General features: G+C 50.7%; 3 protein-coding genes across 7 annotated transcripts; 2 read left to right on the forward strand and 1 right to left on the reverse strand.

The window, feature by feature from the left end:
- Positions 1-4,904: 4,904 nt before the first annotated feature.
- On the forward strand, positions 4,905-5,686 carry LOC100913629 (mas-related G-protein coupled receptor member X1-like). The gene is made up of 2 exons (XM_031943605.1): positions 4,905-4,977; positions 5,028-5,686. Exons 1-2 carry the CDS (start codon positions 4,905-4,907, stop codon positions 5,684-5,686), a joined length of 732 nt encoding a protein of 243 aa, XP_031799465.1.
- Positions 5,687-16,345: 10,659 nt separating this feature from the next.
- Positions 16,346-35,369, reverse strand: NADSYN1 (NAD synthetase 1). Of its 5 annotated transcripts, none has more exons than XR_004230359.1 (21): positions 35,041-35,369; positions 32,423-32,483; positions 30,861-30,977; positions 30,239-30,292; positions 29,559-29,648; positions 28,885-28,936; positions 28,385-28,473; positions 28,042-28,159; positions 27,245-27,376; positions 26,402-26,476; positions 26,032-26,156; positions 25,434-25,482; positions 23,154-23,256; positions 22,326-22,494; positions 21,826-21,961; positions 20,091-20,197; positions 19,786-19,917; positions 19,038-19,164; positions 18,055-18,183; positions 17,563-17,692; positions 16,346-16,584 (listed from the first exon to the last, which is right to left on the reverse strand). XR_004230359.1 is itself a non-coding variant. In XM_031943394.1 (21 exons), the coding sequence occupies exons 1-21, from the start codon at positions 35,123-35,125 to the stop codon at positions 16,531-16,533; spliced, it is 2,145 nt and encodes a 714-aa protein (XP_031799254.1). In that variant the 5' UTR covers positions 35,126-35,368; the 3' UTR covers positions 16,346-16,530. The 5 variants fall into 5 exon arrangements, 4 of the variants coding, with proteins under 4 accessions (XP_031799254.1, XP_031799256.1, XP_031799253.1 ...); XM_031943394.1 differs by having other exon boundaries at positions 17,563-17,739; positions 19,786-19,881; positions 35,041-35,368; XM_031943396.1 differs by having other exon boundaries at positions 17,563-17,739; positions 19,095-19,164; positions 19,786-19,881; positions 35,041-35,367.
- An 846-nt stretch (positions 35,370-36,215) lies between these two features.
- On the forward strand, positions 36,216-51,091 carry DHCR7 (7-dehydrocholesterol reductase). Its single transcript, XM_031943397.1, has 8 exons — positions 36,216-36,299; positions 42,387-42,490; positions 43,859-44,081; positions 44,323-44,413; positions 44,724-44,937; positions 46,950-47,154; positions 48,006-48,137; positions 48,847-51,091. The coding sequence occupies exons 2-8, from the start codon at positions 42,393-42,395 to the stop codon at positions 49,309-49,311; spliced, it is 1,428 nt and encodes a 475-aa protein (XP_031799257.1). The 5' UTR covers positions 36,216-36,299; positions 42,387-42,392; the 3' UTR covers positions 49,312-51,091.
- Positions 51,092-69,320: the final 18,229 nt, after the last annotated feature.

Consider the following 69,320-nt stretch of genomic DNA (forward strand, 5'->3'; position numbering starts at 1 on the left):
AAAGAACCTAAGGCAGAGCTCTGAACCACTGGCACTTTCTTAGAGGTTCCATGGTCCTTTGTAATGAAGAGAGCCTCAGATCTTCCTCCTGGGAAACAAGTATAATATTTATTATTCCCTTTATACATTCAAAGACTCATTAGATTCTCTAATTTACTACCACCACAAAATATTCAACCCAATCAATTTGGATTTATATTGATTAGGGACAATAATGAAACCTCATTGTGCAGAAGATTCCATTAATTTTGGTTGGTTTATATTATTACCTCTCCCCCCCCCCAAAAAAAAAAAAAAAAAAAAAACATGGTGACACATCCAACTTCCCATTGTTTCTTCTTTGTTTTTTTGAGTTACTCAAAGGCTCAAATCAATTTCTTTAAATTTTCTAAATGATTAATCCTTTACTGTGACTATTTAAACCAGAGCAAAGAGATAATCTTTTCTTTCTGAATTAATTGATTACCATGCATTTTATGAAACATATTTTATAGTCATATTAATTGAGGAAGGAAGATATGTAGTCACTATCAAAAAGGAATCTTTTTTAAAAATTCCACAATTTTTTTTATTTCAGTGGGATTAAAATTTTCTCAGAAGTTTCCTTTTAGTCCCAAACTTTTTGACTTTCAAAAGCCAAATTTTCAATGAAAATGTAGACTATGTTTCTAATTTACCAGAGTAGTTGATTGTCTTCTGATTTCAAAACAAGTTTCCTTTTCTTGGAGCATTTTTGGATTCACTTTCAATCAGGTCTTACTTGGTACCCCTAAGTTAAACATTTAAAAATAAACTCCAATTCTACCCATTTATTCTTTTTTGAGGATGTTCTAAAATATCCTTATTCTGCCTTCTAAGAATACAAATTCTTCCCTACAATATACTTATCCCAACTTTATGAAAATTTTTAATATACCTTTATTCTACATTAAGATTAAAACTTATTTCTCAGATTGATACCCCAAAATTTCAGACATGGGAAATGGCTAGCTGAAACTTTTTCAAGCTTAGCAAATGTGTTTCCTATTTAAATTTCAAGTTGTGGAACTCTGTAACATCACAAGATTTTAAATCTATTTTTCCTATACCATTTCCTAAAATTTTTTCCTTATTTTACTGAATTTCTCTTGAAGATATCTTATGACTAATAATACAGTTCTTAAAACACACACTTCAATTAAAAAATTAAGTGCAGATTTCACTAGAATAAACAAAAAAAGCAGGGCCCACACCAACTTTAACTCAATCATTTTAAAGGAACTTTTAAAGAATAACTGATCTGTGAATTTTGTAGTTATTGTCGTTTTATTAACTTCTGCAGACTTTGGTAGTACCTCAAAAGCTCATCAAAATACTTTAATCCAAATTATAATAAAAGTGAAAAAAATTATTATTCTTTTCCCACAAATTTAGTTTTCAATTATTTTCTTAATCTTAGTTTTCAAATAATTTTTGTATCTGGTTTTCATCTCAGCAATCTCTAACAAAGCCGGTGTTGGAAATGGGGATGGGGGGAAGTGATATGTCCTCTTTTAAGGGTTTTTTTTTAATCCTTCTTTTACACTCTCTTTCTTTTGGCTCATCACACCAAAAGAAAATAGGCAAAACACCTATTATCTATGAATTAGCATGAAGCATGAACAAAGCAAACAAAACAGACTTTTTTTTCCCATTCTCTTAAAGATCTTTCTAATTGCATAAAGTCCTTTTTTATCTGAAATAAAGACCTAACCTTCAAAAACTTAGTTTCATGATTGAAAAAAAAAAAAAACTACACACATAGAATATATAACAAGACACAACTTTAAACCAGCCTTGAACTTCTCCTAAGCTTTTCTTTAGGAGATTTTTGAAGTCAAGATCTTACCTGTTTCATCTATTGAATATAGAATTTATGACCAACTTCTAGTTGGGTTCTTGTCCAATGAAAAGAATTTTTTCTGTTCCATTCTTTTGGATTCTTTTAAAGAATGTAATTGAATAAAAATATAAAATGGCTTAGGCTAATTTTTCAATTGAATACACTCATTTAAAATGCACTTCACATTTAGTCCTGAATAGACAGAAGAGCTGGTTAATGTTCCATTCCCCTAAACTTTTTGCCAAAGTATAGTCACAAGAAGAAAACTGAGAATAAGAATTTATTAATATCAATACGTTGTTTATTCTAAGGTAATCTCGGGATATTTTTAATAAAATTCCATGACTTTCTCAATAATCAGAAGTTCAGCATTTTGACCAAGACAATTCATTATATTGCCCATTCCCTTTTAAAATTCTTCACCCACACAGTTCAATGGCTCTTTCTTTAGTTATTCTCCCAGAGGGAGTCCACCTTTATCCCTCTAAGATGCACCTCTCCTCTTCTGCCTTCCCATCTTTCCTGCTGGAGAGCCCGACCAGGACTATCAGTCTTAAATGGAACATCCTCTGAAAGAATTGGACTAGATCTCCCAGGCCCTTCCCTTGATTGTGAATTGAGGAAGATAAATTTTGTATCCACCAGAGTTCTCTGCAGCTAACACTGTATTATTCAGAGATTGGTTTTGGCAAATTTTTCAAAAACTTCCAATTTTTTTAAAGTTAAAAAGTAGGCTTCAATCTATATTCAGACACCATTTGGGGATAGATAGAAATTTTTATGCTAAGTCTAAGAATTGTCTTGGGTCATTGTATTGATGAAGATCACCAAATCATTCACAGCTGATCATCTTCCAATAGTTACTTTGTACATGGTACATTTCATTTTGTATTAGTTCATGTAAGTCTTTCCAATTTTTTTTTGAGAGCATCCTTTCATTTCTTTTCTTTTTAAAATTTTAATTGCATTTATTTATTTAAATTTTTTCCTCAGTTATCTTCAAAACCAAAAAAGTCTTTATATTTGTTTATAAAATGTTGGAATTCTAGGTTCTCTCCCTTATCCCCACCCACAATTAAACCACATGTGAAGTTATGCAAAACATTTCCATAAAAGTCAAGTTGTGAAAGCATAGATCTCCCATCCTAATGAAAATAAAACCCAAAACTTCCGATTCTTACTTTCTGGGCTTTACCTCTAGGATCCTAAGATTGGTTAACCAGAATGTAAAGGTCCTTGATAAATGAATATTCGGCCAATTTTATACTTTCTTTCCTTGAAAATGTTTTGAAAATTGAGCTCTGTCAGTGATTGACTGAATCCTAAGCAAATAGAAGTGAAAATATCCTTTTTTCCTTCCCTCATCTCTAAATCCAAAATGAGTCTTCTCCTTGGGTCAGAAAAGGATTATGTTACTTCCTTACACTATGGTGTCACACTAAAGGATGGTCACACACTTTGACAGCTTCTCATTGGGGTGGGAAATGTCTCTCCTAAGGCTATTGGATTAAGACTGATTTGAATCGATTAGGCATCCAAATGAATTATTTTCATACTGAATTTTTTTTCTTTTTTCTTTTATTATTTGACTTAAATTTTTTGATTGTATGTGAGAGATAACATATAGAAAAGTAAAAATTATGTAAAAGCAAAAGTTATTGGTGGGTATTTTAAAATATAAATTAATAAGTAGAAAGATGAATTTATGAATTAATCAAAGAGTAAAGAAACACATGCATGCATCAAATGAGGAAACAAATGTCTGTCGCTTTGAATGAAGTAGCTCAGCCCAACATTAGGTTTGTCCATATAAGATGTAGAAAAAGGAAACCAAACCCCCAAGTATCAAAGAAAGAGGAGAAAAGAGAGGAAAATTAAGGACCACTTGGAATATGGCCAGAGAAAAGAGTTTATTGCCATCTTCTTCAGAAGGCTCATTTCATTTTTTTATTTTTTGAGTGTGGGTGATTTCTTTCCTAAAACCTCAAGTACATTTTTTCTTCATTTTTGTAATGGATGCTATTTGATTAAATATATATGTATTGGTATTTTTAAAGCTCATAAATCTCCTTTAGTTGCCAAATATTTCATTAACAAAATGTAGAAATTCAGACCAAAATCTCCTTAAACACTGGCACCCCCTGGAGGAGGATGCCATAAATATTGAATAGAATTTTTTTTAAATGCCAAACATTTCCATAAAACTTCTATTGTGAAAGCAAACCTAGATTTCCCATCAAAATTATTTTTTAAATGAAAAAGATAAAGTGAAAGAGAGACAGAGAGAGAGTGAGTGAGTGTGCTTCGATCAGTTTTCATTCACCAGTTTCTTCCCTGGGTATGAATAGGATTTTTGGTCATAAGTTGGAAGGTTCATTTCGATACTTCACTGAAATGGCAAAAGGGGGGAAATAAAACCAGTTTTTAAGGGTCTACTATGTATCGGTCACAGTGTTACACGTGTTACAAATATTATAGCATTTATTCTCTGAAAGATTGACGGATGAGGAGTCTGAGGGAGACAGATGTTAAATTTTCATTTTACATTTACAGCTAGTATGACTAATGAAAAGTTGTAGAGACATAATTTCTGGGTGATTAATAATCATTTTTTAACTACAGCTAGCAAATGAGTGATTGAGGTCAGTGTCTGGAACAGAAAATGAAAATGTTGTCTAGAGAGCAATGAATGCTTAAAAAGTGTTTGGAAAGGGCGACGTGCCCAAGAGTGGAAATCAACTCTAATTGATTAACAGTCATTGAGGGAGTGGAGAAGGAAGTGAACTGAAAGCCTTCAGCTCCATCGTTGAGGACACGATGAGACTCCAGGTATCTGGGCAAAGTCATCCATCTATCTCTCCAGTCAATAAGTGGGGTAAGAATAACACCATGTAAGATGCTCTTTGTAAGATCTTCTCATTGGTGGGATCGCAGCTGTGGTGGAAAAGGAGAGGCAAGGGGGAGCAGGAGGCGAGAAAAGTCCCAGATGCCCTTCTCTGTCTCTGTGTCCCCAGGGCTTCTGAGAGGAGCTGGGACCGCCCACATGGTCATGTTCTGCACACCTGGGCAGCTGGAATATGTTCAGGACAATGCGACGGAGAGAGGAGCTGATGGGAGTCGAGCTGATGGGGAAGATGGAAACTTTTTTTTTTATTTCACTGGCTAGAAATCCTCTCTCTGCTCATTGTCCCGCTTGGGCTGGTGGGGAACTGCACGGTCGTGTGGCTGCTGGGCTTCCACATCCCGAGGACCCCCTTCTCTGTCTACATCCTCAACCTGGCGGCGGCCGACGCCCTCTTCCTGTGTGTCGCCCTTCTTGAATTCATAGATAAATTTCACAGCTATCTGTCTGGTGAGTCAACGTTCTGCATGATGCTCTCCCTGGAGTCCACATGGTGCCGAGGCCACCGCCCCAAGCACATGTCGGCCGCGGTCTGCGCCGGCCTCTGGGCTCTGGCCGGACTGTTACGGGCAATTTTGAACTTGAAACCTTATCCTGAAGTCGTTTTAAATATCCGCGCCGCGTATTTTTTCCTCCTCACCTGTATCATGTTCGTGTCCAGCCTGACCTTCCTGGTGAAGATCCAGTGCTTCTCCCAGGTCCGGCGGCCCCCCAGGCTCTACCTCCCGGTGCTGCTCACGGTCCTTGTGTTCCTGCTCTTCGGTCTGCCCCCAGAGATCTTGTCTTTCCTGGCCTTTCTCTTCTGCATGGGTCCCATCCCTTATTGGATCCATCCCTTCCTGGCCTGTATAAACAGCAGCGTGAATCCCCTCATTTACTTCTTCCTGGGCAAAGACATGCAAAGAGGGAGCCCCTCAGGGTGATGCTCCAGAGGGTCCTGAGGGAGGAGCAGGAGATGGAAGGTGGGATGAGGGACACCCCCCACGACGACAGCCACCAGGTGTTATTGTGAGCCTAACAACAAAACGTTTTACAAGCCCCCTCCCTTCCCTCCAAGGATTCCCCCTGCCATCTTTATATTTCTGTCCAGAGTGTAAACTCTAACTGGTAAACAAACATTTATTAGGTGACTACTGTATACCAGACAGCTGGGCAGTGCAGAAGACAAGAGTTCCAGGGCCTGAAATGAATAGTACTGAGGTCACATCTGGCTTGAGGCACCTGCTCTGTGATCCTGGGCAAGTCACTTAATTCTATTTGCCTCAGTTTCCTTATCTTCAAAATGAGCTAGCAAAGGAAATGGCAAAGCACCCCAGTATCTTTTCCAAAGAAATCTTAGATGAGGTCACAGAGTCACATGACTGAATAAAATTACGCCAGGCCTGTCCTAAGTGCTTTACAAAAATCTCCTTTGATTCTCACCATGTACCTGGGAGGTAGGTGCTCTCTGGATATCTATTTTTCACTTGAGGAAACTGAGGCAGATAAAAGTTCAGAGAGCAGATTTGACCGCAGATCTTCCTGATTCCTGCTCCATTCAATGTTCTGTGCACTTGGAACCCTCTAGTTTGTTGAAGAACCCTTTACCTAGGGACTGAGGGTTCATGTGTCACCCCAGAGGAAAATTTCTACCACAAATTACCACTGTCCTTTTCCTGATGAGAACAGGAAGAGGAAATACAGCCTCAAAGTCCCCATGTCTTTCTGCCCTCTCCTTCCCACTTTCTGCAAATGAAGGCATAGAATCAGAGAACAGAATCCTCAAAGTTCTGGGGGTCATGCTCCCCCACCTTGTCTTCTTGTCTCAGGCTTGACCTACAAGGTTCTCTTAGATCTTCTCCCCTCCCTGAAGACTAAAAGAGGAGATTCCAGTTCAGTTAGGTACTTCTCCATCCCCTTCTGGGGCTTCTTTTCCTTCCCCCCTCCCATCATTGGACTGAACCAAATACTTCTCTCCTTTAAAAGTCAAGGCTGGGGCTCAGCACCCTCTCTTGTGTCCTGTCTCTTTGTCCAGGTCTGCATCACTTTGAGTCTCTCTGTGTTTCTAAGTTTCTGGGAATCTCTTTATTCCAATCTCTCTTTCGCTCTGCATGACCCAGTTCCTGATGAGGGCGTGTTGTAGGGGTGTTACATTGACAGGGCCACCTTCATGTTACATATTGTAGGGGTGTTACATGACAGGACCACCCTAATGAGACCAAAACAGGAGAAAGACACATTATCACCTTACACAATACATATTACACTCACCACACACGTCACACACACACACACACACACACACACACACACACTGAACGACAATCTCCTATGCAATATCCAGATTGTGGGAGGTCATTCAGACTCCACTGGCTTCTTCCAATGACAATGGCCTTAGTGGTTTCAGGATGAGAAAGCTGATTTCTTGGGGGCATTACTTAAATTCTAATCAGTATTAATCAAGCCATGATAATTTTGAAAGAGGCAATGATTGGTAGTAATTATTTAGCAATACATATCTAGTCAATCATCTACTAATATATTAAGTAATTCATGATCATGTAGTAATAAGTCATATAGGAATATAGATTCTGTTAGAGGGGTTTGGGAAGATCTCATGCTTGTATAATAGAAATTACTTATATACCAGCCAGTGCATGACACAGAATCTTGAGAACCCTGACACAAAGTATCTCTATTTTGCCCACATTCTATGTTGCCACGATGGAAAAACCCTAAGATCCCCCAAATGTTCTTGGGGTAGTGCTCGATCTCCTCTTGCCCAACCTAAAGGGTAGCTCATCCATTTTATGTTCATATTATGATAATCAAGACCTGCCCATCTCAAAACTTTGTGACCCTTCTGGTTTTCACATTTTAGTCTATGTATCATGGTATAATTGTATATAATATATATATATATATATATATATATATATATATATATATATATATAATTGTAACCCTATAAAAATGGTGCCATGAGGGGAGATGACTCCTGAGATTGAGGTGGTTTGGGTTGCAGGGGAGATGGACTCCTTCAATAAACAGTTTTGGGCTCAAAGCTCTGCCTCGATTTCTCTCTTGGTAGTCTGGGGTGATTGTTTTTCCCTCACAAGGGCCCTTTTTTTACCTGATCCAAACAGCAAATGGTGTAATCATATAATTTCTTGACTTTTATTTTTTAACTCATCAATTGTGGGAATGGTTTTCCTTATGTTAACCATCCTTGCATTCCTGGTATAAATACTATTTGATCATAATGTATATAACCTTTCCATATTTTCTTCTAATCTTTTTAGCTGATATTTTATTAAGGATTTTTGCACTCATATTCATTAATGAAATTGATCTTCCATTTTCTTCATCTGTTTTTACTCACTGTGGTTTATAGATTAATCATTATCATATTCATTTCATAAAGGAATTTGGTAAGATCCCTTCTTTGCCTATTATTTCACATAATTTATTTAATATTAAAATTAGTTAAGTATTAAATGTTTGATAGAATTCCCTTGTAAAGCCATCTAGTCCTGGCACTTTTTGTTTAAAAAGCTTTTTTACGGCCTGTGCCATTTGGTTTTGTTTAAAATAGATCTATTTGTATATTCTCTTTCATCTTCTAATCTTGGCGATTCATATTTTGGTGAATATTCTTGCATTTCACTTAAACTGCTAAATTTATTGGCACTCAATTGGGCAAAACAACTACTTCTAATTCATTTAATTTCATCTTCATTAGTTGTAGATTCATGCTACATTTTTAATACTAGGGGTTTGGTTTTCTTCTTTTTGTAAATCAAAATAACCAATACTTTATGGATTTTATTAATTTTTTTCTTAAAATCAACTCCTACTTTTATACACTAAATCAATGAGATTTTAAAAAACAATCAATATACTTAATGTCTTTTTTAATTTTTAGGATTTACTATTTAATGTTGTGTGATATACTGCATTTGTAAAAGAAAATTATATTTTCATCATGTTCAATAGGATGTTTGGAATGAATATATTAATAACTGAGTTATTTCCAAGCTACCATTTTCCCAAAAAACTCCGACTTGGAAGTCAGTCTTACAATGCAACTTGAAATGTTCAATCGATCCTTTACAACATTCTCCTCTGTGTATTAACTGAAGAGAATCAAAATCTATCATTATAGACCCTGTTCTTGTCAAACAACTTTTCTCCTATCCCTCACCAAGTAAGAATTTCCGGGTTTTGAAATAATCACTTAAGAACTGTTCTCACAGGATTGGAGCACCCCATATTGCCCTGCACTCCTGGGCTTGTCATGGAAAACTACTCAGCCCTGAAACTAATTATATTATAATCCACCTTTCACCTCCCTTCCCACTTAGAGTTTGTGTATAAAAACTCTTCCTTTCCTGCTACAAGTAGAGGTCTCCCACCCAGGAGAATTTTTGCAAACTGTATTCTTCACTCTGAAAGTGATGAATTAAACTGCTACTTGAACTCTAAAATCTGTTTTGCACAGGTCCAGATATTCAGTGTAGAGACCAAGACAGTGAAATTCTTCTGACATTCATTGGGGCCAGTGGCTTTAAGGGGTGAACTTAGAAGTGAAGCCTTGAACTCTCCAGGAGATGAGGGAAGAGATTAGACCCCACTGGACCTTGGAGACCAGTTAAAACCAGTTGAAACCAGTTGAGACTTGCCTGCTCTGGCAAGAGTGACAGGGACTGCATCCAGATCTTTCATAAAGAGAATGTGACCTTCTCCTGAAGCAATCCAGTTTCCTTTGGGACAATTCTGATTTTTGAGATGTTCTGTCCCCATCCTTGCAACTCTTTCTTGCTGGGCTGCTCCCATTGCTCCTCATTCCACTCTCTGGGCTCAGGCAACACAAGGGTATCTTTTATCTGAAAGCCCTTCCCGAAGACTTAAAGACTCTCACCATGTCCCTTCTAAGTCTTTACTTCTACATAGATAGGGTGAAATCATTTTCTTGTATTATATTGCCTAAGTTTCTCAAATCTCCCCTTCTGCCTATGAAAAAGAAAGCTGTGAAGGAGACATATATATATATATATATATGTATATATATATACATATATATATATATGAATTAATTTAAAGACAACAGAAAGCAGTCCCTTTTATTGTTGTTTTAATATGAAGAAGTTTAGTGATAAAATAAGCAAGGGTTTTTAAAAGTATTTTTCTGTGAAAGAAAATAATTACATTAATTGTTATAGGCTGTAAGCTGCTGCTACTTACTGTAGATGATTTAGATATCTCCAGGAAAGGGGGAAAACTTTGTTTTAATTTTTTAACAGCTGACATGAGTGTAAAGAAGCACAGCCTTAAGACAATCTGGGATAGAAAATTAGCAATGTCATAATTTTTAAAATCACCTTGTGAACAATTTTTTGTCTGTTTATTTTTTGGTTTTGGTTTGTGCTGAGGCAACTGGAGTTAAGTGACTTGCCCAGGGTCACACAGCTAGGAAGTATATGAACTTCCTGAATCTGGATTTGAATTCAGATCCTCCTAACTTCAGGGCCAGTATTCTGTCTACTGGGTCATCTAGCTATCCTTTTGTGAGCAATTTAAGCTTCACTTGTGTGGAGATATTTTCTTAGGACTAGATAAAATTATCATTTTTTTCCCTCACATTATTGTGATAACAATTAGCAATAAAAAGTTTACCAAGCTTTTCCATATGTATTTATATACAAATATTCAACAATTCTTTCCATAATATATATCTATGTATGAGTATATATAAATACATTATAAAAATGTGTATATATATTATAGGTATATATGTGTGTATATATATAATATACATATATCTATGTTCATTTATTAAAATATTCATTCTATACATTTTCTTTTATTTTTTAGTTAACATTAATCTGGGTATAAAAATAAATCATTAGTATTTTAAGAAAATAATCATATTCTTGAAGTGCACATAGTGAATGTATAATAATTCATTCAAAATACAGGAAAACACTGGCTACTTACTGATCAACAGATACCCATTTCTAAAGGAGTTACACATTAAATCTCTATGGCAAAACTAAATCTTTCAGACTGGATTCTGTTGAAACCAATTTGGCTCAAGATGTAACTTCAATATATGCTAATCCAGATATACTTTCACAATCACAAATCACCTGTGAACTTTAAGTACAGTTGTAAAATTTTCCCACGACTTTGACAATTAGTATATGTGATTTAAAAAAGGGGGGATCCCAGTTTTTCAGTAAACCAATTCACTGTTTTAGAATTTTACCACATTTAGCAAGTTCTTTCACAAGTTTTCTTGGGATTTTATGAGCTTATTCAAATCCAAGGTTCCAAGGTATCTGACACATTTACAGACCCATGATCAGAGTGATATGAAAAGTAATACTTTTCAAAAAAAAATAATAGTTTTCAATTGGTAAAGGCAATTTGCAAATTTGACCCCATCAACTTATTTCAGACATTGTTAGCTCCACGTACTATCTCATTTGATTTAGAGTCATAATCCAATTCTTATAAAGGGACAGCTGCCAAGTGATGCATAGATCTGGGATTAGCAAATTCAAACGTCCTGGTCAGACACTTACTAGCTGTGTGATCCCAGGCAACTTGTTATCCCTGTTTGCCTCAGTCTCCTCACCTATAAAATGAGTTGGAGAAGGAAATGGTAAAAGTGCACCAGTATCTTTGCCAAGAAAATCCCAAATGTGCTCACAAAGACTTAGACATGACTGGAACAGTTGAATATAACCAATTCCTGTAAAAAATTGTACTCAAAGGTGAAGCCAAGATGTTGGAGTCAAGACAGGGACTTGCCCAATCTCTCCCCCAACCCACTATAAATTTCTCTAAATAACGACTCTAAACAAATTTTAGAGCATCAGAACACCCCAAAAAGACAAAGTTGAACATTTTCCAGTTAAAGACAACTTAGAACGTCAACAGAAAAGCCATCAGGATGGAGGTCCATCATGCAGCTTGAGTACAGACTGTAACAAAGCAGCCTCGGCCCCAATGCCAGCAAAGCAGGACTCTGTTGCTTTAGCACACTAGATTTTATTGCTACGATGGGATAGGGACACTTCTAACAGTTCCAGGGCAGAAAAGAGTGCTTGTGGTCGGATCCCTAGAAGTATCTCTGTAAATAGCTGCACACAACAACTGCTAAAACTTAGGATGATGCATCCTCCACTGTGGAAACAGATCCCAAATTTAAAAAGAGTTAAAAGCTTAGTAATCGGCTAGGGAAATGAATAGACAACAGAAAAAGCTTCTGACCATAGAAAGTTACTAAGGTAACAAGAAAGATCAAAACATACACTCAGGAGAAGATAGCAAAGTCAAAGCTCTAAGTCTCCAAGAAAAAATAAGAATTAGTCTCAGGCTATGAAAAACCTCAAAAAGTATTTTGAAAATCAAGTAAGAGAGACAGAGGAAAAAATAGAAAAAGAACTGCGAGTGATGCAAAAGGAAATACAAAAACCTAATGAGGAGAAGAATACCTTAAAAAGCAAAATTGGCCAAATGGGAAAGAAAGTACAAAAGTTCACTTAGGAAAATAATTCCTTAAACATTAGAATTGAGCAAATGAAAGTTAATGCCTTTATGAGAAATCAAGATAAGTTAAAGGAAAACCAAAAAATGAAAAAATAGGAAAAAAAATATGCACTGTGTCATTGAAACAACACCTGAACTAGAAAACAGATCCAGGAGAGATAATTTAAAAATTATTAGTCTACCTGAAAATCATCCTCAAAAAAAAAAAAAAGCATGGACATCATCTTTCAAGATCAAGGAAGCTGTCCTGATATTCTAGAACAAGAGAGTAAAATAAAATTTTAAGGATCCATCCATCACTTCCTGAGATCCCAAAATGAAAACTTCCAGAATATTACAGATAAATTCCAGAACTCCCAGGTCAAGGAGAAAATAGTGCAAGCATCCAGAAAGAAACAATTTTTAGTATAGTGGAGGCACAGTCAGGATAACACAAGATTTAGGAGCTTCTATATTAAAGAACCAGAGGGCTTGGAACATGACTTTCCAGAGAGCAATGGAGCTAGGATTATAATCAGGAATCATCTCCCCAGCAAAACTGAGTATAATCCTTCAGAGGAAAAGGTGCAAATTCATTTAAAAAGAGAATTTTCAAGCATTTGCTATGAAAAGATAAAAGCTGAATAGAAAATCTGATTTTCAAATAAAGAACTCAGGAAAAGCATAAGGAGGTAATCAGGAAAATGGTATCATAAGGGATACAAGTTTTATCTGTTTACACTTCTACATGGGAAGATGATATTTGTAACTCATTAGAATTTTCTCATTATTATGGCAGTTAAAAGGAGTATGTATAGACAGAGGGCACAGGTATGAGCTGAATATGAATAAATAATATAAAAAATGAAATTAAGGGTGAGAGAGGAATGTACTGGATGAGAAAGAAAGGGAGAAGTGGAATAGTGTAAATTATCTGTCATAAAAAGAGGCAAGAAAAACCTTTTATAGTGGAGGGGAGTAGAGGGAAGAGAGGAGGAGTGTGAATCTTACTCTCATCAGAATTTGCTCAAAGAGGAAATAACATACACACTCAATATGGATAAAGAAATCTATCTTACTCTGCAGGAAAGTAGGAGGGGAAAGATGAGGGATAGAAAGAATATGGGAAAGGGAGTAGACATATTGGGGGAGGAAATGGTAGTAGCAAAACACTTTTTTCTCTTCTATTCATCATTAAGCTTCTCCACATTAATAGAGATCTTTCTTTGGTGTCTATTCTTTCAACTAGTTTCATATCTATATTCCTCTATGGTTGCCATCTCTTCATCTCTTCAACAAATGGTAAAATTAAGAGCCTTATCTCTTAATGTAAAACCCCATTCTCTTTAAGCCAAAGAGTGGAAAGCTTATCCAATTGATGTTTCTGATCTCTAGACATCAGGACACCAACACTCACCTGGATGGAGCTCTCAGTAACACAGCGCAGGTGGATTCTTAAGGGCAGCCAAACAAGCTTGGTTTTGCTCCTTGGGAAATGAAACCTTTTGCAAAAGATATAGATTTAGTTTTTAAAAAAATGTTCTGTGATCCTGCTGACTCCACATGTAAGAATTCTAGAAGTGAAATCATGGGAGGCATCCAAGTGACTTTCTTCAAGTATAGGAAAAGCCTCTGCTTAGACAGAAAGGGCCAAGCTAAGGATGACCAGCATAGCTTACAAAGAGAGGCCCAGGCGGAAGAGGAAAACCAAAACTTCTCCCCTATAAGAGCTGTCCATTCATGAGATGGCTTGCTCCAGAAATTCAAGTCTTTCTCATTGGAGATCTTTAAACAGAGCTGTTGTCATTCCTTGTCATGGAAAATGGCAGCCACACTCTCTCAGGAAGAGGTTGGTTTAGGCGGCCTCTCCTCCCTGCAGCCTCTGGGGTTCCATAGCAGCCTGGAAACCGTGTTCAAAAAAGAAATAAGGCAAGTCTGCCACGACTGGTCTTTGATGAACCAAAGATGGTTTTTCCTGATTGTTGTTGCTCAGTCCCTTTTATTTGTGTCCAATTTTTCATGACTCCATTTGAAGTTTTCTTGGCCGAGATACTGGAGAGGTTTGCCTTTTCCTTCTTTGGCCCATTTTACAGATAAGGAAAGGGAGACAAACAGGGTGAAGTGACTTCCCCAGGGCCATACAACTAGCGGGTATCTAAAGCAGGATTTGAACTCATAAGGAGGAAGCTTCTTGTCCTTGTTGCACCTTGCTGCCCTTTTCTGATTACAGCTGACTTTTCTAGATGTTCATCTAGATGAGCATCAAAGGTATTTAATACACATTTATAGAAACATGAATATTGTAACATTCCAGACAAATAGATAACCAGAAATTACTTTAAGATAAGCGGAAGGAAGGAAGGAAAGAAGGAAGGAAGGAGGGAAGGAAGGAAGGAAGGAAGGAAGGAAGGAGGGAAGGAAGGAAGGAAGAAAGGAAGGAGGAAAAAGGGAGAAAAGGGGGGAAAGAGGGAGGGAGGGAAAAAGGAAGGAAAGAGGGAAAGAAGGAGAGAAGGAAGGAGGGAAGGGGAAAAGGAGAGATGGGAGGAAGAAAGAAAAGAACAGAGAGAAGAAGGAGAAAAGGGGAGGAATGAAAGAAAGTAAGTAAGAAAGTAAAAGCATTTAGGGAAGTAACAAAATAACATCCTCATGTTAGGAACCATCCCGGGCTTCTCCAGAAGGTGAGGGAGGGAAAGGAAGCCTGCAGGAAGAATTGAGAGCCAGGATCTGGTCTCCAGGAAATCTCCCTGGCTCCGACTGTGCCTCAGGACCCTGGGGATGTCCAGTGGGGCAGGGAGCAGGGCCAGGAGCTGGGGGATCAGAATAAACAACGAAAAATAATCAGAGCCCATTAAGCACCGTTATATCCTAACGAAACTGAGAACGCAAAAGAAACAGAGGAATAGCTTCAAAAATATAAACTAGCCAACCTTTAGAAGACCAGGTAGATATTCTAAATAACCCAAACTCAGAGCTAGCTGTAAAGAAACTGTAAAGAAACTATCAAAGAAAAAGCTTCTGGTCCCAAAGGATTTACAGGGAAATTCTATCCAATTTTTATAAAACAGGTACCCAACACACAACACAACAACAGAAAGAATAAAAAGGAAATGGAACAGAATGATAGATTAAGTGGGACTCAAAGGAAGAAACAGGATAGCCTCTCCCCAGTCCATCTCATCACACGGGCGGCTGGTTTTCAGACTTTTTCAGTGCGTCGATCTTCCGTGTTGACTTGTCCCTCTCTAAAAAGATTAATCGCCTTGCAAGACTGGGTTTTGCGGAGGAGTTGGATCTGTGGAGAAGGCTTAGAAAAGATCACATGAGCTTCGTGCTCCATGATGGCTTCCGTTAGCACATGCAGTTCTGCTCACCAGCTTGGAGAGGCCATGTGGTCTCACTAGCAGGGTATCCGCCATCAAGTCCGGAAGAATCCCAGCTCCGACATTATGAGCAAGTTAGCTCACCCTCGAAGCCCGTTACCTCATCTCTGTTTTGAGAATAATAGGCAATAGCCCCATCCCATGCAGCCGACCAAGGAGGAAGGGGCTGGTTGAGCCCAAGCTCTGACTGGGACATTGCAAGACTCCCTAAGGTTCTCCGAGACAAGGGGGATTGGCCCCCTGTGCCCGCCTTCCCTACAAGCCCCTTCCTGGCATCGGGAGGGTGGGGGTGGGCGGGGCCATTGGCACCTCCTCTCTCTCTCTCCATTTGCCTCCCAGAACACTCAGGGGCCTCCCTGTGTTTCCTCCCTATGCTTCTCCTTCTTTATAAGGGATGAGTGAGCCCAAATCTCAGGGTCCATGATCCCAGATTAACTGCATTTAGGAAACGCTGCTGCATTAGCAACCTCAGGTCTCTCCTTCCCCTTTTGACTCAGTTTCCCAAGAAAGTCTTAGGACTTTCCTGTTGGCCAAGAGCTCTGGGGTCGCCACCAGAGCCAGGACTCCGTGACCAAGGAGCTGCCAGGTGAAAGTCAGGGTAGGAAATCCGTGCAAGGGGCGCGTGACCACCCGCCGTACTCAGCTGGAAGGCAGTGGCGCCCGGGGCCCAGAAATGTCACCCGCGGATCTCAGAAGAACATTTTTATTTTAAACAGTTTTTGGAAAGGATCAGAACCCACTGAAGCCAGAGCAGGCTGAGCTGAGTCGCGCCAACCAGAGTGAGCCAAAATGGCAGAGAGAGGAGGAGGAGAAACCCCAGGGGAGGGGGAGGCGCCCGCGCCTGGGTCACAGCCACACAGCCAGAGGGTCCATCAGACCAGATCTTCAAAGTCCTGATCCCCTTCGGCACCTTCCAGCTTCATCACCTGAAGAAGATGGGGGGAGGGGAGAAAGCTAGAAAGGGGAGCCCAGGCTGGGACCCCGCTCCGCCCGAGCTCTCTGCCGCCGCCAGCAGTCTCAACAGAGCGCAGTGAGTGAGTCCGGCCGACTTTTACACGGTGTTCTAGGCTATCTCACTGGCTAGTGAGGGAAGACGGTGCCAGGTGGGCTAGTGAGTCCATTTTAAAGATGAGCAAACTGAGGCTTACAGCCAGCACATGTGGAGCCCCCTCCTCTGGCGACCCTGCATCTAGTGCACTGCTTATGCAGCTGACAAAATAATTTTGCTCAGACACAGAGGAGACTTCTCCCTCCCCTGCTCTAAAGCCAGGTGTGGCTCCCCATTCCCTCCTGGACAACATCGAAGCGCCTTGGTCTACTCTGGAAAGCCCTCCCTTCTCTGGCTCCTCAGGGACGCTCTCCTCATCTGCCTTGTCTTCCCCTTGAACAACAGTGAGTTCAAATCCTCCCCCAGACACTGACGGTGGGGGGGGGGGGTGCTCCGGGGGGTTGGTTTCCTCACCTTCTCATTAATCAGTGCCCTGCCTTGCTACGTCCTGAGCAGTAACACACTGGCTTTCCTGGGCAAGCCCGGCTCGGGCCATCATGGAACAGAACCCGGGCTCCCAGGCTAAAGGTCAGGAAGCCCCGGGCCCCACAAGGTCACAGGCCATGCGCTCGGGGGTCCGAATAAGTGCCAGGGTCAAGCCCGGGGGAGGGGAGCAGGAAGCCGGCCCTGGCAGCTCCCGCAGCCCCGGAGGCCCCGGATGGCCTGGGGGGGGGGCCCCAAAGCTCATGTTGGGGAGTCTGAGCAACTCCACGCTGGGCCCCGGCTGAAAGGCGGCTCTGCCCCGAGAGCCTCAGCTTCCTGCTGGCTAAGAGGCGACTGGCGGCCAGGGCCGCAAGGAGAGTCTCCCTGGGCAGAGATGGACGCGAGCCCCCGGGAACCTCCAGGACGGCCTCACCTGGTGGTCGATGCAGCGGAACTGCCAGGGCCAGCTGGACTGGTACAGGAAGGGCCTCAGGTCGAACCTGTTGTCATCCGGGCTGTAGTTCTCAGCGTGGTAGGAAGGCGTGAGGACGGTCATTTTGTGCCTGTTCAGGGAGTACATCCGGAAAAAGTGTTTCACCTTCTCGGCCACCTGGGAGAGGAAGCCCCGGGTAGGGGCATTAGTTCCGAGTGGGGAGGGGGCACCGGGGGGGGGGGGCAGGAGACCCATAGGTCTGGACAGTGATCCTGCTCTCCCTGCACCCCTGCCCAAGGCTGGGAGAAGTCCCAGCCCATTCCAGGCCGGGGGTCCCAGGATGGGTGGGCCCTTCCCTCCCACCGAGAGCTCCGCCGTCTCCCAGCCCAGCCCCCCCAGCCCAGGGTGGAAGAGGAGCTTGGAGCCTGGAGCCCCTGCGTCACCAGGGTCTGGCCCAGTGAGCGTGGGTGGGCGGCCCCGGGAGGGGGATACCTCTCTGGGGGTGCAGATCTCCTTCCACATGTTGATGAGTTTGCAGAACATGCTGTAGGGCCCGGCCTTCCCCATCTTCCTCAGCCTCCCAAAGACAGACAGCTCCTTGTAAGTCATCCCCATATCTTCCTGTAGGAACAAGGAGTCCCCGGGCTTAGGAGGAGGCTCGCCGGGCTGGGGAAGGGCTTGGAGGAAGAGGGCCTGCGTTCAAATCCTGCCTCCACTCACCGTCCCCACGGGCCCGCCTGACTGTCCCCAGGTCACTGGGCTGGCCGCAGGGTCCCAGTGGGGAGGGGGCACCGACCGGGGCTGCCCCATGTAGGAGGAGGGAGCTGGGAAGGCTCATGGGGGAGGAGCAAAGTGGCAAGGGGACATCCCAACTCAAACCACACAAGCCTCCAAGGGCCCGAGGGCCTGCACAGCCTCACAGTGGGAGGAGGATGGCCAGGAAAGGGAGGCCCAGCATCCTCCCAAGACATCGTCCCCCCGGCCCTTGGACCCCTGGGTCATTTCCTATCCCCCTCTGTGCCAAAAGCACGGCTTCTCCCCTGGAGCAGCCCGTTTTCAGGGTCTTCGTCACTAAATATTATGGACCCATTTTCCTGAGGGAGAAACCGAGCCTCAGCAAGGTCCAGTGATTTGTCCAGGGCCCCTCAGCCACGAATCGGGACAAGAAGCGTTCTGCAGAGGCTCCACTGGTAAGGATGTCAGTGAGAACAGGCACGAGGGAGCGGCGAGGTTTGCAGGGGCCTTAAACCCGCCATCTTATTCCATCCTCACAATAACCCTCACAGGTGGCTGCTGTGGCCACCCCCATCTTACAGGCAAGGAAACTGAGTCAGGGCATTTAAGTGGCGTATCTGAGACAGGATTCAAACTCGGCCCTCCTGCCAGCCCATCTCCCCGCCCGCACCAGCTCCCCAGGCAGCAGGCGGGACGGGCTCCCAGAGGCTCCGGGGCCTCCTGGGAGGCAGGAAGCTCACAGCGGACTCCTCCGCCAGAGGGAGGCCCCTCCGCCCAGGGTTCTGCCAGCCCGGTACCTCATCGGTCTGGACCACCTGCCCTTCGGCCAAGGGCTCCAGCTCGGCGGTGGCCGGCGCCGACACGATGCTGCAAGACAAGGAGCCCGTCTGTCTCTCTCCTCCCGGGAGGGGGGGGATGGAGCACCCCCAGTCCTGAGCACTGAGGAGCAGGGAGCCCCCGGGGGGATCTGCCTTGATGGCTCCTCCAGCCCCACCCCCCAAAAAGCTTTTCCTCCCAGCTCCAAGTAATCCCATCCAGGCGGCTTCGGCCAAGGGTTCCAGACCCCCCGAGTGTCTCTCATGAGTCCCTCTGAGGGGAGGGGAGGGGAAAGGGAACCAAACTTACCAAGCCCCCTCGGCCTCTAGCCCATGCCTGCCTCCCTCCTCCTGGATCCCCGCTGGGGCTCACCGCAGGGGCCACGCTCTCCACCAGAGCCTTCCTGGCCTCCCCCCCACTTGTTAGGGGCCCATCTCCAATAACACTTTGAACCAGAGGACCCTACATGCCCACCTGTCCTAAGCGGGCGGCCCATCTTCCAAACCTATCTGCTAATTAGAGAGGGAAGGTACACAGTAAACACCAACTAATCGCTCCCAGACTATTAAAGTGTGGAGGCCTTGAATGCCAGGCCAAGGGAGGGGGATTTTTGTCCAGAAGGGCCCAGGTTGCGGGAGGGCCCGAAGGCCAGGGTGGGGGGGCAGCGCCCACCTCCTCAGGGAGAGCAGACGGAAGCGCTCAATGCAGTACTGGATAAAGGTCTTGAGGTCAGTCTTGCTGATGCCGCCGATAGGGTTGATGTCTGCGCTGGAGCAGTCGTACTTGGTCAGGTAACCGCGGAGGCTGCGAGCAAAGACTCATGGGGGGGACAATGGGGCGGGCCCGGCGGGGCCTGATGCAGAAGTGGCTCCAGCCCATCCTACCCCTGGCCTGCTCCTCCCTCGGACCCGGCCCCGGAGCCCCAGCCCGGGCCCGTGGCTCCCTCCCTGGCGGATCTCGGACCCTCTGGTCCCTACCTCTCATCCACATTGGTGGAGCCGAGCACCAGGAGACCCCCTCGCATGCCCCGGGACCAGAAGCTCAGCTGAGCGAAGAGGTAGGCGAAGACCATCCGGACTCGCGCCTGTGAAACAAAGGGAACCAGAGGGGGCGTAGCAGCCCGGCTTCCTCCCCTCCTCCGCTCAGGGGCCCCCCAGAAGGCGTTCAGCAGGGGACACTGTAGGATCTGGGGCAGCCCCTGCCTTGGCAGCCCAGCTTCCTCCCCTACTCCGCTCAGGGGCCCCCCAGAAGGCGCTCAGCAGGAGACGCTGCAGGATCTGGGGTGCCCCCTGGCACGGCAGCCTGGCAGGAGCCCGTGGGCATCCAGAGTTACAGCCCCTGGGAAGGGGGTGAAGGAGGGAGGGTCAGGGTCAGAGAGGTGGACAGTGAGCATGTGCTGTCCCTGGTATCTGGAGTGCGGAGCCAGCCCCTTCTCTCCGGCGCTGCTCCCTGCCACCCCCCATCTGGATTATTGCAATGGCTGATGGGTCTGCCTCTGGGTCAATGACCACTGTCCAGTCACTTCCCTTCTGAGATCTCAGTTTCCTCTTCTATCAAAGGAAAGGGCTGAGCCCTTGGCCCAAGACCTGCCCCATCACCCTCCACACTGAGGGTCTGTGAGCCTGCGGGACAGGGTCACGGCCGAGCTGGGGGTGTTCGTGGTAGTATAAACTGCTGCCGAGAATGACTCCGGCAAGAAACCTCCTTGTCTCTGCACCCCCCTTCCCCAGGTCCTCCGGCCTCATTCAAGTCCCAGCCACGATCTCACCTCAGGAAGTCCTTCCTGACTCCCCCCTCTCTCCCCCCCCCCATGGCAGTACAAAGGCCTCTCAGTTCATTTTCTCCAATTTATCTTGTCGAGAGGAACATCGCTATCAATCGCCCGATCAATAAAAACGTATTAAAGCCCCCACTAGGTGCCGGGTGCTGTGTTTGCCCAAAGGTTGTAGTAGATTTGTATCCTCGCACCCAGTGGGACTTAAAAAGTGACCAATGTCACCCCATCAGACTGTGCTCCGGGAGCAGGGAACAGCCTTTGCTTCCTTTTGCACCCCTATCGGTTAGCACACAGTAAGGCTTAATAAGCGCTCGTTGGCCGACTAACAGTATCATCCCGGGCTGTTACTCCAGCGCCTGGAGATTTACCCCGAACCCACGGCCACGGGCCTGGCCATGACGCCGGATGGCCCGGGGCCCTCGTGGGGACAAGGGAGCCCATGGCCCGAGGGCTCTGAGCCTCCGAGCAGAGGGCAGTGTGGGCTCCTACGCCGTGCCCGGCGTCCACTTTGACTCGGGAGGAAACTGAGGGACTTCCTGGACAAGGGGAAGGTCTGGCTGGACCTGTCAAGCAGCGAAGATGAGCGGGATGGCCACTGATGGGGGGGTGACCGTGACAAGTAACTGTGATAAACGGTGACCGATATCAGGGAGGGGCTTAAAAATCTGCCCTCATCTCATCTGAACCCTATTAACCACCTGCTGTATGCCGGCCCAGCCATGGTCCCCTGGCACACACCATACGGCACAGCAGCCGCACCAGCTGGCACTGTGGGTGTCATAAGCCCCTCTTACAGAAGGTTTTGATAACCACCAGAATCGGCCCCAAGGAAGCCTGGGGAGGGGGTTTCGGTGGGACTCCCATAGGGAGCGTCGCCGGGCCTCCGCCGGCCTGACCCCCCTGCAGGAAGCAGCCCGAGGCCGGGAGGGACCCACCTGCACACTCTGCATGGCCAGGTTCTCGCGGCTGCTTCCGCCGTGGACCAAGAACTGTGGCATCTTGCCGGTCACCAGGCGGAAGATCTCCACGATAGCCTTGACCACCCCGTCTATGTTGAGGTTGATGTGGTAACTGCCGGGAGGAGGCCGCGTCAGGGAGCACTGACCGCCCACGGATCGGGCCCCAGACCACTGGGCAGCCGCCCCTGCTGCAAAGGGCCCCCTCCCTTCCCAGAGGCGCAGCAGCCTGGCAAGGGCGTCTGTCCTCCCGACTCCCAGCAGCCTCCTCTGCACCAAAGGAAGCAGCTTGGGAAAGTCACTGGCCCAGGAGACAAGGAGCCGCAGCCTAGGGAGAGTCTCTCTCCCGCGGGGATGTCTCCAAAAGTCCCCTGGGAGCCATGTTTCACACACACACACACACACACACACACACACACACACACACACACACGCCCATGGGATACAGCCCACCCCAGCCCCGCCCCTGGGACCGCTACCTCCCGATCTGCTCGGCCAGCTCCTGGGCCCGGTTGTAGGTGTCCTGGGAGGAATTCTGCGACGCCATGTAGCACGTGGTCAGCAGCTGCCCGCACAGCTTCTGGGGGTCCTGGGGGACGACGTCGTCTCGGTTCAAGATCCTCTGGACGTCGGCCAACACCTCCTTGTCTGAAAAGAGACTTGTCTGAAAGGAATGGCGTCCACACACGCGTGTCCATGCGCCTCTGCACGCCCCGCACGCGGTCACATACACCACGCAATCACACGATTACCGACACGCGATTACAGGATACATGTAGAGTCGCCCACAAGCACACGATCCCTCGCATATACACACATACATACACATGCTCACAATTATACACAAGCACAGACTGGGGGCAGGATGGAAGTCCCAGGGTGGGAGAATGAGAGCCCGCATGTACAGGAGGGTCTGCATGGCCCTGGACACGTGTGTCCATCATGACAACGGCCCTGGCTTCTGATACCGTTTCAGTCACGTCCGCCTTCGTGACCCCATCTGGGCTTTTCTTGGCAGGGATTGGCCATTTCCTACTCCAGTTCATTTTACAGATGAGGAAACTGAGGCCATCAGGGTAAAATGACTTATCCAGGGCCACCCAACTAGGAAGTACCTGAGGTGGGATTTGAACCTGGGGGATCTGAGTCTTCCTAACTCCAAGCCTCTGTGCCCCCTGGTGGCTCCAGCAGCAGCCCTGTGGGCGGGGCACTAGTACCTCCCCATTTAGAGTGACCAAGGCAGGGCCCGGCGCACCCGCCTGCTCGGGAGAGGCCCCCGGGGAGCCCAGAGCGTCCCTACCACTTACTTCCATTACTCACGGCCTGGCAGACCTGGCGGCACATGGAGTACACCATACAGGCAACTGCAGAGCTGTCCAGCCCTCCACTGAGAGGGAGGAAAAAGCCGGACTTGAAAGAGAAGGTCAGAGAGGAGCCTGAGAAAAGAGCCCGAGAAAAGCACGTTCCTCCCCACCAAAGTGCATGCGGACAGCAGCCTCCCCATCCGGGCTCAGAGGCTGCAACGCGATTCCCCCGGGGGGACGGGGCGGCCCTGTACACATGATGAAAAACCTGCTCCCTCCCCATCCCCCTCAAAGCTTGTAATGCTCTCTGAAGGGTCAAGGAGAGAGAAGGACTGGGAAAGGGCACATTGCCTGATTTTTTACAAAGGAAGAGACTGGCATTATACATCTGTCACTTTAACTCCTGGCAAATTTCAACAACATATTATATTAGTATTTTAAGTTCTATTTCTTTCTTTCATTATATATTTCCCAGCTATCTGTAAAAAATAAAAAATAACTTATTTTTCTAAATTGTGACTTCCACATTTTCTTCCTCTTCCATCTCCCTCCTCTTTTTAAGAAGACAAGAAATTTTATATTGATGACACATTGAAGTCATTCATACAGAACCTATTTCTGTATTAGTCACATTGTAAAAGAAAACACAGAGAACATGAAAAAGTTTAAAAATCTGTTGGAACTTTGCTTTCTCTCTGGCAGACCTTTTCTTCTCCTCTTGTGAGAGGATGATGATGATTCAAGGGGACTGAGAGGCCGTTGCATGCTCTGACCTCTCTCCTCTTCCCTCTGCCCCCAATTTATCTCATTCCCAGTCCACAAGCAACACCTGTGTCAGCAAAGGCTCCTTCGGAGGTCCCTAGCTGTGGAGGCTCTTGGAGCTCCTTACGATGCACTTAGACATGTAATTATTTTTAATTAATATTAATCACTAATATTAATTAAAATTAATGATTAATATTAATGACTTTAGCACTATAGCAGGTGTTGACTCTCGTGTGATGTCACGGAGGCAAACTTTCAAACAGAGAAGAGGACTGTGGTCAGAACAGGCCTTTAAGTCTCTCATCAGCCTCCTGGCTCAGCCCTTTGATGTGTTGGCCCATTTACCCTAACTACTGGGTCTCTTCTCCCCTTCCTTCCCCGAAGGTTACCGAAGGAACTCTGGGAGGATCCTACTCATGAAAAGCTCTCAATTCTCCGAGAGAACAGCAATTGAATTACCATCATCCTCTCACAAGAAGAGAAGAAAAGGTCTGGCAGAGGTAAAGCAAAGTTCCAGGTTCCCAACAAAGATCTGCTTTGATCGCATTCAGTCTCCATGAATTCTTCCTCAGAGGTGGACAGTGTTTTTCATGAGGGGCCTTTCAGAAATCTCTTGGATCACTTTATTGGAACGGCCAAGTCATTCACAATGGACCATTGCTACAATACTGTTGTACGGTATCCTCCCGGCTCTGCTCACTTCACTTTGCGTCAGTTTATCTAAGCCTTCCTAGGTTTTCCCTCGAGCGTGCTGCTCATTGTTTATAGCACAGCAACATTTCATCACAACCACAAACTACAACTTGTTTGGCCATTTCCCAATCGATCCGCCCCCCAATTTTTGATTCCTTGCCACCACACAAAGAGCTCCTGTAAATATCTGTGTACAAACGATCCTCTCCCCTTTTTCTCATCCCTTTGGGAGGGAGACCTAGTAGAGGCATTGCTGGGCCAATGGGGTGCAGTTACATAGCCCACATTGGTGAAGGTGCAGAAGAGGATGACAAAAAGCCGGGGAGACGTCAGCAGGATCAGATGATTACACATTAAGCCCCTTTCCTTCCTCCCCAGTTCTTTAGACATTTTCTGAGCTGTCTTTGATAAAGCATGTGACAAAGTGTCTCATGCGGGGATCAGCTGAAGGGGTTCATCCTGCAGAACTGACTCGGTCTTTAAGAGCTACCCCAGGGAGGCCTGGGGATCCTCCCCATCAGAGACATCCCAGCCCCCACTTCACTGGGAAGGGGATTCGGGTGCATCTGGGGCCCAGTGGTCTCGGAGGCTCCTCCCAGCTCAGAGATGATCTGGCAGAGGAACGCAGTGGGAAGGCCAGGGGCAGGGGGCCCCGGAGGGCTGCCCGTGGGCCAGATAAGCCAGCCCCAGGGACGTCCTCATCCCCACAGGCCAGAACAAGGCGGCACCAAGCACCCAACAGAACCCTGTAGACAGAGCCCATTTCTAGGTTTTACAGTCCCACACACACACACACACAGATCCAGAGGGACCCAGACATCTCACCTGCTGACTGCGCCTGAGGTAGTCCCAGAGCCAACACGCAGGGCCAAGGCTGCCAAGGAAGCAGAGAGAGAGGGTTCAGATGAGCCCTCTGGGGGGCCTGGCTTTTTCCAGGAGCCAGGAGGCTGCCAAGAGCTTGTTCTTGGGCTGCTGTGACCCACCTCGGGCTCTGGGAATCAGGGATCTGTTGTGCGTGTATCTGGTTACCTGTGATCCAGCCGTCCACTATTTATGTATCGGCTCTACCCCTCATTTATCCACCTAGTCCGTTACCATGTCCCTCCATCCTTGGATGGATGGTACATGTTGTATAGGAGGTACCAACTGAGGCCCAGAGAGGGAGGGGAAAAATATTCTTAATAAGAAGTAATAATAAGGCTTCAGAGGCAAGGACAACGGACTGAGTCCAAAGCCGTGGATGGTGACACGAGGTCCGGCCCCACAAACCAGAGCCGAGTCAGGTCCGGGGCGGGCCTGTGTTGGGCTGGCCAGACGAGCCTGAGCCTAGACCCCTGGATCCCTGGGGGCAGTGGCTGCAGCTCGTGCACTGAGAACCTGAATGGGCGACCCGATGGCCTAGATTTAGGGCACCGACACCCACCTGATTTCCTCCCCAATACTGTGAAACTGCCACTGGATTGGCTCCGAGGTGGAGACCAGCACGTCGTCGTGGCACGAGAGGGCAAAGTCGACCTTGACGCGAGTGTAGGGCACCACTTTGCTGGCCTGGTGGGAGAAACGACGGGCTCGGCTGCTCGGGCAGTGCCCAGAGGAGCCTGGAGAGGGACCCTGCCCCCAGGATAGGTCTCTGACCCAAACCGTTGCCTAGTGACAGGACAGAAGCAGCAGAGCCACTGCCCTCCCCGATGAGGGGACGGAGGCTCAAAGGGGTAGGGAACGCACGTGAGTCGGGGGCCACACAGACCAGTGCTGGGTCCCCCACTGACCAGATGCTCCTCCCCCACACTCACCATCAAGTTCCGTGAAGAAATCTCTGCTCTGAAGGTTCGGACGTCCTCCAGGTCGACTGTGGCCGTGAGGACCTCCTGTGTGAGGAAACGGCGGGAGGCAAGAGCCCGGGTCTCACCCGTTCCACGGCGGCCACGGCTCCCTGCGCCGTCCCACGGGCTTCCCTCACAGAACCCCAGGGGAGCGGGCCACCCTGCGCCCTACTCTAGAAATTGTGGGGAAATCGTGGCTCAGAGAGCTCATGGGAACTCCTGGGAACAGGCAAAGCCACAGCCTGGACTCAAAGGACTTGAGACCAAGCGCGGGGAGGGCTGGTTCCGAAGACTGCCCCGAGCGATGGGGTGGTTTTGTCATGCTAGGGCCAGAGTCTGTTCATCTCCTGCTGGGGATTCTCTGCTGGCCCCTTCCAGCCCTTCTCCCGTGGCGGCCACCCTGGGCCCTCCCTATTTCACTGCTGCTTTCCCTAAAGATGCAACTTGTAGGTGGCTCCGCAGCCTTGCCGACATCCCGCTCCGGCAGCGCCTGGGGTCTGTCCTCATCTCCAGCCTGACTCCAGCCCCACAGAGAGGCCGCCGTCTCCGGAAGCCCCCCCTGGTTTCCTGCCTACTTCTCTTGCTGTGATTCTCCTTGAAGCCTCCCACCCCTCGTGTCGATGTCTCCCACACTTTTAAACTGAACAAGGGAACGAGCGCATAAGGACAGGGACCACTTTCCTGACACAGCCCTGATGGGGCTGAGGAGGGAGACGTGCTCCCCCAATGGACAAATGTCAGGTCAACACTGGAGGAACGAATGGCCCGGGGGGAGAAGGGCGGGACTGGCACCCCCCGCTCCACACGCCTCACCACATCATCCAGGGAGAACTGGGCTCCTTGGGCAACGGTGGAGCCGTTCACAGAGATCATGGAGCACCCGTCGTAGTAGAGCCGATCGCCATCACAGCCCTTCTGATTGGCCAGGAGATAGATCCCGCCGTTCTGGGAAAGACAAACATGGTGGGTGGCCTGAGGACGCCAAGGTGCTTCTGGGGCTGATGTCCTCCTGGTCCGGGAGACCCAGACTGGGCTCTCGGTGCCCCTCGGCTCGCGCATCCCCAGCAGTGACTCATTAACGGCTGCCGGAGAGGAGTCCCGCTGCCCCCAAGCTGGCCCTTCTGCTGGCCAGAGGGAAAGCCGGCTTTGTCCTTGGCACCCCGGCCCCCGGCATGGGACGGGGCACGTGGGAATGCTGGAGGCAATGGCGAGATTTCAGTGCGACACACAGGGTGAAGGGCCCCTTCTGGGATCCCAGAGGAGGCGCTCAGAGGCCCGGGCAGGGCTTACAAAGTGATTTCCCAGAGTCGGGTAAGGCGGCCGACCCGTCACCCACACGCGATTCCCTTCCAAAAAGCTCAATTCCAGGGCAGAGAGGGAATGGCAAAGACTGCTTTAGAACAAGAGGGGCCGGCCCCCATGCTCCCATTTCTGGGGCACCCTGGGCTTCCCCTTTTCCCAACAGCAGGAGGCAGGAGGCAGGAGGAGAGGGGGGCCTTCACTTGGCAGAAGAGGAGGCCGGAGGGGCCAGATCTCATCACCCCACATGCTCATGGCATCCTCCCGGACGGGAGACCCTCTAACCAGACGCTGGGGCACATGGGACCCACCTTCAGGGTGGCCAGGTTCACCAGCTCCACTCTGGTGTGGGCCTTCCGCAGCACGTGGTGGCTCCCCGAGGAATTGGTGAAGATTTCCACTCCGTCCAGGCCCATATCAATGTGGGGGCTAAAGAAAAGATCAGTGGGCAGAACAGTGAGCGGGCAGAACGCAGAGCAGGGAGAGCACTGAGCGGGCAGAAGGGCAGAATGCAGAGCGGTAGAGTGGGCAGAGCGGTGAGCGGGCAGAGTGCAAAGCAGGCAGAGCACTGAGCGGGCAGGCATCTCTGCCCAGCGCCTTCCTTGGTCCCAGGAGGTTCCCTGGCTCCTCCTCAGGGCAGCGGGGCAGGATTACCTGTGGGGCGTCCAGAGCTCCTCACAGATTTCCGTGCCGATGCAGGTGTCTTTGGTGGCCAGCACTAAATCCCCGAAGGGGACCAGCTCCTGTAAGAGAGGGAAACGTGCCCTTAGGGAGCGGCCCTTGCAGGGAATCGGGGCTTCGGCCTCTCCCGCCACACGGAGCCCCCGTGGACACTGCGGGGACGGCTGCCCCTCCGGGGGTTCCTGCTGCCCAGGCTTCAGGTCAGGGTGGAGGTGCCCCCAACAGGCAGGTGCTCCAAGGTTTAGGTCCTCCCCAGAGCACCCCCTGGAGAGCCACAAAGCACGACTGGACCCCAGGGCAGCCAAGCCGCCATGCCCAGAGCCAGCCTTGCTGGCCCTCCCTTGAGGAGCCCAGCCAGGGGCTGCTCACACCACGCGAGCTCTGGGATGGCTGCTGGCTCATCCGCGCTGCCCCCTCCCTCCACCACCCCCAGAAACCCAAGGATGGAGCCTGCTCCTTGCCCCAGAGGTCACCTGCTTGGTCAGCTCCTGGATCATCCGTGGGAGAAAATGGTCCTCGGCTTTCCTGTGAAGGAGACAGCAGCAAGAGAGGAGGGCTTAGAAAAAGGGGCCACTCTGCCCCAAAGTGAACCTGCAAGGGGGGGATTATGGGGGAAGGACAAGAGGACCGGGATGTTTGTGTGACCAAAAGCAGCTACAAACCATTGTTTTAAAAATAAACAGAAAACGGTTTTTAAGTGCCAAATTGTCCACGGTCACCAGAACAGTCCTGACCAAGGTACCGCCGGGGCTACAGTCGGCCAGTCCTGCCCTTCGAGGGAGTATGTTCTGGCACAGACTGGGGGCGGGGAGGGACAAAGCCCCAGAGGGGGGAAAAGGCATAGGAAGAAGAGTGTCCAAAGCCCTGGACACTCAGGAGGCCCCAACCAGGAGTGAATGTGCCCCGAACTCCCGGGGCTTACACTCCAAAGAAGGGACTGAGATCTGGTGGGTGCTTCAGAGGCCGCGGGGTCCGAGCCCTCAGGTCAGGGATGGGGAAGGGAGGCAGAGAGGGCGCCAGGGCCTCCCCAGCATGGGGCCCAGACAATGGGATGGCAGGAGAAGACAGAGCTGAGGGGGGCGGGGCTCTCTCAGAGAACCCCCCCGGCACTGGGATGCTGCGAGCACAGCAGGGCCCCTGAGCTTACCGGCTCTTCTGCCACGGAGCAAACCAACGCATCTCTTGGTAGTTGCCTTCGTTGGCCAGCACCATTTTGGGGCGAATCAGCAGGATTTTTCTACAAAGCAGAGATGGACAAGGGTTGGTGGCTGAGAGGGCTGAGAGGGTGGCAAGGTAGCCACAAGCCCTTGAAGGAAAGGGTGGCTGAGGGGAACCTGAGCCGATCCTGGGCCCTCTCCCTCGCTGGGCCCCCCGCTCCTCATCCGTCCAGCAGGAAAGGTGAGAGCCAGTCGGAAGCCTTTCCTGCCCCTTCCACAGAGAGTCATCTGCCATGTGGGACTGGCCACTCATCTGGCTGGAGCTCCCTCAAAGAGCTCCTGGGACACAGAAAGCTGGCAACCCCCAGTGACCAACTTCCTCCTTACAGAACTGAGAACCCCCAAGCAGGTGGGGCTCGGACCCCCCAAAAGGCCCCATCTAGATGCAGCCCGTCCCCCAAGCATTCCCCCCCCCCCACCCCAGCCTCAAGGAGTTAGCCAAGGACACGTCAAACAGCAACAGGCCCCGGTGCTTCAGTCTGTCTGCGAGACCAGCGGCTGCTTCAAAGGCCCAAGGCCACGGTACAAGGTGAGCCACCTCTCGCCATGTGGATAAGAGAAACTGAAAACCCGGTGGCTCCCAATGCGCGGCCCCGGCCAGGAAGCCTACCCATTGAGAAAGATCACTCGGCAGTTGTAGCGAACGTTGCGGTGCATCACGGGCCTGAGCAGAGTGAAGAGAAGAGAGTCAGAGCCTGGGGGGAGAACCCCCACCCCACGTAGAAAAGCAGCGTCCGGCCCGGAAAAGGAGTGGGGTCCCAGGGGCTTTTTCCTTCTGGGAGCTCCTAGGTCCATTTTAAAACACAGGGCTGGATTCTGTAGAACTGATGTCACCCGCCTGCCCCGCAGGACACCAGAGGCTGCCCCGGGTTTATCCTGCTTAGGGACACCCTTCTCCTACCTCCCGGTAATCCGGGAAATCGAGACTTCCACTGGGGATTAGTCACTGCTCAGAGGGGTCTGCGCTTGTGACCCCATTTAGGGCTTTGGGGCAAAGACACCAGAGTAGTTTGCTCTTCCCTTCTGTGGTCTCCCTCCCCTACTGGGCTAACCCCACATGGGGGATAACTAGCCGTCACTGACTTCCACCTTCTAGATCTCGGACAGGGAGGACCATATAATCTTCTGTCCCAGCAAGCCCTGGGCCCAGAAGCACGTGTTCTGCCATCGGCTCCACCAGAGGCCGCTGGGTTTTCTGAACTTACTCCACCCCCAGTGCGGGTGACACTTACATCCCGACGTCACAGATGATGTTTTGGGCGACGGGAGCCACCAGAAGCTGGGCCAAGACTTGGTACGAATGCAAAATGGTGTCAGATTCGAAGTAGTGATCCCAACAGCCATAGCCGCTGCAGGGAGAAAAACACATTAGGGCAGCCTCGGCCAGGCAGGGTGGGGGCCAGCCAGGGTGGAGGATGGGGCCCTCCCTGGGAATCCCAGAGAATGTTTCTTTTACAAACTCGGGGGTCCCTCAGGGGTCACTTCCGGGAGGGAGAGGCCTATCGGTCCCAGCCCTGCCACAGATTAGCCACAAACAGGACTGAAATGAAAAAATGAGGTCCCTGAGCCCCAACAAGGGCAGCATGGGAACAATGAGGGAGGATAGAAGGGAGTCCCAACGAATGGAGAGGTTGAGGTTAGAGGGAGAGTTTGTTTTATATTTTGATTTAAAACAATATATAATTTCAGTTCCAATTCTCTTCCTCCCCCAGCCAATGAGAAGGCAGGTGGCCTTACAAGGCACTTACAAGGCATTTCCCCCATTAGAAGGGGTCTCCTGCTGGAACCCAGCTCCAGCCCTAGCCCAGTGCTTTGCATAGAGGAAGTCCTCAATAAATCTTAATTCATTATCCAGATAGTACTTTAGGGTTTGCAAAGAGCTTTAAAAGTATTAGTTCATTTGATTCTGACAACTCTGCTATTATTCTCATTTTACATATGAGGAAACTGAGGCAGGAAGAGATTAAGTGACTTGCCTAAAGTCACAAAGCTAGTGAAGCAGAATTGAAATAATTCAGGTCTTCCTGACTATGAGTTTGGCACTGTGGCAACCACACCAATTTATTCCCTTCCCAAAGGGATCCGGAAAAATTAAGAAGGCACTGAATCCCCTAGTCTCACAATTGGATGCAACTGTAGAAATCCCTCCTCCCCTCCCCGTGTCCAATGCCCCCTGCAGGAGTTTGTTTGGCCTCTGATTTAAGATCCCCCCTCAGGAAAGCCTTCCTTCCTTGGAGCTGCCATCTTCCTGTCTGCAGTATTCATAACAGAACAGCTCCTGTTCAATTCAACAGTTCCCAATTCAATTGGGAAATGGTGCACACAGTAGGTGCTGTATGCATGCTTATTATTATTATTAATAAGAAGTGATTCAGCAGTCTCAGATTAATGCCTCCTCAACCGCCATAGCCTTTCTGCCACTCCTGAATGGAGCCCGTTCTTTGTCCCAAAGTGGCCAGCTCATGTTCCCCAAACACAAGGCTCCAAATCCCCTTCCCCAATCCCAGGGACGCTTTCCCTCCCCACCTCTGCCTCCCAGAGCCTTTATTCTTCCTTCAAAGCTCAGCTCAACTTAAGGGGGCTCTTCCCAACCATCCTCCTGCCTCAGTTTGTATTCATTTCTCTAGGTAACCCCCCAGCAGAACTCCCTTTAAGACAGGAAATGTTGGGTTTTATCTCAAATCTCCAGTCCACCTGGCATACACCAAGTGCTCACTAATGGTCTGTGGAGAAAAATGTCCCGGAGTAGAGGTAGCAGAGTATTCCTTCTGTTTCTCAAGCCGAGAGTGCTTACCATATTTCGAGCTCTGGTCCGAGCCGGTACTTTGCACCTTTGTTTCTGGCAATTTCAATGCCTGTTACAAACGTGCAAGAGAAGAAAAAAATGAGAGAAGCATCAACCTCACTTGTCCCTCGAGGACCACAACGAAGGCCCCGCTTCTTAATAGCATCATCATTCAACTAAACTCAACGGGCTCCAGACTCGGGGCCACATCCAGGCTAGTCACCGGGAGAGGCTCGGAGCGTGGATGCCTGTGTCCACAACATAGGTGTACATGGGTACACTTTATGTCGATCTAGAACATTTACGAACTTACATGCTAGATAATGCGTAATCATCAGGTCTTAGACGACATCCTATTAGACAGTGAGGGCGCCGAGTAGCGACCTCCCTGTAGCATTGTCATAAGAATCAAGTGAGATAATAATTGTAAAGCACAGCTTTATGTGCTCATTACCCTTATCACTCTTATTAATAAAAGTGCTTCACACTGTGCTTGGCACATAGTAGGGGCTACACAAATGTCACTTATTATGTATTATCCACACCACCGTTAAAAGTGCTTATCTAGTGCCCGGCACAGATAAATGTTAGGTGGTTCTTATTATTATTTTAAAATGCCTTGCACATAGTAGGTGCTATGCACATGTTAGCGATTACTTTTTATTATTAATAAAAAGTTTTTCACAGAGTTCCTGGCCCAGAGCAAGTGCTATATAAATGTGAGCTATTGTTCATTATTATTTAATGGCCCATAGCAGGCACAATACAAATATTGGATGTTTATTATTATTATTTTAAAGTGCTCACAATGCCATATAGTAGATGCTATATAAATATATGCAAGTATACAATACATTATATAAGTATAAGTATTTTAATACACTGTTTGGCACATAGTAGGGAATGTATATTGTCATTGTTAATAAAGTGACATATAGTTCCTGGCACACAATAGGTGCTATATAAATGTCAGCTATTATTGCGATCATTATTATCTAAAAGTGCTTTGTACAATTCCTGACACACAGTGGGTGCTTATATAAATGATAGATTTTTATTATTATTAAAGCGTTTCACATAGTACCGGGCACATAGTAAGTACAATATAAATGTAGACATTTGTCATTATTACTTAAAAGGGCAGCTATTTTAGGACTTCCTACTCTTCTCCTGGGGCAGACCCCCAACAACCAGCCAGGAGCTCCTCATCCCACTGAAATCAGAAGCCAGTCTTAGGGTCAGGGTTACCCGTGGGGAAGCAATACTAGGCCAGCAGTAACAGCTTCTAAGTTTTATTCTTTAGCAACAAGAAGACGTCCCAAATACACAGAGCTCTCAAGTTTGCAAAGTACTTTTAGTGCTTTTGTCGCCATCCCCATTTTCAGACAGGGAAACTGAGGCTCAGGGAGGTGATGAGTGACCCGACAGGTTCAAATTCTAGTCCCGACTTCTCAGCACAGGGCAGAGCCCTCCTCAGGGGCCTGCAAACTGCCGGGTGACACGGGGGCTGTGATCCGGGCCGGACCCTAACCCTTTGGGCACCTCTCTGGCCTAGGGGACTGCACAGCAAGGGAGATGGGTGCTGGGCCTCTGGCCGCGGGAGAGTGACCGGCAAGCACCAGAGATTCTGGCGTTTCCCGACCTCCTTCCCCTCGCAGGGAGCGGGCACAGGTTTCCCAGGGGAGCCTCGGAGCAGCGGCTGCCTGGGCCGCATGAGTGCCCCCTGCTGCTGATGTGCAAAGGACGCTGGGAGAGGGGCGGGTCGGGCAGCCAGGGCTGTGGAGGGGCGGCGGGGGGAGAAGGGCCCGCTCCCGGCTCGGGTGGCACCGCACACCAGCCTCAGGCTGCACCCGAGACCCAGATACTCATCTGCCACCCAACCTTAGGCTTTACGGAAATGAGAAAAGCCAAAGCAGCCGCCTGTTGACAGAGGCCGCCTGTTGACAGAGGCCGCTTGTTGGCAGAGGCCGCTTGTTGACAGAGGCCGCCGATAACATACGAGGAGGTGAATGGGCAGGAGCTGATAAAATCCTCCCGGCCTTTGTGCGGCCCTTATCTAAGTGCCCGGGGCTGCCAGTCCCACGTGCCTGCGCCGGGTTCTGGGCCCAGAGGCGCTGGGGAAGGAGCAGCCCCCCCCCCCCCCCCCCCCCCGGGAGCCTTTGCGGGGGGCCTGGCCGGAGCGGCTGGGAAAGCTCCGGTCCGGGAGCCCCGGGCTGCAGCGCGCACGCGCTGGCTGCTGCCCTCGGGGAAGGGCCAAGGAAGAATTACCGACACAGCTCAGGAAACTTTGAAGGGATCCCAGAAGAGCCACCGAGGCCCGGGACCCACGGGGGGCGGGGCCTTTCCCCCGGGCGCCCGGCTGCGGCCCAGAGCACTCTCGGAGACGCCCCAGGCTGGGGGGGCCGGGAGAACGAGGCCGGCCCGGCACGTGGGAGGCGCGAGAAGGACGCGCGCGTGCGCGAACGGGTTTTCTGGCTGCCCGGTGCTGGGCTGTGGTGCCCGGGACTCGCCCCCCGCGGAGGCTCAGACGGCCCGGCCGGCGGGGCCGCTCGTGCCCGCCCCTTTGGGCCCCGGGCCGACGCCCCCGGCCCGAGCCTGCAGGGAGGGGGCGCTTCCCCCGTACTCACTCCTCAAAATCCTCCGCAAATTGCCCTCGAAGTCCAGGGCCCACTGGTTAAGCGAGCAGGTGGCCACTGTCACCTTCCGGCCCATGCCTGCCGCCCCGGGGCCGCCAGGCGGGCCGTCCTTCCTCCGAGCCGCGCCGGGGCAAGGGCAAGGGCAACGGCAGGGGCCGGCGGCGGCCTTCCCCCTTCCGGGCTCCGAGCGCGGCGCGACGCGGGGATGGAACGCGGCGGGCCCCAGAGGCTGCGGGGGATCCTCGGCTCTCCCGGATTGGCCTGCGCCGGGAGCTTCCTGCCCTCCCCTGCGCGCCTCCCCGGCCCGGCGCGGCGCCCGGCCCCCCGCCCCGCCCCGCCCCCGGAGACTACTCCAGGCCGGGCGCCAGGCCCGGCCGTTCCACCCCGAGGTCCCGGGCTCCCGATGCGGGGCCGCCTCCGCCCCCCCCCCCCCCCCCCGGCGAGACGGAGGGTCCGGCCAGGCTTTCCGGGCGGCCCCTCCCCCCCATGTGAATTAGACCAAGTCCGGTCACCAGGGTCCCCTTCCCCGCCAGGTGTGGCCCACGTGACTTGAGCGGGGCGCGGTCACGTGTCTGGAGCGGCTGAAGTCCGCCTACGGGTGTGAAGTCCATTTAAACCCCAGGTGCTGGGGGGGAGGGGAGGGGAGGGGGTTGAACTGTGCCCTACCCTCGCCTTAACACTGAATTTAAAAGCATCTCTTTAGCCGGGCTCGGGGAAGACCAGTTTCCGGCCCTCAGGGGGCGTTGGCATCGAAAGGCGGAGCCGCCGAGCTGGGACCCCCGGCACCGGGGACCGAGAGAAAGGGCCGGGAACTGGGCAGCGACTCAAAGGCCGAACGAAGCCGGTTTGCTCGGTCCCATGGGCGAGCGGGAGCCAAGGGGCTTATCCTGTAGCCACGCCCCTGGGAGGGAGCTCGCCGCCCGCCCCTCGGGGGCTTCCTAAGGGCCCGCCCCGGAGGCGGCCCGACCCGCCCGGAAACCCCGCCTTTGCGCCGGGGTCCCGCCCCTGCTCCCGCTGCCCAGTGGCCAGGTTGGCTGCTCCCCGGTGGGCTCGAGATGGCTTGAGGCCGCTGCACCAATCCCAGCGCGCCGAGCGCTCTGACAGGGGCATCCGCGGCAGCCCATTGGCCGCCTCCGCGGGACGCGCCGCCTCGGGGGCGGTCCTTAAGCGGTTGCGCCAACTCGGACTCGGACGGCTTCCCTCGGCAGTGAGCGGGCGCTGGGCTCCGAGGGGCAGCGGAGCAGCAGGAGGTAAGGAGCTAGCGGAGCCGGGCCGGGGCTCCGGGACGGATGCCGGGCCCGCGAGCCGGTTCGGGGGCGTCGCCGGGGGGATTCTGGGGCGCCCCAGACGGGCAGCATCTCTATGGCTTGTAGAGCGCCGGCGCAGGCGCGGGGGCGGGTCCCCGCAGGTGCTTTGGCGCCCCCAGCGCTCGGGCGGCGCCCCCTAAATGCGGGCTGAGACGCGCCCGCTGCCCCTGCGGGGGCGCCTGCGTGAGCTTTCGGGGTCCTGGCTGGCCGAGCTCGGAGGGCGGCTCCTCCCCGGCGAGGGGACCCCGGCTACGCGGGTGGGAGGCAGCGTCCCCAGGCCGCCGCAGCGCGTGCGTTCCGCCTTCGGGAGGCTTCGCTCTCACCTCCCAAACCCGGGATGTAGAGGGGGGCCGCGGCCCCGCCCGAGAGAGCCTGGGCCGGGGGCCGCGGCGCCCGCCCTCCTGCCCCGGCGGAACCACCGTCCTGTCCGCAGCGCGCGCCGCGCCTCCTCCCACGGCCCCGGAGGTCGGGAAAGTGGCTTTGCTTCCCTAGACTGCCTCCGACAGCGCCGGAGCGGGCCCGGCCCCCTCCCCCCAAAGCCCTCAGGCCCGTTCAGTGCCCCCTCGGCCGCACCAGTGGCCGAGACAAAGGGTGTCATTAATTAGAGACCGAAAGGGGAAAAGGTTGCGACGGTGCTGGCGGCGGGGTCAGTTACCTCGGAATCAGCCTAATGTGGTTTCCGGGAAAACGCCCTAAAAGGGGAGCTGTGTAGCAGGCGTTTTTTCAGTTTTCTGTGGGCTCCAGCCCCCGCCGCCAGGCCGTGGCGGGCGGGAGGGGAGGCTTGTGCTTTCTCTGGCCAGACTTGGGCCTGCGCCCCTCCCCCCCCCCCCCCCCCCCTCCTCCCACGCCCCCGGGGCAGGACGGACCTTTCTGATGGGCGACCCCCAGGACGCGGTTCTTCTTATAAACAGCAAAGGGAAAGGGGATTGTAGAGGCCTCGGGTGGCAGATGTGCGGAAAGGCACAGGTGACCCCAGGCCGGCCCGGCCAGCTCAGCCCGAGTTCTAATCCAGCCTGGTAATGCCCGCCTAAGTGTTGGCCCCTCCTGCTCTTCCCGCTTTCTCCCCGGGGTCCCTGAGGTTCAGATGAGAACTCTAGAAACGTCGGAATGCTCTGTAATGTTTAGTCCTAGTATTCCCGCCTCGGCGCTCTGATGGGGAGGGGGCTCTGCAGGCCGGGGCCAAGCCTGTCTTAGAGAAGGGAGGCCTCTGCACCAGACTTTTCGTTCCTTTGTAACTCCAAGTGTTTGTGCTTTTAAAAACATGATTCTTCCCAGAGGCTTGGCCAGCCCTAAGTGTCCCAAAGCGGCGAAAGGAGGCCTGTTCTAAGCCAAGGTGGCTGAACCGCATCTGGGGGGGGTTATTTAGTTCTGTTTTCTACCCTCCCCTCACTATAAAAAGCTGCTCGGGAGAGAAGACAGTCCCTTCCCCGCTGGCCTGACCGTGGCTGACATGAACCCCTAAGTGAGGAGCACCAAAGCTTCACTGAGGGAACCTAGAAATTATGAAACTGATGGATGGCCATCAGCCGGGGAATGGCTGAATAAGTTACAGTGTATAAACATATGTTGTTCTATAAGAAACAATCGGCAGGATGATTTTAGAGAGATTTGGAGGGATTGACATGAACTGATGCTGAGTGAAACAAGCAGAACCAAGAGAACATTGTACACAGCAACAAGAAGATTATTCAGTGATCAGTGGCTCTTTTCAACAACGAGCTGAATCAGGCCAGTTCTAATGTCTTGCGATGGAGAGAGCACTGTGGAGACTGGATCAAAGCATAGTATTTTCCTTTTTTGGTTATTGTTTGCTTTTTGTTTGCTTTCTCGTTTTTGTCCCCTTTGATCTGATCTTTTTCTTATGCAGCATAATAATTGTGGAAATATGCATAGAAGAATTGCACATGTTTAACCTATATTGGATCACTTGCCATCTAGGGGAGGGGTGAGAGGAAGGCAGGGAGGAAAACAAAGTTTGGAGCACAGGGTTTTGCAAGGATGAATGTTGAAAACTGCATAGATTTTGAAAATAAAAAGTTAAGGGGCAGCTAGATGGGGCAGTGGATAGAGCACCAGCTCTGAAGTCGGGAAGACCTGAGTTCAAATCTGCTCTCAGACACTTAACACTTCCTAGCTGTGTAACCTCGGGCAAGTCACTTAACCCCAAGGCCTCAGCAAAAAAAAAAAAGAAAGAAAGAAAGAAAGAAAAAGAAAAGAAATCACTCTGTCTGGCCCCTCCCTTCTATAGTTGAAGAAACAGGCCCAGAGAGGAGAAGGGAGAGGCTAAAGGCAGCTGTTTTCTTGTAAATCTCTGAGGAAGTAGGATCAGTCTTACATCTCTTATAAAAAAATGGGGCCAAATGTTCCAAATCAGATTCATTCTCCTTAGGCCTTCCAGGCAATAAAACTCTAGCAGCATTTTAATTTAAAAATTATTTATTTCCATCATTATGGCAACACTGACTAAGGTATCACGGTTTTAGGGTATTTTGTTTTATTGCATTACCTTCATTTTCAAATGTGTTCCTATCCATCTCCTTTCCCCATGTCCTTCTAGAAAACAATGGCTTTCCTTGTCTAAGAATAACAAAATCTGAGAGAGGAGAAAAGAGAGGCAGGTGTAATTAGGCAATAAATCACCTTCCTGTCTGGTTTTCAGGAGGCCACAGCCATAGCTCCCCATTTCAAGGGCAAGAGAGAGGATAGGAAGTTTATTTCTCCAGCAAGTCTTTCTTGGTCATTATAAAATGACACACTATTCATTTTGGGGGTTGTTTTTCCTTTTGTCTTGTTACAACTAGACTGTGTATTATTTTCCTGATTGTGTTTATTTTGTTCCATCTGTCAGCAAGCATTTAGTAAACCTTTGTGCTGAGTTATGGGCACACCAAAAAAGCAGAAGACAGTTTGCTGTCTAGGAGCTGATTGTCTAAGGACAGAGAGGGCAAGCCATCCATGAGGTAGATACCAGCTAGTAGAGAGGAGATGGAAGGTCCTGTGATGGGGGAGAGACTCGGAGCAGAGGGAACTGGGAAAGGCAGGGAAGTTCCACAATCAATAAAATGGTCATTAGTGATTTAGGGACTTGATGCTCTCTTGACTTTATCCCTGTCACAGGGATGAAGAATATAACTATCTACTAAATGGGAGCGTTTTCATTCCCAATGTTTGATGGTACATATTTGCTGGGTTTTCAAAGTTGATTAAATTCAATTATCACTGAATTTGGACCATGCTAGTGTGGGGATCTGGGCGAGTGATTCACAGGTGTCCTCCCAAAGAACTCAGGACACAGGCTATCTCCAAACCCAGTAAAGGCATTGAGATTCATGTCCTCAATGGGTGGGCCAAGTTCCTCAAAGGAGGCAGCAGCCCGGCAAAACAAGACAAGAATTTTTACAGATTAAATGGTACCAGTTACATCAGAAGATAGGTGAAATTTCAAGTTATAGGAGTTCGCTAACATGACAAAAGCCTAAAACCTTGGCGGAAGTGCAAGGGCAGTCACCCAGAATGCTTACAGAAAAGCCCACCTGGGGGGTATTAATGTGGGGTAACGATGTTATAATTAGCCTAGATTCATTCAAGGACAGCAAAGAAGAGGAACTGGGTCACATTGGGGAAAGTCCCTTGTGTGGTTTTCGGTCTAACATTCTTTTCTCCGTGGTGGATTTTTTGTATTATGTTTAAACCAGTGAGTATGGTTACAGAACATGTTGACCTGCTCATCAGCAAATGCGGATGGAAGCTACCCTAAGGATTCCATGATTAATTTGAATTTTTTTTTTCCCTGACTTCTCACCTTGAAATTGAATTTTGTAAAGCTCTATTCACATTTTATTTATTGAGAATTTTAATTTCATTTTAATTAAAATTCAATGAGAATTTTAAAATAACTACTTATTTAGACTTCTTTTTCTGTGAAAAGAGCTGTTGGACCAGCTCTAAAGCTGGAATCCTTTGTTGGAGTCCCAAACTGATGAATATCAGAGATTGTAGAGGCAGCTGGCTTGGCCAAAAGTATCTGCTGACTGCACAACTTGTGTCCCTCTCCACCTCAGGAGTTGTCATTTGGCTCCTGGTACCTACTCTTGGCCCAATTTTGACGGGGGAAGTGTTTTTCTAGAGCAAGACTTCTGCTTCTCCTGCCTCTGGCTTTGAAGACAGCTGTTCCGTGCCTACAAGGATTCTGTTTCGGTCAAGATATTTCAGGTGATAAAAAAGACTGTTACCCCTGACCTAATGTGGAGGAAAAGGCCGATGGCTTTCAGAACATCTTCCTTCTGCCCTGGCCGGCCGGGATGGGACCCTTCCCTCCATCTGGACACGGTCTCCTTTTAAGATGGGGGAGCCCTCTCCAGAAGGCCCCTGTTAACAAGGTACTTGTGTGTCCTGGTAAGAGAAGACCTTAACCCTTAACTGACCATCTGTCTGATTGTTGGCTCTCGGCCTGGGACGAAGCAGAGAGAGGGGTTTTGATGTTGATGTTTAGGAAAACTGGCTGGGGTTCACTAGGCCCTGTAGGCCTGAATGAGGGGTGCCAATTGTTGGTCTTGGGGACCAGCTACCATTCTCCACCGTCCTCTCCTCATAGCTTCCGCAGATTTTGAGCTGGAGGGACCTGGGGGCCATTCAATCCAGCCCCCTCTTAGACCGGGAAAAGTTCATTGGTGACATCTGGAGTGAGACGCTCCAGAGCCCCAGAAACAAGCCTAGCGTGAACATGGAAAATGGCTGGAGCAATTAAAGAGTCGCCAGAAGCACCACAAATGGGATTGCAGCCTGAGACCAGCGAGCTGACCCTTGGCTCTCCTGCTGCCAGCAGGTGACCTTCGATTCCTTGTCCAAGGCCATGACATTGACTGCACAAGAAAACAACATGCAGATAGCCGAATAATTCATGCCATAAAAGGCAGATAAGCGAAGGCAGGAGGTTCAGGGGTTCCTGGAGAAGGTGGAATTTTAGCTGAGCCCTCTGTCCTTCAGCCAGTTTTGTTGCACTAGAATCAAACATTTCCTTTTTGATAACTGCGGGCCTGGTGGTCCCCTATGACCTTGGGCTTCTCTGATGTACCATTTTTTCCCCTCAAATATATGTATACATATTTTCACAGTTATCTTGCTGCACAAAAAGAATCAGAGCAAGAAGGAAGAAAAAGGAAACAAAATGCAAGCAAATAACAACAGAGAGAGAGGGAGTGCTATGTTATGGTCCCCACCCAGTTCCCATGGTTCTCTCTGGGGGTAGGTGGCTCTCTCCATCACTGAACAAATGGCTCTGGTTTGAATCATCCTATTGTTGCAAAGAGCTTCATCCATCAGAACTGATCGTCCTATAGTCTTCTTGTATAATGATCTCCTGGTTCTGCTCACTTCACTCAGCATCTGAGGCACCATCTAGCATCAGAAAACTTTAACAAGATCACGTCCACCTTAAAAATAGATTTCCCTCTTTGGTTTCTTGTCCATGTTGAAAGTAAAAGAAGATAAAGCGATTCAGAGTCGGGACCTGAGGAGAGACCCTGATTCCGGGGCAGGAGAGATGAGGAGGGGAGGGGAGGGGAGAACATTCCAGGCATGGGAGAGCCTTGGGCAAGGAAGAGCTAGAAGGCCATACACATGACAGCCATAACTTTACACGGCACTGACCGATGTAGACCCATCCTTCAGGTTGGATCAGTTAGTTTGTCTGTCGCCTGCCGTCCCAAGCTTAAAATCCCATTGTGATGATTGATGATTTTGCGCAGTCCTTTTTATACTTTAGGTGCTTAATGGATGCTTGTTGATTGATTGACTGACTGAACTATTCCTCTGATTCTATTCATCACCTTCTGTCACACTGATTTGTAAAGAATATATTGAGTAGTTTTGTATTTTTTTTTTTTAACTAATAATTAAACTGAGGGTGACTCGCTCTTGATCAACTAGTGTCAGAATGGCTGGAACACAGTAGGTACTTAACATATGTCTGCCGACTATAATTTGACCATTATTGCGCCCAAGAGATAATAGTTCTCTCTTTCTCGTCAGGGTCCAATGGCACCGAGTTCCCCAACCAGCTCTCCCAAGCAGAGGGACCCCAAGAAGTTTCCAGATGGCAACGGCACAGCTCAAGGGGCTTGGGGCCGAGCCTGGTAAGCTTCTCCTTCCAGCCCCCTGGCCTGTGGGCTTGGGACTGAGGCCCCCTGGCCCTGGCTCACAAGGCCTCCTTTTCCAAAAGAGCAACGCAGAATAAGCAGCAGCTGGCATGGGAACGGGCCCCGTCTCCTAACCCCGTCCCAACTGGGTCCCAATGCCTGGCGCCCTTTAGCCCACTTAGGAAGGTGTCTCCTTACCCTTGCACAGACTTGAACGAGCAGGGACGGTGACGGGAGTTTGTCTTCTCTGCGTTAACTAGGTCAGTTTGGAGCTAGCCACACCTTCTGCCCTTTCCCTTCCTTCGGATTTCATGGCAAGCTCTCACATTTTAGTTCTCCTGATCCCTCTGGGGGCTTAAATCACCACCTTCTCCAGATTTATCTTCCTTCCTCTTCTCCCTGGTCTCAGAGATAGGGACCAAACCCAGAATTTTACTGCTCCGGGGGATTTACCCGCAAGAAAAACTCAAATTGACACTCTCTGCCGCATGAGAAGGTTAAGTAGCTTGGCCCGCCAGCCCAGAAGTCTCAGCGGCTTTGCCTTTGGCTCTGCAGCCGCCCCAACAGGCTGTTTTTCCTGCCTTGCATAACAAGTGCTTTAAGCCAAGGGAACATAGGCCAAACTCACCAGTTCACCACCCACGAGTACACTCTCAGCCATACCCATACATGGTTGGTGAGCTGGTAGTATACAGTATACCCTCTTGGGAATGGACTTTTCCCCTTCATTCTAACTCACTGCTGGTTATCCCCAGTTAGTAAATTCCAGCCTCAGTTTCCCTTCGGAGGGGCTGTATGGTGGGTCCAGGATCACTCACCGGGCTCATGCTTCGGCTTCACCTCGGCCTTTTTCATCTCTTCATTCCAAACTGTCCCGTGCAGCCACTGCGGCGTCTAAACCGCTGAGTGTCGAGCCTTAGATGCCGATTCATTTTAATCCAGTTCAGGGTCAGGAAATAGCGGAGTGGGTTGCCAACGTTTATTAAGCACCTACTGTGTGCCATTTTGGTTGTATTAAAACCAGCCCTCGAGGAGTTCCCAGTCTAACTAGCTAGCTCAGCCACAGGGGCTCGAACCTGCTCACATTTGGCCCTAACCATTGTTGGACATCTTGGCGTCCTCAGAAAATGCCTCAAGAGGGTCTGGAAGGCTTTGCGTCCAGCGCAGGATGGGGTCAGATACAGAGCCAGAGCAGGCACTTTGGTGGGTTCAGTTCTCCCGGGCCCTGCCCACCTAGCCTCGGGTCTCCCCTCGGACCCCAGCCCAGCCGTGGACTCTCTGTCGTGGGCCACGCTCAGAGAATGACGGGTTTGCCTGATGCCCCCTGGCCACATCCCGCTGACCCTCTTCCATTTCCTCTCCCAGGGAGGTGGACTGGTTCTCCTTGGCGAGCGTCGTCTTCCTGCTGCTGTTCGCCCCCCTCATCGTTTACTACTTCATCATGTCCTGCGACCAGTACAGCTGCTCGCTCACGGCGCCCGTGCTGGAGGTCGTGACGGGCAGGTCCAGCCTCTCGGAGATCTGGGCCCGGACGCCGGGGGTGACGGCCAGAGCGGCACAGATCTACGTCGTCTGGGTCGCTTTTCAGGTCGGCCTTCCCGCCACAAAGTCCCCTTACGGTGAACTGGGGGGAGGCCCCCGGTGCCTCTGGGTGGGCGGCCATGACGAGGAGCCTGGAGTTCCCTAAGTCCCGGCACAGGAGTCTCTGCTTGTGGTCCCTTTGGCGGGAGGAGAGGCTGGAGCTGGAAGTGGCCCAGGACAGACGGGCCGCCCCGCTTACGGCCCGGAGCCTCCAGCCACTGATGTTCTTCCCAAACGGCTTCTTTTAGGTGGTTTTATACATGATGGTTCCTGATTTTTGCCACAAATTTTTGCCCTTCTACGTGGGAGGCGTTCAAGAAGGGGCCGTCACCCCTGCAGGTAACGATTGTCCAGCAGGTGGGGGGGGCTGGGTCCCCGGGTCCCTGTCTCCTCAGCTGCCCCTCCTGTCTGCAGCAGCCCCCTCACCTGTAGGGAGCTCAGGGCAGGCCCCGCTTTATAGAAAGGGACTGCACGTAGGGAGCTGCCCCGGGCCCTTGGCGCTGTGGCCACTCCACGGCTCGAAAGGTCAGGCCCAGGAAGGAGCCGCCGCTGCCGCTGGAAGTGGGGGAACCATTGCCCCCGGCGTTGTTTCTCTCCCTGGCCGCACGGCCCCCCTTCACGCTCCTGCCCCACCCTCGTTCCCTTGCAGGAACCGTGAACAAGTATGAGATCAATGGCCTTCAGGCCTGGATCATCACCCACCTGCTGTGGTTTGCAAATGCTCAGTTTTTCCACTGGTTCTCACCCACGATCATCTTCGACAACTGGATCCCGCTCCTGTGGTGCGCCAACATTCTGGGCTACGCCGTGTCCACCTTCGCCATCGTCAAAGGGTACTTCTTCCCCACCAATGCCCGAGACTGGTACGTTCTGTGTCCCGGGCGAAAGACAGCACCGGCCCACGGGCCTTGCTCCCTCCTGGGAGGAGGAGGAAAGGGAGGGAGGCTTGGGGAAGACGCGGCAGCTGGAACCCCAGAAAACCAGTGTTCCCAGTGCTGTCACTCTTCTGTGGCCTGAAGATGTGAAAAGTCCTCTTTTCCTGCCTTAGTAAACACAGTAGTTTGTGAAGACTTCTCAGGGTCCCTCCCACCTAACCCATCACCAGGATCACTAGGGAGGCTCACAGGTGTAGACAGTCAAGGGGGAGGGGCCTGATGCCTCCCCCCAAAAAAATGGGGTTTGGAGTCCAAGGATCCACCTCCTCCTGTTCACTCTCTGTGAGATGCCGGGATCTTTCTGAACCGGTCTGGACATTTATTAGGCGCCTACTGTATGCCCTAGGGAACATCCTGTGAAAGACAAGGGTCTGAGGGCGGTGGGATTCCTGGGACATCGGCACCTCATCCCAAAAGTCTGTGCAGGCGGAACATTTTAAGGAAAGATTCCTGGCTTTGGGTCTTCACTGAAGCCGTTCCACGTTCCTTCATGTCAAACTTTTCTCCTGGTGAGGCTCTGAGCCCAGCCCCCACCACAGGGGTCCCAAGACGTCAGGCTCGAAGAGCCCCCAGAAGCCCCTCAGCTTCCTCTCCTCTGAAACACCCACGTTGGCCCGTCGGGAGCCTCCGGCGCCAAACCTTCGGCCCCCGCCACAGACTGGCACACAGGCAGGCCTGTGCCGGCAGGTCTCTTGGCCCCGGGCCCCGCTTACTTTTGACGGCTGCTGAACAAGGCTCCCCGTCCCAGATGGTACCGCTTTGGGTGCTGGTGCCCCTGGTGGGCGGCATCTCTCCGGTGAGGGAGGGGCCTGGCGGGCTCCCAGGCCCTGCCCTTGCCCTGCCCTATCTCAGAGCACAAACAGCCGCCGCTGCGCCCCACCCTGACAGAGGCCCCAGGGTCCCCTTCCCACACATCTTCTGGGCCCAGAGGCAGGTCAGGGCTCTTACCGGACTCTCCAGGCCCTCTCCCTGGCTCCAGCTTAGGGGCCCTCTCTCACAGTAGGTGCCCAGTCATACAGTGACGGGCGTTCTGTGTGCGCTCGCTGCGCGCTAGCCAGGGGAGACCCGGGATAAATGGGACGCAGCCAGAACCTTATGGAGTCCGCTCGGGCCGGAAGGCCGGCAAGAAGCAGAGGCAGAGACGGAGAGTGGGAGTGCCACGGTGGGGGGTGAGCTCCGGGGGGGGAGGAGGGTGGCGAGTGCCGGGCAAGGGGCGAGTGCCAGGCCAGGGGGGCAAGCGCTGGGTGAGGGGTGAGTGCCGGGCCTGCGGCCTAGACCTGACCGGCTTTCGTAAGTGGCTGAGAGCAGGGCCGGGTCCTGGTGGTATGGAGGAATCCGCAGCAGCCCCTGCCCCCCACCATCACAGGACTCTCAGGGTTTGCTAGGAAGTGACCGCCCGGGGCGCCGGGCACGTGGGTGCCCACGTATGTGTGGCTTGCTATGTACGTGTAAAGCGCGTTTCTGTGATGTGTATCATGTGCCCCTAAATATGGGGATGGATTCAAGGGAGAGACAGGACAGCGACCCCCGGGACACCTGGAAGAGCTTTGTCCGGACACTTGAGCTGGGCTTTGTGGGTTTGAAAAAGCTGAGAAGGCGAGAGCGTCTGAGCCCCATGGAGGTGTCTGCAAGGGCCGGAGGCCGGGAACGGGTGCCGTGACCCTGGGGGGCTGAGGGAGCTGGGGAGGGAGCGAGGTAGGAGGAGGAGGGCAGCCGGGGGGCCGAACGCTCTAAGGCTCACCGGGCACTTTGCCCATAACTGCGCCCTGTGAGCCTCCTTTGCACATGGGGAAGCAGAGGCTCCTGCGTGGTGCCGGGCCCCACAGCGTCCGGAGGCCCTCGCGGCCCTCACTCCTGTCTCTGGGCCAGGGCCCGGCCACCTTGTGCCCCCCAGGCCCGGTCACTGGCCCCCCTCACCTCCTGCCCCTTCTGCCCCTCAGCAAGTTCACAGGCAACTTCTTCTACAACTACATGATGGGTGTGGAGTTCAACCCGAGGATAGGGAAGTGGTTCGACTTCAAGCTCTTCTTCAATGGCCGCCCCGGGATCGTCGCCTGGACGCTCATCAATCTGTCCTTCGCCGCCAAGCAGCAAGAGCTGCACGGCTCGGTGACCAACGCCATGGTCCTGGTCAACGTCCTGCAGGCGAGTGCCAAGTGCCCCGGGCCAGGGGCGCGGGCTCGGCCCGTAGGGGTCCCGGCCCATAGGGGTCCCAGCCCGGTGAGGGTCCTGGCCCATCCGGGGATCCCGGCCCGTCAGGGGTCCCGGCTCGCTGGGTGGCTCATGCCTCTACAGCGCCCCCTCTACCACCTTCCACTGGTGCCAAGGACCGTGTGCCCAGATGCCAGGCATTGGTGAGAAACGGCCACAGGAGCTGGGAGATCACTGGGTCGGCTGCAGGCCCAAGCATGGCCAGTGTGCCTGTGCCCCCCCTCTGCCTCCCTGGCACAGCTCAGGGGACACTGAGGCCTTGGCCGACCACCCCCCCACCCCCCCCAACTGCCTCCTTTCTCCTTTGTGTCCATTTTTCGGCTCCCGGAGGCACATTTCATGCCCCTCCCCCAGTAAAACGTGAGCTCTCTGAGGGCGGGACCATTTCTCAGGTTGTCTTTTCCCTCCACCCCAGCCCAGGCCCCCAGAGCTGGTTAATTGATCAGTGGGCCCCCGAGGAGTCCCTGCCTTGAGTTGGGACCCTGGGTTTCCACATGGTCCAGATTGGGGGGCACAGGGGCTCCCCCAGGGGGCTCAGACCAGGCCTTTGGCTGGCGAGGGCTGGGACCGAGAGGGATAGAAGGGGTACAGTTAGTCCCCGAGGGGGGAACGCTGCCTGCCCTCTGGTTTAACGAACCAGAACCAGAGTCCTGGGTTCAAATTGGCCTTTGTACCATGTTCCTCTGCTGGCTCTGAGGTCCTCAGGCCCCCCAGGAGGCGCTTGGCAAGTAAAATGAGGCTTCTCTGGGGGCTGCAGACGCTGTGACCCCGGCCTTGCTTTTCAGGCTCTCTACGTGGTGGACTTTTTCTGGAATGAAGCCTGGTACCTGAAAACCATCGACATCTGCCACGACCACTTCGGCTGGTACCTGGGCTGGGGGGACTGCGTCTGGCTGCCTTACCTCTACACCCTGCAGGTAAGGGTGCGGGCGCGGGCCGGCCGGTGGGGGGACCCGAGCGGCACTGGAGACCTGGCCAGAAGCTGCCTTGCCCCGGGTGGGGGGACCCCGAGGACACGCCCTTGGCCTTTCTGGGAAATGACTGCCGTGAGGCATGGGGGCCTACTGTGCGCTGGGCACTGGGCTAAGGCCGGGGATACAAGCCCCCCCAGGATGGTTCCTGCCTCGCCCTCAGCACACAGTGGGGGTGCACAGTAGGTGCTCAATAAAATAGAATGGGGTAGTGCTGCATCCAGGGTAGGAAAGGAGAGACGTGCGTCCGGGGAGACGGGGGCGACGGTCGCGGTTACAGGCGTCTGAGTAGTAAAGGATGTTTTATGGATGATAGAGAGACTGGGAGGGACCTGTTGTCCCAGCTGGGCCCGTGAGTGCCCCTTGAACTGGCCTCTAGGGCTGCGAGGGGGCTGCCTCTGGTCACCCCGCTAGTCAAGGTCCAAGGCAGGATTTGAATCCGGAGCCTCACGCAGTGCAGGCGGTGCTCCCTCAGTATCCACAAAGCTTCCAGGGGTGGGGGGTGGGCGAGGGGCTCAGGCTTGCAGCAGGGACCCCAGGGTGGTGCTCCCCTGGGGAGCTCTGGCTGGCAGCGGGGGCGCCCAGCCGGCTCCAGGGGGTTCTGTGCCGCTGACCCCAGACCATCTCTGGCCTGATGCCCCCACTCTCCCCGCAGGGCCTGTACCTGGTCTATCACCCCGTGCAGCTCTCGGCACTGCACGCGCTGGGCGTCCTACTGCTGGGCCTGGGCGGCTACTACATCTTCCGGGCGGCCAACCACCAGAAGGACCTCTTCCGCAAGACCAACGGCCACTGCACGGTGTGGGGCCGCAAGCCGCGCTACATCGAGTGCTCGTACACCTCGTCCGACGGGCGCCGGCACCGCAGCCGCCTCATGGTCTCGGGCTTCTGGGGGCTGGCGCGACACCTCAACTACACGGGCGACCTCATGGGCAGCCTGGCCTACTGCCTGGCCTGTGGCTTCTCGCACCTGCTGCCCTACTTCTACATCATCTACATGTGCGTCCTGCTGGTGCACCGCTGCCTGCGCGACGAGGACCGCTGCTCCCGCAAGTACGGCCGCGACTGGGAGCGCTACACGGCGGCCGTGCCCCGGCGCCTGCTGCCCGGCCTCTTCTAGCGGGGGCCCGAGGGGGGCCACGGGGGCGGGGCTGCGGCCGGCTCGGGGCTCCCCACAGTGTTGGAGAAACTCTTTGCGGACCCGGTGGCCACGAGAATCCTGAGTGGGAACATACTGCTCCTGGGCCTTCCCGCCCGCGCCCCTCAGGCCACCTGCTCCGTCAGAAGACGGCTCTTCCTCGGGGGGCTCGGCCTCCATGGCTGAATCTCGCACAACGTCCTGGGTCTGAATGTAACCTTGTTTCCTCAGCAAATCCAAGAGTCGTTCTCACCCCCCTCCCTTCCCCCCCTTTCTTGACTGGAATGTGAGACTTTACTCTGCACGGGGCCGAGGGCCGCCCTCCGGGAGCTCCCAGGCGGGGGGGAAGGGGCCGGGGGGCTGCAGTCGCTCAGGCGGGGGTCGTGGGCCGCGGCCGGAGGCTGACCACAGAGGTGTCCCGGGCGGAGGGCGCCGGCGGGAGGGTCAGGGACATGGCGGCAGGCACTCGCGTGGCAGAGGCTGGGGCCGGGAGCAGCGGGGAGGCCAGAGCAGGGGCTGCGGAGCACCTGGGGACATGAGGTCCCACCAGCATGGAAAGGCAGGCAGGGGCTGGTGATGCTGGGGTTAGACTGGATTGGGGGAGGGGGCTCGGGGTCATGGTCAGGTGAGGGCAGGGATCCTGGCCAATCAGAGAAGGGTGTGAGTAGAAGGCCCCCAGTGGGTTGGGAGGGCCGAGAGGCAGGTCTGGGGGAAGTGAATGAGATGTGCATTTGGGAGGTTGAGAGGTGAGGGCTGGCCGGATGCTGTCTGCTTGGAGGCAGCTGGGGAAGGGACGAGCTCTGGCCAGCGGGTTCAGGTCAGAGCCATTGAGGCAGAACGCCAGGGCCCCAAGGCCGGGATGATGGGGGGGGGTCTGGGGCGGTCTCTGTCATGGACCGGCTGGGAAGCTAGGGAGAGGGTTAAGCTCTCAGCAGAGCTGCTCTCGTGGGAGCTGCCCCTGCCTCTGGAGAGGCTTCCCACACCAACTGAAATTGTAGGTATAGACCCCAAAAAGTTCTCCCCCTCATGCCTCACCCGCAAGGCCCTCAGCCACTGGGCATCTTGGGAGCAAAGGTGTCCGGAGGGGAAGCACATAGGCCAGGGCCTGCTCTTCCCCTCCCCCCCCCAGAAGTCCTCACATTTGCCAGCCATTGGGGGGGGGGGTGAGGAGGATCCTGGACAAAATCAACCAGAGCCCCAGGGCTCAATGGACTGGGCCAAGATGCTGGAGGTCCTCCCCCTTTGGGCAGCCCCTACCCTGTTTGCAGGCTTTGTCCCAGCACCAAGCACAGTGCCTTTGTATACAGTGGCATCCAATAAATGCTTGTTGCTAACACTGATTCTTGGGAAGTGGACTCCCCTCTCTCTGCCCCTTAGATCCATTATTCTCGGTTCTGCTCCAAGTCCTTCCTCCTCTCCCCATGACTGTCTTCTCTGCCTCAGCCCTTCCCATCTTGAGCTGTAACAAGGGTGGAGCAGACGGGACTTTGTTCCAGGTGCCAGCCTCCTGGGGGCCGTTCCTTTCCTCGAGGGGGGCCGTGCCAAAGCCTTCCTGCCCATCTGGGGGGGGGGGGGGGGGGGGGGAACTGTGCTGCCCCCCCAGCTCTGGGCTTCTGTAAGCACCTTCCAGGGCTCTTTGTTGCTCCCTGAGTTTCCTCCAAAGGTGCCTTTGAATCCTTCTGGCTGCCGAGAATTTTCTAATCTTTGTACCCAGCCCTGGGCTCTGCACACAGCAGGTGCTCAATAAAGATTTGTTGTGTAATGGCGGCTCCAGTGTATTAGCTCTCCCCGACGCCACTTCCAGAGACTGTCCCCGATCCTGCTGTGGCTGCCACGTTCTCAGCCTGGCATTCAGGGAGGGCCCTCTGCTATCGGGTGCCACTTTGCAGGTCACCCCGCCCGGCCTCTGGAGGGGGCCCCCTTGCCGAATGCCAGCTTCCTGGGGCGGCGCTCCCGCTTTTATGACTGGGACCCTACTGCCTGGTGAGCATCTGTGAGATACTGAGCAGAGAATGACACATAGTAGGTGCTTAGTAAATGCGCCCTGCTCCTTGACCCAAACTTGTGGCTCCAAAGCCACCCTCTGTGCCTGTGAAACAAGCCCCTCTGGCTGCCCAGCTGGGGCCACACCAGCCTCTGCCTCACGTCCCCAAACTCGCCCTCGTCCTCGGCTGACCGGCCTCCGGCCCACTGCTCACCAAGGCCCGGCCCACGGCCCCTCCCCTTCGGCTGGGGCTGAGCATCCCTATTACTGCGAGGTCCTCCGAGCCCGAGGACCCCCGGGCCTTTCCCTCCAGAGCCGAAGCCTCCTCTGTATGACGTCATCCCCAGTGAGAGGAGGCCCTGAGCACCAGCCCCGGCTCACCATTGCCTTCCTCAGGGCTGGCCCCGGAAGGGATCCTTTTACAAAAACAGGATTCTGTTCTACTTCTCTGCCCCCGAACCTTCAGCAGCTGGTGGTGCAGTGGGTAAGGCTCGGAAAACTTAGATCCCCCGGGCTCTGCACCCGTGTGACCCTGGGCAGGTCCCTTCCCCTTCCGCTTCCCTCAGTTTCCTCGGCTGTAAAATGGGGATAGTAACAGCACCTGTCTTCCAAGTAGTGGGGGGGGAGGGGGAGCAGTGGTGGAGGTAGTGGTATTGGGTACCAGCAGTAAGTAGGTGCTGGTGCTGGTGGTGATAGTCAGTAGTAGTGTAATGCCGGAGAAACTGAGGCAGGATAGAGATTAGAGAGCAGGATAGAGATTAGAGAGTAATAATTTATTAAATGGAGAGATTTACTGGGACCAATGGATCCATGGTTTGGGCCCGGGGCTGAATGAGAATACTGTCTCCAAGAATCCAGCCGCGAATATCAGATACAAAGTTCTTTTAAAGGGCAACAAGAACAATGACACATGGGGGAGGTGCCTGGGTGGGGATGACCTAATGGGGGGCGGCACCTGGGATGCGTAATGGGAGGTTCTGCAGAGGCTCCTGATATTCTAATGACCTTTATCCCATCAAGCATCCCCATGATTATAGCCTAGCAGGGGTCCTCAAACTTTTTCAATAGGGGCCAGTTCCCTGCCTCTCAGACTGTGTGTGTGGGGGGGGGGGGGGGGGGGGGGGGGGGGGGGGGGGGGGGGGGGGGGGGGGGGGGGGGGGAGGCAGGGCTATAGTAAAAAACAAAAACTTGGTTTTGTGGGTCTTTAAATAAACTTCCTAGCCCTGGGGGAGGGGGAGAATCTCCTCAGCTGCCGCATCTGGCCCTCAGGCCATAGTTTGAGGACCCCTGGGCCCTAAGGTCTATCAAACATTAGGAGGGAATGGTCACAACCTGAGGCAGAGTGACTGACTGAATAGGACAATTAGGGAAACTGGGTCAGGACATTAAAAGGGAACGGTGGCACTACAGTAGTAGGAGTCAGTGGTGGTGGAAGAGGAGGAGCCATAGTTGCCACTGATAAAAAGCCCGGCCCGGCCCCGTCTCCACCCCTGACCTATGCACCTGTGGCTGTGTCCACACTATCCCTTCTCCTCCTGGGAGGGAGGATGAGAGAGGACTCAGAAGCTCCCGGAGTTGGAGGAAGGAAGGCCTCAGTTTGGGCCAATGAGAAACTCACCTTTGGAAATGGCTGCAGGTCAAATGACGTTGACTCCTCACAGGGGCTCCGCCCTTTGGCATTGGGTTCCTTATGGCAGAATTTGCCTGGTTCATTTTTCGGAGCTACTTTTTCTTTTTTTTTTTTTTTTTTGGCTTTCCCTCTCTCCCCAACTTTCTGCTTCGCTTCTAATCTTGGAGTCTGAATGCAGATTAAGGCATCCAATTTTTCTCCTGGTTTTTCCCTGTTGTTCTGATTCTTCTTTCACAGCTCGACTAGTGGGGAAATGTGCTTATCCCGATTGTGTACGTACACCCTGCATCCTTAATCGCTGTCTTGAGCAGGGAGAGGAAGGGAGAGAAAATCGGAACTTGAAATCTCACCAAAAAGCTGTGGAGAAGTGCCTTAAATATAATTGGGAAGAAATACTATCAAGGGAGAAGGAAGAGGAGGAGAAAGAAAAGGAGGGAGGGGAGCAGGAGGAGGAGGAGGAGGAACAGGAAAAAGAACAGGAGAAGGAGCAAGAGGAACAGAAAGAACAGGAAAAGGAACAGGAGAAAGAAGAGGGTGAAGAGACACAGCAGCAGCAGGAGGAGTCCCTTTAGCATCAGCTGTCTGTGGGTTGGACATCTCAAATTGTAGGCTTCTCCAACGGAGCAGCTCCGAAAGTGAGCTCATCATCTTCCCCCGCCCCTGACCCTTCCAGCCTCGCCTCTCCCTCGGACTCCTGCCGCAGGTGTCCTTCTGTTTCCTTGGCTCTCACTCCACGGCCAGCTCCGCGGCCAGGCTTGTCGCTTCTGCTCTGGAAGCGTGGGTCCCATCTGCTCCGTCTCCCACTCGGCCGCTGCCCCGCAGCAGGTCCTCCTCATCCCTCGCCCGGATGATTGTCAGTCGCCGGGTCGCTGTCCCCGGCCATCACAACTCACTCCGATGCCAACTGGTTTTCGCAAACCGAAGGGTGACCTGGGAGCCCCCAACTCACTCAACGCGGGCTTCCCCTAATCTCCCGTTTGCCATTCGGAGCCCTCCCGGGCCGCCAGGTTCCTTGCATCTTGCTTGCTCCCTTCCGGGGGTTCCTGGGCTCGGTGATGATGCAGGTCTCGTTGCTGTTCCCCTCTCTGCCTGAAATGCTTTCCCCCTTCCCCCACCTCCGGGGGCTTTTCCCAGCAGCGGAGTTTCCCGGGAGGAGATCTGGGGCTGAATGAGGAGGGCAGAGCTTCCGGGAGTCGGGAGCAGATAGGACCCTCTCCCGGCCCCGGCTTAGACTCCTCTGGAGCCTTGGTAAGCCCGAGCGCCAGAGGAAGGGACCAGGACGCCAAAGAGCCCGAGAAAGAAGTGGCGTAGAGAGGGCCCGAAGAGGAGACCGGGTGCAGGAAAGCGCCTGGCACCGAGGGCAGAAGCCGGAGAAACGGGCCGAAACGCCGAGGCGGGCTTCCTGGCAGTGAGGCTTGTCCCCATGGGAGGGGCAGCCCTGGCCGGGGAAGGCGAGTCCCTCGTGCTTCGGGCGGAGGCTGGGTGCCCACTAGCGGGCCATGCGGGGGCTTCCCTGCAGGGGCGGCCGCGCGGTCACTGAGGCCCTTTCCTGCGGCCCACTTCTGCGCCCCCTGGCCTCCGTTTCCCCTGTGCGCACACTTTCGTGCGGGTGGTGAGTGAAACGTTCCCTTTGGATCCTTCCGGCTGTGAAGGGCAGCTGGCGGTTCTGCGGCACCCGCTGCGCGCGGCACAGACGCTCCCTCGTCGGCCTCTCCCAGCCCCGGAGAGAGTTACTGCGGGTGGGGAACCTGAGGCACAGAGTGACTGCGCAGGGTCTCACCGCCCCGAAGCGTCCCCGCCGCCGCCGCCGGAAATGGCCGCGCGTCACAGAGGGGCGGGCACTGTGACGTCGGCAGCCCCCCCACCCCCCGCGACGCCCCCCCCCCCAGCCCCCGGGAAAGAGGCTGGGGGAGCCGCCGCCCGGCCCCAGTAGCCCGCGCTCCATCCCGGGAAGCTGGCGACCATGGGCAAGCTGCTCTCCCAGCACCACCGGGGCCCCGAGGCCTCGAGCTCGGGCAGCCGCTGCTGCCTGATGCAGGAGCTCCGCGCCGAGGAGGAGCTCTGCTCGCAGCCCGGCCGCGGGGGCTCGGGGAGCTGGCACCGGGGCCTGGACTACGCCGAGGACTTCGACCCGGCGGGCCAGGACTGCAGCGCCACCAAGCTGCTGTCCGAGGTGAGGGCCCCGCGCGCGGCCGCCCGGTCCCTGCGGCCTCTGGGGCGAGGCGCCGCCCTGGGGCTCCGGAGCCTGCCGTAGCTCGGGAGGGGGGGTACGCGCCTGTGCGTGCGCGTGCGTGTGTACATGTGGTGCGTGTGCACGCGCATATTCAGATCCCACAATTCCCCGGGAACGCCAGAGTCGTGGAGGACGAGGTTGTGTGCCGGGCCACGGGACTGGCCTCTCCCCATAAGTCAGAGGTCACGAGGGCATCGGGTGCTCCCCGAGCCCCGCCCCCCCGATCTTCGGGTTCCGTCCTCTAAGGGCCCCCTCGCCGCGTCCTATGTTAAGTGTCCCTCTTCCACGTCCGAGGCCCCACCCACCAGTGACGTCCCCGGCGCGAGGCCCTCGCCTGCAGTTCGGAGCTGTGCCACGAGGGGGCAGTGGTACCCTGCTCGGAATTACTCTGTCGGTGAACTGGAACTAGCGCTGATTTGTATTTTTGTATTTTTTTACTCTGGGAAAAATGCCCCGAGAGAGCCCTCGTGATCTGACTATGCGTGCCCCAGTGCCTGATGGGAGCCCCCGTGATCTGACTACGCGTGCCCCAGTGCCTGATGGGAGCCCCCGAGGTGAGGGAAGGTCTCCCCAAGGCTAGGGAGGGAGAAGTCCCCCAGAGAGCGAGCAGATGCTTCCTCTCCCTCCCGGTGCTCCCCAGAGAGCTCAGGTCCACGTCGCAGGGCGGCCTGGCCCAGTGCGGGGAGCACCAGGGAGCGCCATCGAGGCCGCTGACCTTGGTCCCACTTCTGGCGCGCACGCGCGCACCCTGGGATGGCCCCCCGATCGCCCAGAGGGGGCGCTGGCCTTGGTCCCACTTCTGGCGCTTGGACCCTGGGATGGCCCCCGGATCGCCCAGAGGGGGCGCTGGCCCGAACAGGCAGAGGGGTTTCCTCCCCTGGGAGTTCTCTGGCGGAGACCCCGGTTAAGCCCCTTCCTCACAGCCCCCAGGAGGAAGGGGCTATGCTTGTGGTTGCCCTTATTTTACTGGGGGGAGAAGCGAGGGACTTGTTCAGCTCAGAGACCGCGGGCGGGGATTCGGGCTCAGGGCCCCCCTCCGGAGCCGCGGATTCTCCGTGACCCCGTCGGGTTTTCTCGTCTCCTGCGGTTCATTTTACAGATGAGGAGACTGAGGCGAGGGTCACAGCCAGGAAGCGGCCGAGTCGGGATCCGAACCAGGGGAGAGGAGACTTTGGGACCCAGCCCGGGTCTCCGTAGTCAGTGCTGCTTGTGCACTTAAGCACTAATTAAGCACCTACTGTGTGCCGAGCCACGGGCTCGGGTACACAAAGGAAGGCCACAACTTGCGGCCTAATGAGGGAGGGGCGCGCAGGCCGAGGCTCTAACGGGGGAGACACGGCCATGTCAGAGGGAGGCCCCGGCCCGAGGGAGCTTTCTGGGGAAGGGGAGGTCAGCTGGGCCTTGGAGGGAGCTGAGTGGAGAGATGGGGGGAGGGGGGAAGGGACCGGAGTCATGGTCACGGAGCGCGAACAGGCTGGGAAAGCCCAGGTTATATGGGGTCCGACTTCGGCCGAGCGTGGAAGCGGGGGGTCCCCGGGAGGGCGGGCCCCCACCTCCAGCCCCGCCCCGCGCTCTGCAGGTCCGTCCGGAGGAGGGGGGGATGAGGGTTTGGGTGGGGGCGGGTCAGGGGAGAGAAGGGGGCGGCCCTGCCAGGAGCCTCGGCGAGGGAGGAAAGAGAAAGAAGGTGAAGCTAGCACTTCAGAGGGGGGGAGGGGCGCCGCGCTGTAGTCGGGAAGACCTGAGTTCAGATCCCGGTGACCTCAGGCGAGTCATTCAGTCAGTTTCCTCCTCTATAAACTGGGGATGACCGTACTTCCCAAAGCTGCTGTGAGCGTCCCATCAGCCCGGGCCCTGGACGCGGAACGGGCTAAGCAAGTGCCAGCCTACTGTTGTCTAGGAGCCTGAGGAAGCCTCGGCCCTCTCTGGACCGGCGGGGCAGGCGGAGCCCCTCAGTCTGGGGCGGGGCCGTCGTAGGGCGAGGGGGGGGGGGCACATGGAAGGGGGGGGCGGGGAGAGTCAGAGCAGAGAGGCCGACAAGCATGGGCTTTCCCCGAAGAAATGGGAAGAACCCGGAAAGGAGGTCACTGGGATGAAAGCTCCAGCCGGGAGGGCGGGAAGTCACATTTTCCAGAACGTTTTCCATAATATATAAGACCTTGAACAGGGGATCACTTTGACAGGGCGTCTATTCGGGGCAGAAAGGTGGGATAAGGAAAGGCTCCCCCCAGTTCCAGGCTGGTGAGGACTGAGAGCCACGGGCTGGAGCCACTCCGCTCGGTCCATTGTAGACAGGAGAGGGAGGGGTGAGAAGGCTTCGGATACACTTAGGCTCTTTATTACATTTGTGACTGAGCTCCCATCTCACCTCTGACCCTTCCTGGGCTGTGAATTCCTGGGAAAGGTCACTTAACTCTGCCTCATTTTACTCATCTTTAAAATAGGAGGGGGGCTTTTGTGCAGATCAAAGGTGCGAAGCGTTGGGCAAACCTTAAAGGAATAGGTCAGATGTAGCTACATGATTGTTAACCACCTTCGCCTATAAAACGAAGTCCTTGGGCCAGACGCCTGCTGAGGGACAGGCGGGTGCCCCAGGCTGCAGACCCTGTCCTGTATCCATTCAGTGCCGTGCGGACCCTGTCCTGTATACACTTGGGCTGGCAGACCTCGGGTAACTCCAGGTTTTCCAAGGGCCCTTTTCTCACTGTTGTTCAGCCTAATTCACCAAGGCAGGAAGGGAGATGGGGACCCTAGCCAACCGCTAGAATTAGGCAGAGGAAGCCTTCTCCTCGGGTTCTAAAGCCTCCGGGGCCTTTGCCTGACCCCGCTTGGGATAAGGGCGCCGGACGGCCAGATAATGGCGCAGTTGGTCCCTCTTTTCAGACAGTTCCATTGCTAGGGATCTGGGCGCACCGCCACTGACCTTTGTGATAACCCCTATCATATCAGGCCCATCTCCAGCCCTGGGGCCAGGCGGACTAACACTGGCCCCTCTTGCATGGCCCGGATGTAGCCGTGACGGAGCCCCCCGGGCCTTCTCCAGATGCAGTCCCTGCTTCCTTTGACGGATCCCCACTTGACGGATCCCCACTTGGCGCATCCACGGCCGCCCAGCCCGCTGCCTCCCCAGGTTCTCAGCATCCTTTAAAACACAGAACCTCAAGCCGATCACAGCTGTGTTCTCACCAAGTCAGGATAAGGCGGAACTCCCTCCTCCGAGCCCTGGACACGCTCAGACGGTCTCGGGCACACTTCAGCTGTTACTCTGACAAGTCTAACCTCTGGCCTTGTTTGTTTGTTTTCTGTGTGTTTAGAACTTGAAGCAAGACCTCTCCCTTACGCAGAACAACCCTGTGGATGCCCCCAGTTACCCAAGACTCCCAAAGATATGGCGGCGGAATTCGCCCCATTAAACAGAACAGTGCGCCCAGCACTGTGTGCTCACTCTGGCTCCCTGTGCTCTTTTGTGGGAAAGCAGCTTTGGTCCCGCTGACCCTCGGGCAGAGGAGCCGAGATGGAGGGAGGAGCAGCCCCTCTGTCTGAGGCAGAAAATGAAAAAAACTGATTTACAGAAGGAAACGTCCGCAGTGAGGAAAACAGCAGGAGCAGCCTTATGCGCAGAGAGGAGGCGTTCAAACTCACCTTCCCCGACGTGCTCCAGGCCCCTCTGGCTCGCTCGGGGCTCCCCCAGATGGGGTTCAGTAAGGCACTGCAATCCGCTCTCCTATAATTACACCATGTTGGGGGGGGGGGCAGGGACAGAACTAATGCATGATGGTCTTTGGTAAATATCATCTTTTATCAGATGACGTGTGGGAAAGGTAAGTTTTGATTAGGGAAGACAGAAAAACAGAAAGTTTGCCCGGTACTCCCTCCTGCCCCTGATGGGGGGATGTCTCAGGCAAAAATGGCAAGAACAAATTGTGTCTTGACGTCCCTGGGACCCAGCAAACTCTCGGACCTTCTGACACACATGTACTCCAGACTCTGGGTTCCCTTCCAGAGGCTTGGACCATATGTACCCCTCCCATGCCTGTCCCCGTGTAGCCTTTGTGCAGGTGCTCTCAAAAGTTGGCCACCCAGGGTCCCCCTGATGTTTTGGAGACTTCAGGGTATCCTTCTAGTCTCCCATCTGTTCACTTGCCAAGCCCCAAATGTGCCACCTGACCCAAACCCAGCAGTTCTTAGGACTTTCTGTTATCTGCTCTTCAGAGTTCCCCTCAGTTAGACCCAGCAGCCTTTTCTCCCCTCCCCTGCCTTTCTCTGCTGCCTCAGTGGGAGGCCCATCTGAGCTCTTCCTGGCCACTTCCAGAAGTAACTCCTGCAAAATGTCATGGGCAGTTAGGGGCCAGTGTAAAGCGCTCTACCATTTCCTGCAGACGATGTAGCCCGCTCCTCAGCCTTGTCAGCGCCACGTCCCTCTGTGCTGCTCCCCAGACACACAGACTATATTACAGGGAAAATTCTTTGGGGAACTCACATATAACTGCTTATGGAACCCAGGGAACAGACGTTCTTACTCAGAGGCAGAGCCTGGATCAGCCCAGAACCTCCTCAGGTTGGGGAGGACGATCATATGGCCTTGACAGGTGTTCTCTTCCCTGGCCAAGTCCCATAATCCTGCCGGACCCCTTCTCTCACTCTTGGACTTTCCTGCTGACCAACGCCTCCCGGACAGTTGCCAATTAAATAGTGTTTACAAAACACTTAAAAAACTTCCCAGCGGCTTTCATATCCCAGAACATCTGTCATATGGAGCTGACCTGGGGAGAAGTGCAATAAGCTCAGGAAGAAGCCATACAGTCTTTCCTAACCCTTTCCCATGGTGGTCAATCCTTAGCTGCCTCCTTTGACCATTTGATCCAAGTCCTGGGCTCCGTGGGACAAAATCAAGACTGTATTGTTCTCCTCCACGGTTTATTTTATTCATTCCTTCAACAAGTACTTAATAAAGACTCCAGTGTATTGGGAAATGGAAAAACAAAGTCAGATCCTGCCCTCCTACGTCCCGGTAGGTGAATAGGTATACACATAAATGAATACAGACTATTAGGTAGCTGGATAGAGTGCTGGACCTTGGGCTCAGGAGGACCTGAGAAAACATCCCACGGCAGATATTTACAGCTGTGTTACTCTGGGCAGATTGTTGACCTTTCTTAGTGGCAGCATCTTCAAGAATAATAGTATTGGGTCTCAGACACTTAACATTTCCTAGTTGTGTGACCTGGACAAGTCACTTAACCCCAATTGCCTCAGCAAAAACCAAAGAATATTTACTTCACCAGGGTCGTCATGAGGAGCAAATGAGGTAAGAGGTATAAAGTGTTTTGTACACATCAAAGCATTATATCCATGCTATTTAAAATGTGTCAAGTCAACACACCTTTCAGGAAGGAAAAAAGCATTAGTAATGGGGGAGGGCATTGGGAAAGTCATGATAGTGAGGGAATGGTACTTGAGTGCTGAAGAGAAATGAGCATTATAACAAGTGGAGATGAGCAAGTACTGCTTTCTGAGCTGACCAGTGGGACTAAGCAAAGACACTGAAATTACAAGGCAAATTATGTATCCAAGAAACGCCTTCCTCTGGTTGGTTGGATCAGAAAAAGTGGAATGGGGAGGAAGAGGCATAGTAATAGGCCAGGTAATATCGGTTGGGATGAGTCTGTGAAGGCTTTTAAATGCCAGAGGGAATCACATTTCCTTCCCAAGACAATAACCACTGGAGCTTTCTGAACAGTGGCCTGACGTGGTCAGACACGTATGGAAGATGTATTGGAGACAAGAAAGACTCAAAACAGTAAGATTCTATTCAGTGGCCTGACATGGTCAGACACATGTGGAAGATGTATTTGGAGACAGACTTGAGACAGTGAGATATTCTAGTCAGTGGCTTGACGTGGTCAGACACGTATGGAAGATAGAGAGAGACTTGAGACAGTGAGGTGAAGTCTATTCTGTGGTCAGACACGTGTGGAAGATATATTGGAGACAAAGATTTGAGACAGTGAGATGAATTAAGTCTATTGCAGTTATCCAAGTGAGAGATGGTAAGTCTGGTGGCTGTGTGAGTGGAACAGGTAGCCCGATGGATAGAGAACTGGTCCTGGAAAGTAAGACTTGCATTCAAATCCAGACACATAAATCACTGCGTAAGTCACTTATGTCAATCTCAGGTCCCTCATTTGTAAAGTGGGATACTGCTAGTATTTTTACTAGTATAGTAAAAGCTGTAGTTGCTTTTAGAATAAAATGGGATTTCAATGAAGTTCTATATAATGCTTTATAAACACTAGTTGCTGATGTTGTCACAATCATTGTCATTCTTCTCCTCTTTGCCTAATAAAATAAATGTGAGAGCTGTTAGTGCAGGTGGATTTGGCAAATGATTGCATATGGAGATGAGGGAGAGGGATGATCCATGATGATTCAGGGGTGACAAATCTGGGTGACTAGAAGAATGGTCATCCCCTTAGAACTAGAGGGATTTGGAGCGGAGCTGGGTTGGAGTGAAGGGCAGGAGGAGACAAACTCAATGTTAATTTGGGCTTAATTAGGAACATCCAATTTGAGAGATTTAGTTGGAGGTTGCTGATGTGAGATGATCCTCAACCATTACTTCTCCATCCCCCTCATTTCCCAGTCTGCCTCCTTTGTTTCTGGGATAATAACCCTTCCTGTCGCTTCTTACATGCACCTCTTCTTAGTTTTATGCTGCTACCTACTTATAACTAGAATTCCACTCTCCATGGTCCTTAAGTAACCTGCAATTTTGATTCCTCTGGAGAACTTTATGCTCTAGGATTCTCTCCAAAAAGCTAAATATTGATTGAATCCCTAACCTAAGCTACCCTTTCATGAGAGCTAGCTAGCTACGCTCACTTCACTCATGATTCAGCTTCTTCAAACTTCTTCCCACCAGTCTTGTCCACTTAAGAATCCTTTCTCTTTTCCTATCATTCCAGTATGTGTCATTTCTCCTCATTAAAATGTAAGCAGCTGGAGGATAGGACTTGTCTTATTACATCTCTAGCACTTAGCATTGTTCTGGCTACATAGCAAACTATCAAGGTTCTTTTTATCTAAGGTCAGGCATTTGTTCATGTGAAAGCTGAATCCTTTGAATCAGCTTGCATTTTCTCTTGAATTAACAAAAGCAGCAGGGACAGATTAGTTCACCACATGCTTGTTGAGTATTTTAAAATAGGAATGATAATAACCAGAGAAATACACATTAGAGCAACCCTTAAGTAGCCACTTCACTAGCAAAGACACTGAAAACTGAGTATACTTGTTGTTAGGACTAGGCCAACAGGAACACTAATTCACTTGAAGCAAAGCCAGGAATTGATTCAGCCTTTCTAGAAACCATTATCCACAAAAAGCTATCCAACTGTTCATTCCAATTGACCCCAAGATCCCACTACTGTGACTATATCCCAAGGAAGTCACTAACAGAGAAATCCATAAGTACAAAACAATTATTCCAGTTTTGTGCAAAATAGCTTTATTGATAAATACTACATGAAGACGCACAATAAATAATCCTGAAAAAACTCTTGAGTGTGCCATGATTTTTTACATTAACTTTTCTAGGTTGGAACCATTTCATATGCCTTTCATCTAGACTTCTGACTTTTCTGATGGCACATTTGATTTTAAATTTCTAAAATTATGGTCTCTTAAATGTAAGGGGAGAAGAAACACATGAAAGCTAAAATAATAATGGGAATACCAGTTTCCTAGCAGAAGTTGACTTTTGTACCAGAACAGCTCATAGAAATGAGAGCTCTGTTCCTGCCTAGCAGATGCTTCTTCCAGGACACAAATGGGAAGACTATAATCAGAAGGCAATAGACAACAAATAACGGAATCAATGGAACTGCTGACTCCCGGGAGTGATAGAATTCTTGGCCAGGGAAGTGATGACTGCAAATTACATAGGATGCTTGCAGAAGAGATCAGAACTGTCCTCTGCAGGGGCAAGGGAACACAATTATATCATCCTTGTGAAAAGCAAATGGATTCAATTGATCTCAATTTGCATTTTTTTCTTGGATTGTCCCAGCATAATAAGGAATAAAGAAAAAAGTGTCTTAGAAAAAATTACACAAATGAAGAATCACTAGGAACAATTCTACCCCTCAAAAAAGGTAATTGAATTCAACTAGCACAGTACTTTAAGAGCAGATTTAAGAAAATAAATGTTGAGATTCTTCTATAGTTTGAGAGAGTGATTAGATCATCTATTTGCATACCATCTCTCTCACGGCAGGACACACACCTTTATGCCTTTTTCCCCTATGATACTCAGTGTTTTTCCATGTCTCTAGTGGAACTATCCAAAGTGCTTAAAGGCTCGCTGATTTATTCTGTGGAAGCTTTTGCAGGAATACTAACTAGGGCTGTCCCTCCATGATGCTTCACTCTTGCTTTGTGACTGACCATGTGACCGACGATTATCTTGTTTTCTCATAACATTAATGTAAAAGTATTAAAGGACTATGGATTTACAGGTGAATATAGGAAATTAAATGTTGCAAATACAAAGAACTAGACTTTTTAAAAGACTCCATCTTCAGAGAACAATTAGTGCTCAATAAATGAGCACACGTTAAGTACTTAGAATGTTTTACACGATATTAGACACTGAGGATAGAGACAGACATGAACAGATCCTGCCCAACAATCTTGTTTTCCATCAATAAATCTTGTTTTCCACCCCAGGATTCTGGAATTCTCAGACATACTGAATGTTAGGTCTAGACAAATAATGAATCTCTAAAGTATGATCTGGATGATTCTGACAGTTCCTTTGCACTAAATAAAATAGCCTCCTGCCAGTTTCCCTGTGATCTATGTAATGCTCCTTTGACATGTTTATATTTAAATTTCTTTCTATTGTCTAATGACCTTCTTTTTCCTTTGCTGCTGGTCCCATTTCCTCATCTGACCCCATTTTAGCCAATGCCAAACCTCATGGCTATGGACTTAACAAAGATATTTTTTGCTCTGAAAACTTAAAATTCAAGTTTCTGGGTTGCTTTTCAATACAAATGAGTTTAATCTTGAATTTGACTAAAGACCTAGTACAGGTATGTTTTATATGCTAACAGTTACAGGAAATAGCCTATTTCTTTTTGTCATCTTAAAAATGATTTAGATCTCCAAGAACTTTTGTGACCTGATCTACTTTAAGTTAAAATAACTTTTGTGACTGAATGGATGCTATATTATTGTGTCTTTGTCTATTTGAACTTTAAAAAAGAGATAATGCATAAAGTTCCCATTGTAGTTTCCTCAGATAAGCAGTCTCAACAATGCTGGGCCAAAATGTTTATCAATGATTTTAGTCAAGGGCAGCAAATTTTTTATAGCTGAGCTCCTTCACTTCACCCAATTCAACAAGCATTTATTAAACACCTATGGTGCACCAAGTTTTGTGCTAGGCTCTACTGAGAAAAAAAAAAGTGGCCCCTGATCTCAAGGAACTTAGATTCTACTGGAATATAAGGAATACATTAGGCTCTCCCCAGTGATTTTTTAATGAAATAGATCCAGTACAGAAATTTCTGCACAGATCAGAGTTGAATAAAGGCTGAATGACAAGAGTAAGGAGATATTATGATAAAGTTGATTTAAATCAGAAATTGCCAACATAGGATGAAAAGAGAGAAAAGCTAATGCATGATCAAATAAAAAGACAATCAAGGAGCATAAATATGTTGCCAAGTTGCAATGAGCATTTGTTGTCCATGTTTCCTTCTCTATTATGAATCACAAGATATTCAACAAACATTATTAAACACTACTAGGCGTCAGGCACTATGCTAAGTGCTGAGGATACAAAAAAACAGCTATTCCTGCCCTAAGTTCCTGCTTACAATTTGGAGGTTTAAACAAGAAAATACAGACAAGATGTATACAAGATAAATTGGAGATGATTTCAGAGGAAGGCACCAGCTTTAGGAAGATTGGTAAACACTTTTTGCAGCAGAAGGGATTTTAGCTGGGACCTGAAGGAAGCCAGGAAGCAGAGGTGAAGAGAGAGAGAATTCTGGTTTCTTTTATAATAATCCTGTGTTTCCCCTTCATGTTGGAGGGGCTGAAGGAAGTCAAGCATTAATCGCTGTTACTTATTCAGATGATTTGGAAATTGCGTGAGAAGTAGGCAAGAAAAGTTGTAGAACTATTCCTTTCCTGTGGCCTAAATTATACCATACTGAAAAGTTTTTATACAAACAAAACTAATGCAGACAAGATTAGAAGGGAAGCAATAAACTGGGAAAAATATTTTTACAGTCAAAGGTTCTGATAAAGGCCTCATTTCCAAAATATATAGAGAATTAACTCTAATTTATAAAAAATCAAGCCATTCTCCAATTGAAAAATGGGCAAAGGATATGAAGAGACAATTCTCAGATGAAGAAATTGAAACTATTTCTAGTCATATGAAAAGATGCTCCAAGTCATTATTAATCAGAGAAATGCAAATTAAGACAATTCTAAGATACCACTACACACCTGTCAGATTGGCTAAGATGGCAGGAAAAAATAATGATGATTGTTGGAGGGGATGTGGGAAAACTGGGACATTGATGTATTGTTGGTGGAGTTGTGAACGAATCCAACCATTTTGGAGAGTAGTTTGGAACTATGCTCAAAAAGTTATCAAACTGTGCATACCCTTTGATCCAGCAGTGTTACTACTGGGATTATATCCCAAAGAGATTATAAAGAAGGGAAAGGGACCTGTATGTGCACGAATGTTTGTGGCAGCCCTTTTTGTAGTGGCTAGAAACTGGAAACTGAATGGATGTCCATCAGTTGGAGAATGGCTGAATAAATTGTGGTATATGAATATTATGGAATATTACTGTTCTGTAAGAAATGACCAACAGGATGATTTCAGAAAGGCCTGGAGAGACTTACACGAACTGATGCTGAGTGAAATGAGCAGGACCAGGAGATCATTATATACTTCAACAACAATACTATATGATGACCAGTTCTGATGGACCAGGCCATCCTCAGCAACGAGATCAACCAAATCATTTCTAATGGAGCAGTAATGAACTGAACTAGCTATGCCCAGAAAAAGAACTCTGGGAGATGACTAAAAACCATTACATTGAATTCCCAATCCCTATATTTATGCACACCTGCATTTTTGATTTCCTTCACAAGCTAATTGTACAATATTTCAGAGTCTGATTCTTTTTGTACAGCAAAATAATGTTTTGGTCATGTATACTTATTGTGTATCTAATTTATATTTTAATGTATTTAACATCTACTAGTCATCCTGCCATCTAGGGGAGGGGGTGGGGGGTAAGAGGGGAAAAATTGGAACAAGAGGTTTGGCAATTGTTAACGCTGTAAAGTTACCCATGCATATAACCTGTAAATAAAAGGCTATTAAATAAAAAAAAAAAGATTGGCAATACAGAAACACTACAATAAGCAATGTTACATGATAAGGACATCAGAGGTGAGTCGTTTTGTGGTTTGTTTTTTTCTCTTTGTTTACAAGAGAGTGTTTCATTGGAGTTGGGAATGAGGCTACATCAGAAATGACTATGATGGTAAATGAAAAAAATGAAGCATTATGAAAGTGAACAAGGTAGGGCCCTTGAGCATGGAGAACCAAAGGTTTTTCCTCAGGAGTTGCAGTATATTTTATATATTCCAAGAAATTGTTAGCTTTTTTCACCCAACTGGTTCTCTATCCAATATGTAACACACTCTGCCTCTTACTGTATAATAACACTTCATCTATAAGGCAAAAAGTTTGCTTACCTGGCAACATTTGTTATCTGCAACATAGCTGAGAAACAGGCAGGGAACCAAAAATAATGCTAAGCTGCCAAAAGACATTGCAAAATTCATGTATTAAATAAATAGTTCTTGTGCTTCCTCATGTCAGAACCCTTCTGCTCTATTTTTGATACAACACTCATGAACTTAGTGTTCGGCTCCCCAGCTCATACCAGATGAGAAGCTAGAAACTAGTACTCACAGGAATTAATTAATTTCCCCATGGCTTTTTAACATTTTCCAGAGTCCTCTTACAAACAACTCTTTCCCTTGATTATTTCTCTCTTTAATGCTGTTTCTTTCCAAAAGTATCTCTAATTTATCTTATATATATTTTATTTATACATAATTATGTGTTGTCCCTTCCAGTAGACTGGTAGCTCTCTGAGGCCAGAAACCTCTCTGAGGCTCTGTTTTTTTGAAAAAGAAGGAAAGGAGAAGGAAGAAGAGGGAAAAGAAGGGAAAGAGGAGGAGGAGAAGGAGGGAAAGAAGGATGAGCAGGGTGGGAAGAGATTGGGAAGGGGGAAAAGGAGAGAGAGGAAAAAGGGGAGGAGGGAGAGGAAAAAAGAACTAGCTATACTGTACATTAAGTACCCTGACATATTATAGCTCTCTACACTCCTTAGCAACTCCTGAGGTCATCACTTTATGAGAGCATAATACCTAAACTGTGGCACATCTCAAATGACCCTGAGAATGTGGAAGAAGGTCTAAACTGTTTTGAGACATTCTTATTGACAGGGAAGCATACCATGAATGTTAGGTTCTAATCTTGGAATAAAAAAAATCTATTTGAAATCATCATCAGCTCTTCACTTTCCTTCAGCTACTATATCCAATCAAATCAGTTGCCAAATCTTATCAATTTTACTTTTGTAACATCTGTCCCTTCCCTCCATAACAGCCACCACCCTGGTCCTGGTCCTTATCACTACTTTCCTGAATTCAATATCACTGTGATCCCCTAATTATTTCCCCTGACTCCAGTCTTTCCTCTCTCCTCTTCCCATTCCTCAAGCACAGATGTGACTATGGCACTATCCTTCCCACTGGAGCTTCAGTGATTCTATATTGAATCCACCAACCATTTGACCTTCCAAGAACTACATCCTCTGACCCTAGACTATCTTTTGGATCCACATCATTCCCTGTCACATACTTTCATCTTTCACCCAAACTTATGGCCTTCCTGTTCCTTCCAAGCAATTTTATTTTGCATCTCCCACCTTCACTCCTTTGCACATTCTGCCTCTCCTTACCCATGTGTGGAATGTTCACTTGATTCAGATTTGCCTCTTGGAATCCCTTTAATTCTCAATTCAAACATGTTTTCCACAAAAGGCCTTTTCCCTGAAGAATTATGCTCAATGTCACTGGATAGGTGATTGTTGATTTTAATCCTAGCTTCTTTCTGCCTTCCAAAATATCATATTCCTTGCCTCTGATCCTTTAAAGTAGAAGCTACTAAATCCTGTGTAAGACTGACTGTGGTTTCATAATATTTGAATTACTTCTTTCTGACTGCTTGCAATATTTTCTTATTGAATAGGAGTTCTGAAATTTAGCTACACTATTCTTGGGAATTTTTATTTTAAAATCTACCAGAAAGTAGATTCTTTCAATGTCACTTTATCCTCTGGTTCGAGGGTATCAGTGCAGTTTTCTTTGATAATTTCTTGTACTATGAGGTCCTTTTTTAAAAGGACCTTTAAAAGGACCTTTTAAAAATTTTTAAAAGAATATCATGTCTTTCCGATAGTCATACTATCTCTCCTAGATCTTTTTTTCTGGGTCAGATTTATTTCCAGTGAAATACTTCATATTTTCTTCAATTTTTTCAATCTTTTTATTTTGTTTGATTGATACATGAATCATTAAGTTTCTTGTGTCCAATTCAATTTTTTAATGGGCCGTTTTCTTCAGTTGGTTTGTTATCTACTTTTCTATTTAGCCAATTCTACTTTTAAAGGAGTTGTTTTCTTTGATAAATTGTTGTACATCTCTTTCCTCCTTTTGTGTTTCATTTACCAAACTATTAATTACCCCCCACATACCCCCAAGATTATCTGGCATCATTCTCACTTCTTTTTTTCCAATTTTCCTTCTACTTAATTTGATTTTTATATTTTAAATACTTACTTATTTAAAACGATGAAATAAGAAAAAACAAAATGATAAAAGACAGGAAAGGAAAATAAAAAACAAAACATTTTCATGTGCCTGGCAGAACATCAGGGAGGATTCCAAATATGTAATAATAAATTTCCATTTCCAAAAAGTATATATAATAATAGAAGAGGCTTTATTCATGACTGTCCACTTTTTCTTTG

Source organism: Sarcophilus harrisii, chromosome 6 (genome assembly GCF_902635505.1).
Source record: "Sarcophilus harrisii chromosome 6, mSarHar1.11, whole genome shotgun sequence".
NCBI classification, from domain to species: Eukaryota; Metazoa; Chordata; class Mammalia; order Dasyuromorphia; family Dasyuridae; genus Sarcophilus; species Sarcophilus harrisii.

Bases quoted from the DNA above. Each gene is read 5' to 3' on its own strand.
- LOC100913629 (XM_031943605.1), top strand. From the start codon at position 4,905: ATGGTCATGTTCTGCACACCTGGGCAGCTGGAATATGTTCAGGACAAT. The intron at 4,978-5,027 runs GTCGAGCTGATG...TTCACTGGCTAG, and splicing joins GGAGAGAGGAGCTGATGGGA to AAATCCTCTCTCTGCTCATT.
- NADSYN1 (XM_031943393.1), bottom strand. From the start codon at position 35,125: ATGGGCCGGAAGGTGACAGTGGCCACCTGCTCGCTTAACCAGTGGGCC. The intron at 28,937-29,558 runs GTAAGCTCAGGG...TCTCCTTCACAG, and splicing joins GCTCCGTGGCAGAAGAGCCG to GAAAGCCGAGGACCATTTTC. The intron at 26,157-26,401 runs GTGAGTGTGGGG...TTCTCCCACCAG, and splicing joins TTTCTTCACGGAACTTGATG to GCCAGCAAAGTGGTGCCCTA.
- DHCR7 (XM_031943397.1), top strand. From the start codon at position 42,393: ATGGCACCGAGTTCCCCAACCAGCTCTCCCAAGCAGAGGGACCCCAAG. The intron at 42,491-43,858 runs GTAAGCTTCTCC...TTCCTCTCCCAG, and splicing joins GGGGCTTGGGGCCGAGCCTG to GGAGGTGGACTGGTTCTCCT. The intron at 48,138-48,846 runs GTAAGGGTGCGG...CTCTCCCCGCAG, and splicing joins CTTACCTCTACACCCTGCAG to GGCCTGTACCTGGTCTATCA.